General features: G+C 32.9%; 3 protein-coding genes, 1 long non-coding RNA gene and 2 pseudogenes across 8 annotated transcripts; 5 read left to right on the top strand and 1 right to left on the bottom strand.

Annotated features, from left to right (window-relative positions):
- Positions 1-22613: 22613 nt before the first annotated feature.
- On the top strand, positions 22614-23774 carry LOC146956144 (uncharacterized). Its single transcript, XR_015019380.1, has 3 exons — positions 22614-22832; positions 22919-23006; positions 23089-23774. It is a non-coding gene; the product is annotated as an uncharacterized LOC146956144 (long non-coding RNA).
- A 5688-nt stretch (positions 23775-29462) lies between these two features.
- On the top strand, positions 29463-32491 carry LOC146956145 (rho GDP-dissociation inhibitor 1-like). Of its 3 annotated transcripts, none has more exons than XM_085727126.1 (4): positions 29463-29668; positions 29774-29995; positions 31163-31244; positions 32390-32450. In XM_085727126.1, exons 1-3 carry the CDS (start codon positions 29563-29565, stop codon positions 31168-31170), a joined length of 336 nt encoding a protein of 111 aa, XP_085583252.1. In that variant the 5' UTR covers positions 29463-29562; the 3' UTR covers positions 31171-31244; positions 32390-32450. The 3 variants fall into 3 exon arrangements, with proteins under 3 accessions (XP_085583252.1, XP_085583248.1, XP_085583244.1); XM_085727122.1 differs by lacking the exon at positions 32390-32450 and adding an exon at positions 31634-31767 and having other exon boundaries at positions 29470-29668; XM_085727118.1 differs by lacking the exon at positions 31163-31244 and adding an exon at positions 31634-31964 and having other exon boundaries at positions 29474-29668; positions 32390-32491.
- LOC146956146 (uncharacterized) lies at positions 31833-33627 on the top strand. Its single transcript, XM_085749071.1, has 4 exons — positions 31833-31907; positions 32390-32665; positions 32741-32848; positions 32929-33627. The coding sequence occupies exons 1-4, from the start codon at positions 31833-31835 to the stop codon at positions 33337-33339; spliced, it is 870 nt and encodes a 289-aa protein (XP_085605197.1). The 3' UTR covers positions 33340-33627.
- Positions 33628-36981: 3354 nt separating this feature from the next.
- Positions 36982-41331, top strand: LOC146956147 (uncharacterized; annotated as a pseudogene).
- A 587-nt stretch (positions 41332-41918) lies between these two features.
- On the top strand, positions 41919-45678 carry LOC146956148 (putative pectate lyase 4). Of its 2 annotated transcripts, XM_085727155.1 has the most exons (5): positions 41919-42266; positions 43124-43475; positions 43877-44087; positions 44193-44261; positions 45106-45678. In XM_085727155.1, exons 1-5 carry the CDS (start codon positions 41990-41992, stop codon positions 45334-45336), a joined length of 1140 nt encoding a protein of 379 aa, XP_085583281.1. In that variant the 5' UTR covers positions 41919-41989; the 3' UTR covers positions 45337-45678. The 2 variants fall into 2 exon arrangements, with proteins under 2 accessions (XP_085583281.1, XP_085583275.1); XM_085727149.1 differs by having other exon boundaries at positions 43877-44261.
- Positions 45679-45811: 133 nt separating this feature from the next.
- LOC146956149 (exocyst complex component EXO70H1 pseudogene) lies at positions 45812-48308 on the bottom strand (annotated as a pseudogene). The gene is made up of 2 exons (XR_015019394.1): positions 48189-48308; positions 45812-48158 (listed from the first exon to the last, which is right to left on the bottom strand). The product of XR_015019394.1 is annotated as an exocyst complex component EXO70H1 pseudogene (transcript).
- Between the last annotated feature and the right edge of the window lie 12640 nt (positions 48309-60948).

Here is a 60948-nt window from a genome sequence, read left to right on the forward strand (position 1 = left end):
ACTCGGTCACACTTGTAATTGTTATCACTACTATGTTGGTAACCAAATTTTTTATACACAAAATATTCAATGTGAAATCTATGCTAATGTAGGTAAATATCTTGTAAAGTATGGTAAGATTTATATTTTGAGTTATAATTATTTGAATACCATGCAAAACATAAAAAGAAAAATTCAAAATTTTACTTCTCAATTTAATTCATAATGCACTCGCTAATAAACAAGGAATGTTAACGAATGTCTTTAAGACATGGATTAAAATACTAAAAATAGTAAGTTTGTATTAAAAATTATGTAATTATCGGTACATTAACAAAATAAACAACTTGTATTTCTAGGACAAAATTTCTTTTAATAAAATCCATAAACAATATCCTTAGAATACTCATTAACAAAACCCTCCTGACTCGATAAAAATTTAGAGTTAGATTAAGAAAGGTCCAACTTGCTCAACCAAAACTAGTAGTAACAATGATGATGATTCCCAATTTCACATTGCAAAGGCCGAATACCCCACCCAGAGCTAACTTCCTTGGTGCATGTATTTCTTTTCATAAAAACATCATGGTATTTAGGGGATAATACTTGGGTGCCATTAATGGCACCGTGCCATTAAATCCTGATCATTGATGACACCCAACACACACATCATACACACACACTTGGGACAATGTGTGGCCTGATCTAATGGCATGGTGCCATTAATGGCACCAAAGTGCCTCCCGTATTTAGGTATATACTAGGTTGGTTAATTGGGCCATAACAAAGCTATACTACCTATATGTTAGTCTATACATACACAAAAGTGAAGTGATATTGAAAACAAGACCTTAAGCAGCTATCGTGGCAGACAAATGAACCACTAGGCGTGCAGTTTTTCCTTTCGATTGATTTTGACTAAACATTAAACTACGCGTATGTACATTACATAGTCCTAGAGGCTGAATCACATGTAGAAAAATTGGTAGTTGCAACTTGCATGTATAAGTGAATGTTGCAGGGAACCTAGTAGACAAACACATGTATAAGATTAAAATATCGATCTGCTCATTTTTTTTCAATGTTTTAAAGCAGCATACTCAAACTGATGAAAATATCAATTGGGTTTGTTAGATGGTTTGGACAATATATAGAGACAACGATAAGCAATTATCATATCATGTGTCAGAAAAGTGCATAATAATAACCGTGATAACATTATTTTATCATGTTTATTTTTCAATGCAAACCTCATATTGACATAGTATAATATATAATATTTAAATAACAAAATTATATTAATGAAAATGATAAATATTTATACTTATAATTTTAATCAAAATTTCATATAAAATAAAATATTATTTATAATTAACACGCGTTAGCGTAATAAAAAGAGTGTAAAGACAAACACATGAGTGTCTGTCTTTTCGCTAGTAATAACAATAACAAATCAGTTTTAGATTACAGCTAGAGTTATTTGAAGTGTTAGCTCAATAGTAAGAGTTTAATCTAATAACCTCAATGTACTTGAAGTAAGTACAATATTAAAAACTAGGGTTTAGTCTGTTTTGGTCATGCCTCGAGAAGGCTCTCAAGGGAGGTATTTATAGCATGTTATGGGCCTAGTTCTCCGTGACTTAAGCCCCAAGCAATAGGGGCTTTTAAGTCTTTATGTCGAGCTCTAGAGGCTTCTAGAAGCTAATTGATGCGGCGTGCCTAGGCCATGTGGGCCATTCGGGAGGGCGTCATGGGCCTTTTGGAGGGCTCTCGGGCCCATTTGGAGGGCTTCCAAGCCATTGGAAATGTATTGACGGTTCACAGCCCCCCAAGCACGGGATTTGGGACAAGGCGAAATGATAAATCTGTGAGGCTTGATCATAGGCTATCTATGCCTTCAGATGTTTGCAAAAGGTGAAGTGATTAATCTGTGAGGCTTAAGCATAGGCTATCTATGCCTTCAGACGCCTTTGGAGGGCGATGTCCTTCTGAAGGTCCTTTTAGGTCCTTAAAAATATATTGATGTCCACTCCCGGAGAGTACTTGAGCCTTTCTAGAGGGCGTTCAAGTCCTTAGGAGTGTATTGACGGTTCACTCAAGATATATAATCATAAAAATAGATATTAATGTCACTTTAATCAATAATTTTTTACCCATTTCTCAAATAAAAATGAAGCCTAGTTAAAAAAAAATTACTTATGGCTTCACTTCTTAGCTCCCAAGATTAACCATTATTTTCCTTAAAAAAAAAAAACCATTATTTCAACATTATGTCAACTTGTCAGAAGAAAAAATAACTTTCTATTTTAATGTATGATGGTTTATTTTATTTTTAAATATTGGAGCAGTATTCGGAGCTTAAGGCTTTGTTTGAGAGTTTGGATGGGAGGGGCAGGAAAGACTTTGAGGGGGTGGAAAGTATGAGGGAAAATGGAGAAATCTTTCAAAAAAATTAAAAGAGTAGTTTTTTAAAAAATGATAAATTAATGCATATGGTTACTATATTTTTAATTTTAAAAATATTATAACAACATAGATTAAATTTGAAGAATTCATTATAAACCCTCAAAAACCCCTCAAAAACTCTCTTTAATACAATTTTTGAGTCCTCCAAATGAGGAGAGTTTTATATTATGAAGAAAAGTTAACCCATCAAAGTTCTCCCTTCTCATTTTCCATTATTTCTTATACTTGCTCATTCCTTTTATCTTAAGTCTTCCCCTCCCTTCCTCTCCAAACTCGCAAACAAAGCCTAAAAGTTCCACCAAAGAGTCAAGCTTTTTATGTGGAGGTGTTGCAAAAGAAGTGTGTTAATTCATGAGGCTCTCGTCATATTTTGAATTCTTCTCCAAACTTTAATTTAAGTTTGTTAAGAGATAAATAAATAATTTGGCTAATTTGATACAAGAGTAACATTATCCGAGACTATTCTTGAGATTTTGGTATCATGTTCTCCATTGTAATTTTGTGTTTATTATACAGTTATTTTATTTAAACATATTTTTCTAAACATAAATATGACATTGTTCATCATATTTATATAGTGAACATTGTGCCTTCTAAGGTGATGGCTTAATTAGACTCATCAATAAACCAGAAAAAAAATGCACCATTCAATTTAATCGGTGGTCCATGCATATTTTCAAAAGTAAAAATGAGAAGATCTAAACAATTTCACACAATCTTGCCTATATCTCTTCTCAATCTATGAGGCATGTCCTCTCCCGTGGTGTTTTATCAACTGCGGAAGTTACAGATTTTCCCCTATTGTTAATGCAAATGATAAAAAGTTTTATAAGGTTTAGTTAAAAAATTAAAATAAAAAAGGTTCATATGGAGGATTCCTTTGATTTTTCAAATACTCAAAGAAATTAAGATAAACATTCAAAAGATATGGTTCAATTCCTCACGGATTGATATTTTTTTTTTTCGAAAATAAAACAATCCAATACATCGACATAGTTTTTGTCCTTAACGTTTTTCTAAAACATTTGGGAAAAGCAACTTTTAACGGGAGAACAGAAAATTGCTTTCTGTAAAATTCACCATTAACAAAACACCATTTGAAGAGAATGGCGGAGATAGAGAATGACGAAGATAGAGTCGGAATTGTGTGTGTGAAAATATGTACATTTTAATGTTTTTATTTTAATAAAATCTAGATCATTGTTTAAATCTTTTCATCTGGAAAAAAAAAGTACTTCAAATTCAAAAGGGTAAAATAAGATTTTTGCCACTTCTAAAAAAGAGAGTAGATATTTGTTAAATCGTGGGGGTATGATTAGAAAAGGTGTAGAATCGAGGCTTCTTTACGGGCCATCCAATCCAACATAAGTAGCTCATCACATGTGTTTAACACACAGCTTATGTATTATGTTGTCTAAAAAAAGGGAAAAGTGCATTTGGCTCCTTCTTCACCCAACGTTAATGCAAGACACATCAAATTCTTTTCCTTTCTTTTCTTTTTGGATAATACAAGACACATCAACTCCGATACATTGTTCTTCTTGTCCTTGAAATGCTAGCTAGGGCACTTTTGCATGTAGTGGTTTGTGGCAAAGCATCTAACAACATAACAATGGAGCAAATCGATGAAAGTCTCTCATATTCACTTCGATGTAAAAAGCTTAACCTTCATGTTCCACTATGATTTTCTTTATGCTGTTTTCTTGTGCTATCAATGTCAACGAAGAACCTTGCAGAAGACCAAAAACTAATTCATCCTCGCCTATGAAGCACGAACACTCTTTCAATTAGGAGTGTTCCCGTGTCGGACATGTGTTGGCGTTTGACACCGACACGATATGATTACACTTTAAACTATATGCGATTTTCATTGGACATTAGTTTACCTATGTTTGATCGAAATAAAGTATGGAGTCCATCGCAACAAAAATAATATACCATGATGTGAAAGTCTTTAACATATTGGCTAATAGAAAAGCCATTTTATTATTTAAGACTTGTGTGAATTTTTAGTTTCAAGTAACTTTCTGCGAAATGTTTGCTTCATAAGCTCATGAAGGAAATATCTTTCTTTGACGTGCACAAGGAAAATATCAAGGAACTTTTGAAGTAACTATTCATTTACATCCAAAGAAGATATAACATATGCGTTTGGGATCTGGGAGTGTGTTCCTCCTCGAAGTCTCAGGTTCGATTCTCACCGGTGTCAATTTAGGTGGACTAATTTAGCTTCTTCAAAAACAAAAAGAAAAGATATAACATATGTGATAGACGTTTGGCAAGTGTACCAAATACTATCGAAGTAGTAAAAATATCGATCCCACGAGGACTGTTTTTAACTTCAATAATTCAATCGCGTTATAAAAATAGAATGTATAAAAGTTTATTTTGTTTTGCCACTAGGCAGTAGATTTGGTTTGATTTTATGAAATCAAATAAAAGAAAATAGATTTGATTAAGAAAATATGGAGAGAGATGAGATCAGATCCTTCGAATCCTCTAAGTTCCCCTAATTGGTATACCGCACCTATTTGTTATGAATCTTCTTCTAATTTACGATGATTAACAAAATAGCTCTAATCAATCCCTTGAATTAGAACCCTCTTCTCAAACAACAGCCCCCAATCCCTTGGGTGGTCTAATAATTCTTGAAGGTTTTACCGAACGTTAACCTATTATCACTAACAAACGATTATCTATTCCTAGACTAACCCTGTTTATTAGAACAATTCAATTAGGTCTAAGTCAAAAGCCATGGTCAGTGGTCATTCGTTCTCACAAAATCAAGTTATATGTGATCAAGATATAAAAAGCATTAAGAACAATTGAATTGAATAAACTAGAATTGAATGCATAAACAAAATAGAGTTTCACAGCAACATGTGTCAATTAGGGTTACAAAGATTCATCTCGGATCTAATCTCTAAGAGATTTAGCTACTCATAATCGAGTTTACAAATAGCATAATCAATGATTGAAATAAAACATACATGAATTGGTAAAAGGTTGAAGAAATCGCCCTTCTAGCCATCTCCGATGTCTCAAAATCGCACTTTGCTCTCCAAAATCGTAACCCTTGTTCTTCAGTTTGAGTGCAGCATTTATAGAAGTTTTGGGCCTGACCCATCAAAATCGCGCCACGCCTTGTTAATTGGCGTGCCGTGATTCCCTTCAAACAGAGATGTTGTAATTTTGCTTCTTAAATCGCGGCAAGGCTTGAAATTGGCGTGGCACGATTTGCTTCAGACAGACTTCAATATTTCAGGTTTTTGCACTCCAGAACAGTATAAGTTGCATGAGAACTCTATCAAAATGTCACAATAAGTCCTAAAAATTACGTAATGACGACATGTCATCACAACCCCAAACTTAAACCATTCCTTGTCCTCAAGGAATTTGCTTGCAACAGTGACAAACGACAGTAAAATAACAGTTACCTGACAAAACGATAGTACCCAAAAGTTCATTCTCCTTCTAGCTAAAGATGAGCTAGTTTGACTTGTTCGCATCCACCAATTCACAACTCCTCGCATCAAATTGAAATAGGGTTCTACCAGTCGACATGCAGGTCTACATATTACCATACGCTTGAAAAGTTTCTAAACATCAATCAAAGTCAATATCATTACACACTTTTGAGGTCTTTAGGGTTATAACGGGGCTTAGGTGAAAGGTGGGATATATTTGGTTAAGTAGGCTACACAAAATTTGAGTTAGGCATTCCTACAGGTGTAAAACAAGATTCAATCCCCCAATCCCTATTTGAAACAAAACTTAGGTACCTAGAGAACATTTTCAATAACTTTATCAAAAGTTTGGGACACATCGAGTTTGAAGTTACTCGGATATGACATTGTGTGCCCCTTTTTCAATTTCTGTCATCTTTTTTTTTATACACCTATTTTTGTGTGTATGTTTTTCATTCTTTTTCATTTTTCATCAATTGTTCTCTAGTACCCCCACCCCAAACTTAGTAGGTTGCAAATTCCAAAGGCAACCCCAAACTTATTATCAAGCAACATCCTACATAGCCTAACTCAAATTAAAATTTCAAGGTAATCATCCTAAAAAGGCTCTAGGCTTCATTTGTAGTTTGTCACCGAACAAAAAGTTCTAATCCTACCGGCTCACAATTGGTTAAGAAAGGATAAATTCAACAAATGAAAATAGGGTAGGCTTCAAAAAGGCTCACAAGACCAAGCACTTTTGCCTCAGTGTGTAATTAACAAAGACCAATCAATAATAGAGAAACAATGCAAGTTCTAGAAATGTAGTTGCATGGAAAACTAATCTAGATATAAGTAAATTGAAAAACAAAATTTGGCAATGAACCTTATGGCTGAGATTTCTGGGAGTATGTGACTACCTAGCAACGCCGTACACTTCGTCTATGAATCAAGTCACCCCTCCTTTAGAACTTTTGGAATACCGTTTCATCAAACAACTGTTACTAAACTGGAATAGGTCACATGAAACAAAACAAATTCATTAATAAAAAAACAAGTGCAGGAGCAATTACAATAGGGAAATAAGTTCAAGGGACTTCGACATAAAAAGAAAATAAAGAAAATACATCAAAAGAAAAATAACTGAAAATAAAATACAAAGCAGGAAATGCTAATCCATCAGTAGATCAGCCCATGTTCACATCATCATCCGGGTGTCCAGCCCCCGGTGTCCTCAATCCCTCAAAGATGCCATCCCCTTGATCTTGCTCGGTGGCATTGAAATCATCAGTGATTTCCCTCCTCATGCGCATACCATACTCCTCCTGATGTGTAAAATATTGCTCCATGCGCTCACGGGAGCCTCCAAACCTCTCATAGGACCCACTAATCGGACCCATATTCAATTGAGCCTCCGCAGCAAACGCAGCTGAGAACCTAGGACGGTTCACCCACAGCTGGTCCGAAGTCTCCGTCATCCAATTAGCTTGAACATGCATGAACTCCTCAAGCTTTGGGTGAAGAGGAGTATAACCCCCTTGGCTACTACTCCCTCCTTGCTCCATTTGTTGTTGCCTTGCTGCCTCCCTCTCTCTCTCTTTCATGTAGCTCTCATACTTCTTCACGAATCCATCCATAACAGAGTCGGTGATCGGCTTCATATTGCTGGTGTTGAGATCACTATCATATCCCGGCACGAACTCTCGCTCACACAACCAATTAATCAAGCTTCCATGCCCCAATTGTGTGGTGTTACCGGTGGCAATATCATGAAGACTATTGGCCAAGATGCGGCCAATATCTATAGGGTACTCCTTGATGATAGCATAGGCAGCAAGCACCCTCTTGAGAGGAATTTCAGAAGTGCAAGAGGCACTCTCAAGAGTCTGGACCAAATAAGACACCCACGCCTTGGGTATCGGTAACATCTCAGCATAAGTAAGCATCCGAGACTTTTTCCAAGTCGACCCAAGCCGACACATTGTGGTAATGATGTCATCAAATGTATCCTCCGTCATACCAAATCTCTCCCTCCTCAGTTTCTCAACCCAACACTCCTCCGGTGGTTGAACATTCAGCCATTCATTAAGAGCTTCAGGGCTGAAATCAATGGTCTTGCCTCGAACAAAAGATTGAAAGGGTGTATCGGAAACCCGTGCATTTGCCAAGAATTCGACGATCACGGTTTTGTTGTTCGCTTCATCGATCATCTCATTCAACTTCGTCCACCCTCTCCTTCGTAATTCAGCCTCAAAGAACGGATACTTAACAAGCCTTGTGAAGTCAAACTTTCTCTCCCCCACGACTTTAAAACTTTTCATGGATTGATGGAACTCTTGGGCTTGGTCATTGATGAAATGAATGGCGTCTTCTGGTGGTTCGGATGCGGCACGAGGGCGTTTGGCTTTGCTTGTGGATGGCTTGGGGTTGGTGGCTTTCTTTGAGCGGGTGTTTCGTGGATTGGAGGCCATTTGTGGTTAAGGAAGATGGTGAAAGGAAAGTTTTGTGAAGTTTGGGAAAATTGTGATGGAGTGTAAATGATAATGGTTTGGATTGATGAATTTGTGATTGGATTGTGGTTTAATGATGTTTAGGAAGTGATAAAGTGGATGAAGATGGGAAAAATTCGTGAATGGGAAGTTTAGGGAAGTTCTTTTTTTTTGGTAGAGAAATGTAGGAAAGATGGAATGAAAATGATGATGAACAGTGAGGTTTTTATAGGCTGTTTGGGCAAAATAGCGGCACGCCACATAACAAGGCGCGGCGCGATTTCAAGTTGTAACGGGCAATAATGGGCAAAAATCAACGACTAGTAACGGCTAAGTTCCAACGGCTATATTTTTTTTTCAAATACCAGCCAAAATCGCGCCGCGGTTAAAGCTAGGCGTGCCGCGATTTTGGCAAAACAGGGAGTCTGTTTGGCTACTTGTGAAAATCGCGTTGCGGCCATATATAGGCGCGGCGCGATTTTGGTCAAATAGGGCTTCCTCAGGCCAAAAATTTGGTTTTCTTGAAAAATGCCTGAGTTCATTGAATTTTTGAAAAACTTTTGAGGAGAGAATCATGCAAGACATCAGTACCTTACATGATTTTATTGGTAGGGGGTATACTTGAACAAATTTTTAAACTTTCCTGCCTCGTATTGAAAAGAAAAGAAAAATATTTTTGTGTTTTTGTTTTTGAAAGCAATAAAATCATACCTCAAAAATAAATAGTGGGTTGCCTCCCACCAAGCGTTTCTTTACCGTCACTAGCTTGACTGATGACGACCCCTAAGGATCATTTGATGTCTCTCCCACTTCATTGTTTGGGAGTCCACCTTCACGGTACAGTTTCAGCTGTTGTTCCTTACCCTTGAAAGTTCCTTGTGCACCAGCTTTCCTTAGATCCACAGCTTTATCAAAAGGCTTGTTCCTTACAACCCCTTTGTCATAGTACCTCCTAGCTCTTTCTATTGTATCAGAGAAGATTGAAAGCATACACCATTGAAAAGTAGTCGGCCCGTTACGCATACCGAAGGGAATCCTCTTCTAAGCAAATATACCACATGGACCAGCGAGAGTAGTTTTCGTTATATTGTTCCAAGTTTCCAATCCCCCATACTTGTTGTCAAGGATGTCTCCTGATGATTGTTGTTGCATTTGTTCTGTGCTTACTTCAAGTTGCTTAATACACTCTTTCACCCCAACATCTTCAACCACTTCCTTACTTTCTATAGACTTAGCAATTTCTCTTTCCATAGGTTGAATGTGTTGAGATTCAAGGGAGTTATCTTCGACGGTTTCTTCAACAACGTCAATCCGGTAACACTTGGGGTTCTCATCTTGGTGCTTGATTGCCTCAAATATATTGAACACTACCTGCTCCTTATGGAATCTCAACATTAACTCTCCACTTTCAACATCAATCAAAGCACGACCAGTTGCAATGAAAGGTCTTCCTAGAATGAGTGGCATTTCTTCATCTTCTGCCATATCTAAGATCACAAAATCTGCCGGAAACACCAAATCATTAACTTTGACGAGCACATCTTTAAGCACATCGAAAGGGTAAGAGATTGACCGATCAGCTAAAGTAATGGTCATTCTTGTTGTTTTTGGCTCCCCACACTTAAGCTTCTTCATCATTGAAAGAGGCATCAAGTTGATACTTGCTCCCAAGTCACATAAAGCTCTACCAATGTCTACCGGTCCAATGGAACAAGGGATAGTAAAAGCACCAGGATCCTTCAGCTTAGGTGGCAGCTTTTTTTTGGAGAATAGCACTACAATTCTCTGAAAGTGCTATGTTCTCATCATCCTTAGGCTTCCTTCTTTTAGTCAACAAATCTTTCATGAACTTAGCATATAATGGCATTTGATCAAGAGCTTCACCGAAAGGAATATTCACCTGAAGTTGTGAGAAAAGTTGCATGAACTTCTTGAATTGACCTTCATCCTTTTCTTTCTTCTTGGCTAAGTGAGGGTATGGAAGCTTCACATATGATGGAATAACTTGTGGTTTATCTCCATCTTTCAAGATTTGACTCTTCGACTTCCTCAAGATTGAATTCTCATCTATTAACTTCTCACTTTTTTCTCCCTCTATTTTTTTTCTTCCTTTCGTTTTCAACTACTCCATGATCATTTTCTTTTTCAACTACACCCTCATTATCTATCTCCTCTACTACATCATCAACCTTCTTTGGAGCTTTTGGAACTAAAGGTGTCAAAACATTTTTGCTCCTCAATTCAATAGCATTACAAGACTCATTCTTAGGGTTATCTTTAGTGTTACCTGAGAATCCGCCTTTGTTTTGTTCAGCCAATTGCTTAGTTAATTGCCCCAACTGAGTTTCAAGCATCTTCTTGGAAGCTTCATTGTTCTTTCTTTCAGCTTCTTGACTCTTCTTCATCTCTTCAAAGTTTCCTTGAGTCATCTTCATAAAGTTCATCATAGTTTCCTCAAGAGCTGATGGCTTTCTTTGTTGTTGTTGTTGTGGAGGAGCAAGCATCTGAGAATTCAAAGCGTTGTTATTTGAGTAGCTTAGATTGGGATACTTGTTGATTCCTGGAGTGTAGTATTGATTTTGCCTCTGATATCCTCCCATGTAGTTAGCTTCTTCACTAGACCCTTCCGGTACACATTCACCATTGGGATGTTCTTCACCACATAAGTCGCACTTGATTGCAGCTACTTGTTGTTGCTTGTGGGCCAAAGTGAAGCCTTGAAACTCCTTAGTTAGAGCCTCTATTTGCTTGTTCATGGTTGCTTGGTTGGCTAAGATAGTAGTTTGCTCACTTACCCCAAACATTCCTCTTTCCTTCTTCTTAGCTTCAGCACGATACTCATTTCCAGCCATGTTTTCTATCAAAACTTGGACTTCATGATCAGTTTTACTCTTGAGACTACCTCCCGCGGAAGCATCTAAGAACATCCTAGTGTTTGGTGTTACCCCCTCCGTGAAGATTTGGAGGTATTGTTTCTCAGTGAACTCATGATTAGGGCATCTCTTAAGAAGTAAATTGAATCGCTCCCAAGCATCATACAACGACTCATTCTCCCCTTGCTTGAAGTTAGAAATCTCCATCTTCTTTTCCCAATATTTAGACATAGGGAAATATTTCTCCAAGAACTTCAGCTCTAACTCTTCCCATGTTTGGACAGTCCCGTTTGGTATTGTTAGCAACCAATCTTTTGCTCTTCCCGTCAAGGTGAAAGGAAATAGCCTTAGTTTCTTTTGTGCTTCAGTCACGGTGGCTGGTTGCACACAAAACTCGCAAGTTTCAGCAAAGCGGCTCAAGTGTTCATGTGGACTCATAGCTTCAGTCCCATCGAATTATTTGTCCCTCAAACCGTTGAGGACGGTGGTCTTGATGTCAAAAGCAACGGGGTTAGCTGGTTGAAAAGTGTGGGTCAGTTGACCGCGATGAGTTGATAACCCGTAGTCTCCTAGCTTCGGTCTCGGTGGTACAACTCCTTCCATAGTTGCAGATTTAGGAGAAGAGATTGTTTCAGTTTCAGTAGAGATTGGCTCCGGTATTTGTTCTCGAACACCCGGTGGAACGGAATGAGCCAACCTTTGCAACCGGACAACTTTCTGGAGTGCTCTAGCAGTCCTTTCAATTTATGGATTGAATTCGAGATCGTCGGAGCTCACCTTACCTCGCATAAACAGCAAAATACCTTAGTAGCACTGCACAATACAAAGTAATCAAATGAATACTGAAACAGAAAATTAAAAAAAATAAAAACAGAAAATTAAATTGCAGAAATCCTAAATTATAACGTAATTGCCTTGTTGAAATAAATCAACAGTCCCCGGCAACGGCGCTAAAAACTTGATAGACGTTTGGCAAGTGTACCAAATACTATCGAAGTAGTAAAAATATCGATCCCACGAGGACTGTTTTTAACTTCAATAATTCAATCACGTTATAAAAATAGGATGTATAAAAGTTTATTTTGTTTTGCCACTAGGCAGTAGATTTGGTTTGATTTTATGAAATCAAATAAAAGAAAATAGATTTGATTAAGAATATATGGAGAGAGATGAGATCAGATCCTTCGAATCCTCTAAGTTCCCCTAATTGGTATACCGCTCCTATTTGTTATGAATCTTCTTCTAATTTACGATGATTAACAAAATAGCTCTAATCAATCCCTTGAATAAGAACCCTCTTCTCAAACTACAGCCCCCAATCCCTTGGGTGGTCTAATAATTCTTGAAGGTTTTACCGAACGTTAACCTATTATCACTAACAAACGATTATCTATTCCTAGACTAACCCTGTTTATTAGAACAATTCAATTAGGTCTAAGTCAAAAGCCATGGTCAGTGGTCATTCGTTCTCACAAAATCAAGTTATATGTGATCAAGATATAAAAAGCATTAAGAACAATTGAATTGAATAAACTAGAATTGAATGCATAAACAAAATAAAGTTTCACAACAACATGTGTTAATTAGGGTTACAAAGATTCATCTCGGATCTAATCTCTACGAGATTTAGCTACTCATAATCGAGTTTACAAATAGCATAATCAATGATTGAAATAAAACATACATGAATTGGTAAGAGGTTGAAGAAATCGCCCTTCTAGCCGTCTCCGATGTCTCAAAATCGCACTTTGCTCTCCAAAATCGTAACCCTTGTTCTTCAGTTTGAGTGCAGTATTTATAGAAGTTTTGGGCCTGACCCATCAAAATCGCGCCGCGCCTTGTTAATTGGCGTGCCGCGATTCCCTTCAAACAGAGATGTTGTAATTTTGCTTCTTAAATCGCGGCAAGGCTTGAAATTGGCGTGGCGCGATTTGCTTCAGACAGACTTCAATATTTCAGGTTTTTGCACTCCAGAACAGTATAAGTTGCATGAGAACTCTATCAAAATGTCACAATAAATCCTAAAAATTACGTAATGACGGCATGTCATCAATATGCAAGAAATAAATGAGGTGAATTTTATACATTATTACGTAAACACAAGGAAAAAACCCTACCTACTTGTTTAGTTGGAAAAAAAAATGATAGAGTAGTTCTACTAGCCCATGATGAAATAAAATAAACTAAAATAAATGAATTTCACGCTAAATGGGAAAAACAAAACCAATAGATAGATAAAATAATTTAGGCTAAAGTGCAACTTTGGCCCCCTATCTTTCAAAAAGTTGCGATTTTGGCCCCCTAACTTTGAAAACTACAATTTTGGCCCCCATGTTTAGGGAAATATGCTCTTTTAACCCCCTAACATAAGGGAAATATGTCTTTTGACCCCTTATCTTTTCAAAATTTTGCGATTATGACCCCTTATCTTTTCAAAATGGCCCCTTTTTTTGGACACGTGTCGCCTTCTCAGCAGTTTTCAAAGTTAGGGGGCCAAAATTGTAGTTTTCAAAGTTAGGGGGCCAAAATCGCAACTTTTTGAAAGATAAGGGGCCAAAGTTGCACTTTAGCCAATAATTTAAAAAGAATCGATTATCATTTAAAAGTTTGAGTTTTCTCCTTTAAAAATCACCTGAGTAGGGATGGCAATAGGTACCCTATGGGTAGGGTACTACAATGCCCTTCCCCATATTCGCATTTGCAAAAAATATCCGTACCCTCATGGGCAACAACTTTAGTGTCCTTCCCCATACCCTATGGGTACCTAAGTGCCCATACCCGCGACCATTACCCACACTTTAACCATGAAAAGACAATAAAAACATCACAATTGAAATAAAACTATGATCTTTTTTTTTAAATTAACTCATCAAATCGTACGAATTGTAATATTTAGTCAAATAAAAAACATCTAAAATATCCTTAAAAAATTGTACATCGACATAATGGAGTTGTTATTGTATTAAGTAGTTTTTTTTGTTCATGTTTCGGTTTATGCTTAAATAGCTAAATAAATTAATTAATTATACACCAAAAACAAATAAATTATTTATGATATTATATAAATATGTACATGCGGGGTTGCGGGGCTGGGCATGATAGTACCCTTACCCGTGCCCATACCCATTAAAATTTGTGGGTATTTACTCGGACTCGTGCCCAAACCCATGAAAGCGGGATTTTACCCTACCCATTGTGGGTATTTTTTGCGGGTACCCATCAGACCTGGGTCCAATTGCCATCCCTACACCTGAGGAACCTTAAATATGAGTCATATATCAAATTGTTTCTTTCTCTTTAATTTTTTCTCCCAAACAAAATAAAATATATTATAATCTTTTGTTTTTATATCAAATTTACTTTTTCTTGTGTCAAATATTATGTTCACCTCTCGGACGTTAATTTGCAATAGTAAAAGTGTTGTCGTTTTCCTCTTCTTTTGTCAATGACCTTTTTGTTGGGGCATTATCAAGAGCAAAATAATTAAGATCAGAAACAAACAATGGAGCAAGTGAGTGAGTATTAGTACCATATGCAACCTGAGCAGGTCCACATAATTAAGACGTGACCTAGAATTCTACAAACGTCTGTGCCAATAATGCAAAACCAAAAATGGAAAGTTATTGAAAACGTGGCACACACAATAACGAACAATTTTACATATTTGCGATGACACATCTCAATTTGGAATCACCTCAACAAAAAAAATATATCAATTAGGAAAGAAAAAGGTGTCGGCAGGAAGCAGCCATTTTTTTAAATTCGAAATTAATATTCTCTGACCCACAAGGTTTTTCACAATTTTGTCATATAGTTAGTAATTTTGTATAGAGTTTAGGCTTAAATGCACTTTTGTCCCCCTATGTTTTAAATAGTTGCGATTTTGGTCCCCTAAGAAAAAAAATGGATATTTTGGCCCCCTATGTTTTGTTTCTCTTTTGGTTTGCTGAAAAGTCAATAAAAAAATCGAAAAAATCAATTTTTAAATAAAATAAATGAAAAAAATAATAAAAAATTCTGGAAAAATGAAAAATAATAAAAAAATAAAAATTTTCCAGATTTTAAATTTAATAAATGAAAAAAATCCAGAAAATCAATTTTTAAATTAAATAAATGAAAAAAAGAATAATAAAAAAATACAAAATAATGAAAAAATTAGAAAAAAAATAATGTCAAATTTTTCAGATTTTTTAAAAAATTCGAAAAAAATACGGAATTTTTTTTAAAAAATCTGGAAAATTTGACATTATTTTTTTCGAATTTTTTCAGAATTTTTTTCGAAAATTTTTTTTCAAATTTTTTCCAGAATTTTCTAATGTTGAAAATTTGACATTCTAAAAGCGCAAGGAAACGAAAAAAGTATACACAAAAACACCAACGAGAATACAACTTGGCCACAAATTTGGTACATATTTCTTCTTTAGGGAAATGAATGTTGTCCATGAATTTTTGTCAAAATTTTTTCGTTTTTTTAATCATTTTTATTAATATTTTTATTTTTCAAGAATTTATTTCATTTTTTTGTAATATTTTTTCGTTTTTTAAATTTTTTTTATTTTTTCATTTTTCCAGAATTTATTTCATTTTTTTGTAATATTTTTTCATTATTTTTTTCGTTTTTTAAAAAATCTGGAAAATTTGACATTATTTTTTTCGAATTTTTTCATTATTTTTTAATTTTTTATTATTATTTTTTTCATTTATTTAATTTAAAAATTGATTTTCTGGATTTTTTTTCATTTATTAAATTTAAAATCTGGAAATTTTTTATTTTTTTTATTATTTTTCATTTTTCCAGAATTTTTTAATATTTTTTTATTATTTTTTTCATTTATTTTATTTAAAAATTGATTTTTTCGATTTTTTTATTGACTTTTCAGCAAACCAAAAGAGAAACAAAACATAGGGGGCCAAAATATCCATTTTTTTTCTTAGGGGGCCAAAATCGCAACTATTTGAAACATAGGGGGCCAAAAGTGCATTTAAGCCTAGAGTTTATTAGCTTAAAGATTGTCTAAGGACGACATAATGTTTTTATATTTTATCTAATGATATTTCAATTACCTTAAATTGATTTGAATTTAATTTTTTCTCTCAAAACCCTATCCATCCAAACATACCCTAAAGATTTAATTACTCATTCAATTGTATATTTTATTCATAGCATATTAGTAAACTATTCTTCATTTGTCATCGTGAGCTTAGCTCAGTTGATATGGACAATGCATATGTAAGTTACGGATTCAAACCTAGACCACAACAAAAAATAAATTATTCTCCATTTTAAAAATAAATTTTTACAAATATATACCCTCTAAAAATATCAAATAGACCCTCCAAAAATCCCTTCGCCAAATGTGTTTTTTTACTAGTACTACGGACCGCCACATCTCATGTCACTAGTCTGGCAATTGTCGTTGAAGGTTATCAGCAAATACTCTCTCTCACACAAAGTATTGCCCTCACCATTAATGGAGGTTACCAACAAATCCTTAACGTCTTATTCCTTTGTTGCTTAGCATATGTTTATATACCGGGACATTCTAAACAGGTCTCTAAAAAGTTTCATAGATAGACCCTTATCACTCTTAGTAGAATAGTGAATTATTAACCGTACTAGGTTAAAAATCTTGGGAGTGTTTGTTTGTTTCACCGACTGAAATATCATTTCTCTTACTTTTTTGATTCAAACAAACCAAATGACATTTGTTAAAATGGTTCCCCCGTAATTGTTGCCACATTGAAACGATGATAGCTTTTTGCCAAAATGGTTGTACTCCAGCTCAGTAGCTCTCTAACCCTAGGCCAAGATTCTAATACTAGCAAACAAACAGTTTGTAATTTTAAAAATAGCTATGAACAAGGGTCGCTTTTCATCAATTGTCTGATATTGTCGATTTTTGTTTTCAGAACAAATTTGAGTTGATGTTTTCTTTTAAAAATTAAAAATAAAACAATGCATTCAGATTAATCTATTTGAGCACAATATGTGTAATCAAATAAAAATATAGAAAACACTACCAAAAAAAAAGTAGAAAAGTCATGACGCAATCAAGAACATGATAAAAAAAAAAAACATCCAATAAGATTATTATTCTTATTGTATCTTTGTTGTGGCTAGTATTTTTTTTGAAAGAAAGAATTGTGGCTAGTATTATGATTCTTGAACTTGGAACACAATCTCTAATGTAATTACAGATGATAAATATTTTTCTTTTATCTTAATTCTCCATTTTTATAAATAATAATAATAATAATAATAATAATAATAATAATAATAATAATAATAATAATAATAATAATAATAATAATAATAATAATAATAATAATAATAATAATAATATGAATCTATGTATTCAAAGTTCGTTCCTGACTTAAGTAAATTAAATAAAAAATCATTTTCATTAGAAATGAATTATTTAATTTGGATACTTCCAAACATACCTCTTGAATCATTATTCATTTGAACTCCATGATTTCAATAAAAACGACAATTACATCAAAAATTTGGGTGATTTGCCTCATTACATCAAAAAATGCAACAATTACATCAAAAATGCATGATTGCACGAAATAAAAAATAAGCCAAAAAACAAACTCTCTAAAAGAAATATAAAAAAGAGTACATAGTTACACCCACACACAACAGAGGGTTAAGCCACCACGTATGATAGTTAAAAGTAAAATTTGGGTGATTTGCCTTTGACCACCATAAATATTGTAGCTTTATTTTCTCATGAAGATGCCGAAGAGATTTCCCCTTTTGTTTGAAAACTCTTGAATTTTTTTCATGTCAAATGGTCCAAACGCAAGTAAGCCAGATTGAATGAAGAACAGAAAACACTCTTTGAGAAGCCACCAATCGAACCAAATTGAAGTAAATGGTCGGAAACTTGAGCAGGATAAACCGTAGTTAAACATACAAATTATAGGTACCAGTCCAAACTTTTCCAAAGAAGTCGCAAAACAAAAATAGATGGTTGATATCATCTTCCTTGCCACAGCTGCCCGTACAGAACGTAGCACTTGGTTGAAGCAGCCTTCACTTGATTAAGTTGTTTGTAGTTGTTAAACGATTACGTAACAAACGCCAAACAAACATATTGACTTTTAATGGGACATCCTTATGCCAAAAGATATTTGAATGATCAACGGTATGTTGGTCCATTGTAAGCAAGTAGTTATAAGCACAGGAAACATTATATTTTGAAGATTCAAGAAGCTGTCAGATCTACATGTCACTAACGTACATTAGGCAGCAAAACAAAAGGATAAAGTAATGTGCAACATCTCCCTCAATTATTCTTCCTCCCAGGCCAAGAAACGTCGTCGCCATTTTAGAGTCTCACCACCATCCCCTCAACCTAAACTGAAAGTATCTGACAGTCGCCATTTTGTTATTTGCTAAGGTAAAAAGACGATTAAATATGTCCTTCAGAACCCCTGCATACAACCAAGGAACACACCAAAATAAAGTGTATGTGTCATCCCCCACTTCACCATATAAGTTATCGTCAAACCAATTACTTACTCACACACCCACTCTACTTCGAATACTAGTTCTATTCCACAAACTCCCTTTTTCCTCCTTCAACCTCCAACACTATTTACCAAGTAATAAAAAGTTAAACTCTTTAATCCTTCGAACCCACAAACCTCCATTCTCCTTTTTTAAAACAAATAGTATTGCAATTAATCCAATAAATTTTTCTAAACCTCCATAATATCACTTTTTAATACTCGTCCCATCTCGTTTTAATTATTACTTTATCATTTTTTTCTCTCAAAATAATTGTCACTTTATAATACAAATACAATATTTATTTATTTTTTCACTAATATACTCCTATTTAATTTATTAAATTTCATCCAACTTAATTACTACGTTAACTACAATTAATAAGAGTGTTTTAATAAATGATATTAATATTACCATTAAAATCAACACAACAAATCATTTCTTAAAAACCCGTAAACAACCTTAAAACTAGGCATGACAATGGGGCGAGGTGGGGACGTATTTTATCTTCCCCATCCCCATATCCTACTTCCATATACTTACATGTTACCCTACTCATACCCAGCGGGGATGAAAAATTGAATCTCATCCTTGTCCCCGACGAGTTCGGATATCCCTATCCCATCCCTGTCCCCGCAATGGATAATTCTTTTTAATAAAAATATAAGTATTTTTCATCCCCTAACGCAATGTTGTAATACATTATCTAGCAAAGAGATGATGACGATCAATGACTATCGTGAAGGAGAATAGAGAGGTCGGGAATATGAGCTATTGAAGGAGAAAAGAGAGAACTATGATATTTGAGTATCATCTGAAAGACTGAAACTCTGACTATGTGAGTGAAATGATTTAGGGTTTGGATTTATATTTATATAAAATGGGTAATAAATTGATTTTCTACATTCGGAACGGGTTTGGGCATGGGTACCTATATCCCTGTTACCCGTCTCGTACCCACGTTTTAAAATCGGGAAAAATCCAAACCCCATACTCAAACCCAGTCAAAGCAGGGAAAACCCATCAAATTGGGTTTGGTTCGGATGGATACCCGCGGGTATGGGTTTTGTTGTCATGCCTAGCAAAATATACTTATATTAGATTTTAGGGTTAAATATCTTTTTGGTACCTATAAATATACCAACTTTTCGTTTTAGTCCCTCTAAAATTTTCCTTCAACTTTTAGTCACTATAAAATTTTCAATCACTACTTTTGGTCCCTATTTTTAAGTTAATTTTTGTATTTTTTAATGAAATTGTGCAGAAATGTGTAGAATATTGTAAAAAAAAAAAATCCCAAAAAAATTAGAATTTTTTAACAAAGCATAAATTAATTATGAATTTTTAACCGTCAAACATATAAAAAATCATATTAAATTCATGTTTTGTTAAAAAAAATTAATTTTTTTTAGTAGAGATTCTTATAATATTATGAATTTTTTTGCAAAATTTTATTCAAAAATATATATTCTACATATGAGTTTACTTTAAAAGAGGGACCAAAAGTGAAGATGGAAAATTTTTGAGGGACTAAAAGTTGAAGGAAATTTTTTGAGGGACTAAAACGAAAAGTTGGTATATTTATAGGGACTAAAAACATATTTAACCCTAGATTTTATATAAAAAATAAAGATCACTTCCGAGCACTAGCAAAATAGTTAGTTACTCATTAATCCAATTTATTTTTTTAATAATTTTAAACATACACCCAAATAGACAAACACACAAACAAGTTTCTAACCACGAACACTCAAACGAGCTAAGCTAACAAACGGCAAAAGTTATGGTGCATAAGGAGATCCTTATGCACCATGCATAATTGCTTTCTACACCCAACATAATTGCTTTCTACACCCCAAGTGAAAAGAATTATTTGGGTCCACTATAAAATCTATTTGTTTGTGTGCCTAATAAAGCCCCATATTATAATTTTTTTCTTAACAATTTATTTATGCAAAATAGTTTATTCGAAATAGTTTATTTATGCAAAACAACTTATTAGAATGATTTTTTAAAAACCGCTTATTCAAAACAGCTTATTTATACAAAACAGCTTATTCCGATTAATTTTCAAAACCAACTTATTCAAAATAGCTTATTTATGCAAAACAGCTTATTCAAAACAACTTATTAGGATCACTTTTTTTAAAACCGCTTATTCAAAACAGCTTATTTATGCAAAACAGCTTATTTGTTCAAAACAGCTTATTCAAAACAGCTTATCTATACAAAACAGCTTATTCCGATTTCATTTTAAAAAACAACTTATTCAAAACAACTTATTTATGCAAAACAACTTATTCAAAACAGCTTATTTATGCAAAACAGCTTATTCGAAACAACTTATTTATACAAAATAGCTTATTTGTGCAAAACAACTTATTCAAAACAACTTATTTATACAAAACAGCTTATTTGTGCAAAACAGCTTATTCAAAACAGCTTATTTATACAAAACAACTTATTCCGATTTCATTTTAAAAAACAACTTATTCAAAACAACTTATTTAGGCAAAACAACATATTTATGCAAAACAACTTATTCAAAACAGCTTATCTATGCAAAACAGCTTATTCGAAACAACTTATTTATACAAAAGAGCTTATTTGTGCAAAACAGCTTATTCAAAACAACTTATTTATACAAAACAGCTTATTTGTGCAAAACAACTTCTTCAAAACAGCTTATTTATACAAAACAGCTTATTCCGATTAATTTTAAAAACCAACTTATTCAAAATAGCTTATTTATGCAAAACAGCTTATTCAAAACAACTTATTAGGATCACTTTTTTTAAAACCGCTTATTCAAAATCGCTTATTTATGCAAAACAGCTTATTTGTTCAAAACAGCTTATTCAAAACAGCTTATTTATACAAAACAGCTTATTCCGATTTCATTTTAAAAAACAACTTATTCAAAACATCTTATTTATGCTAAACAACTTATTTCTGCAAAACAACTTATTCAAAACAACTTATTTATGCAAAACAGCTTATTCGAAACAACTTATTTATACAAAATAGCTTATTTGTGCAAAACAACTTATTCAAAACAACTTATTTATACAAAATAGCTTATTTGTGCAAAACAGCTTATTCAAAACAGCTTATTTATAGAAAACAACTTATTCCGATTTCATTTTAAAAAGCAACTTATTCAAAACAACTTATTTATGCAAAACAACATATTTATGCAAAACAACTTATTCAAAACAGCTTATTTATGCAAAACAGCTTATTCGAAACAACTTATTTATACAAAAGAGCTTATTTGTGCAAAACAGCTTATTCAAAACAACTTATTTATACAAAACAGCTTATTTGTGCAAAACAGCTTATTCAAAACAGCTTATTTATACAAAACAACTTATTCCGATTTCATTTTAAAAACAACTTATTCAAAACAACTTATTTATGCAAAACAACATATTTATGCAAAACAACTTATTCAAAACAGTTTATTTATGCAAAACAGCTTATTCGAAACAACTTATTTATACAAAACAGCGTATTTGTGCAAAACAGCTTATTTATACAAAACTGCTTATACAAAACAACTTATTTATACAAAATAGCTTATTTGTGCAAAACAGCTTATTCAAAACAACTTATTTATACAAAACAGCTTATTTGTGCAAAACAGCTATTTTGCACAAAATAAGCTATTTTGCACAAACAGCTTATTCGATTCCTAGGTCGCCGATCCCAAACGGAATTGCAGATCATCTCTATTCTTCTGAGGTATGTGTGTATTGTAATTCGTGACAAGTTTGCGTGATTGTGAATTTGTAGAGATTTCAATTTTGAAATGCGGAACGCTATGCGTGAAATCGTGTAGATTTATAATTATAAAGATGTGGTTACTGATTGCAAATCTCACAAGGTTGTTGTTAAAGGAGAAAAAGCGGATCCATTGAAGGTTCTTGAAAGAGTTCAGAGGAAGAGTCATAGACAAGTTGAGCTTCTTTCTCGGATCCCAAAACCACCTTCAGAACAAGAGAAAAAAATTGAAGAGAAAGAGAAACCTAAGCCAGAGGAAGAAAAGAAAGCTGAAGAGGTTAATTAATTATTTTTTTTTTTTTTAAATTTATCTGAATCTGTGATGGATCATTTTTATCATTTTTATTTTATTATATGGTGCAGCCTAAGGTTATGATAGTGATTCTGAAAGTTCACATGTATTGTGAAGCTTGTTCACAAGAAATCAAGAGACGCATTGAGAAAATCAAAGGTATGTTACTGTGTTCTGTTTTGATTGAAATTCATATTTTCTTCACTTTTATTTCATTCACTTGTTTTGGTTCAATTCTCAGGTCCCATCCTTTCAGGAATTTGTCAACTGTTACTACCGATGATTTTGTGTTTGAATTCGAATCTTGCTATGATTTTCAATTTTGGTTACATATAGATGATGGGTTTGATTGGTTTGGTGATGAAGTTTGCTGGAGATTTTCAAGTTCCTTTGCATTCTTGATTTTTGGAAGAAAAAGGACGACGTTGATTGTGAAAGGACGACGTTGAAGAGGAGGAGAATTGGGAGTAATGAGTTGGAGGGATTAGGGATTGATTTGAATTTGGGAAAATTGATGATGGACTTGGTTTGAGAAATTGTCCAAATCAAATTGGGAATTTTTCTGAGAATTGTGATTCTGTTGCTAAGAATTCAAAGTTGGTGCCTGAATCTGATGGTTTTGAAAATGTTCTGTTATGGTTAGAAAATTCCATATGTTTTTTATTTTTGATTGTGATATGCACCATGTTGGATCAAAGAAAACCATTAAGTACATCTAATGGTTTTGGAGTACAACTCACATAAACCATTTCCACAGCAAAATGGTTTTAGAGTACAACTCACAGAAACCATACCCATAGCAAAACCATTAAACAATTAGTTTGGTTTCGTGTAGAACACTATCAAAACCATTAAACCACACTTATGGTTTCAGTAATAGTTTTTATTTAAAATCATTTGTCAATAATAATTTTCACTATTCTTTTATTTTATTTAGCATTTGACAATTATTTTTCTTTCACATATAAGTCTATTAAAACCATTAAAGTGCGATTATATTTAGACAAAGTCAGAAATTCGTTTTACAACGTAAGAAATAAAAAAGAGATGACGAGGCTTTACAAAAAAGTGGTTACTTATTGATTAATTCACATTAGGTTATAAGCGTGTACTATTAAGTGGTTACTTAATAATGATTTAAATGTTTATCACAATTTTTTGATTACAAAACCATTTTCACTGGAATTGGGAAATGATTCGATGTGAAATCTGTTAGTATAAGCTGGAATTCGGATTTGATGAATTATTGAGAATGTTGTGATGAATTGTGTTGTTTATGATCAATCCGGTTCGGATTTGGTGTTAGCATTACTCACGGAAACCATTTTCACTTCAAAATGGTTTTGGAGTACAACTCACGGAAACCATTTTCACTGCAAAATGGTTTTGGAGTACAACTCACGGAAACCATTTCCACAGCAAAATGGTTTTGAAACCAACTCACAGAAACCATAGCCATAGCAAAACCATTAGACAATTATTTTGGTTTCTCATAGAAGACTATCAAAACCATTAAACCATAATTATGGTTTCAGTAATAATTTCAGTGTATAACATCTTAATCATTATTCAAAACCATCTAACAATAATAATTTCATTAAAAATCATTACACATTTATCTTGGTTTCACATACATGATTATCAAAACCATTAAACCATAATTATGGTTTCAGTAATAATTGCAGTGTATAACATGTTAAACAACGTTCCAGTAAAGAAACTCATAATCCATACTCATTTCTCTCTCTAACTCATAAAAAGCTTATTCAAAACAGCTTATTTTGCTGTTTTGCACAAATAAACTGTTTTGTATAAATAAGTTGTTTTGAATAAGCTGTTTTGCACAAATAAGCTATTTTATATAAATAAGTTGTTTCGGATAAGCTGTTTTGTATAAATAAGCTGTTTTGAATAAGCTGTTTTGCACAAATAAGCTGTTTTGTATAAATAAGTTGTTTTGAATAAGCTGTTTTGTACAAATAAGCTATTTTGTATAAATAAGTTGTTTCGAATAAGCTGTTTTGCATAAATAAGCTGTTTTGAATAAGTTGTTTTGCATAAATATGTTGTTTTGCATAAATAAGTTGTTTTGAATAGGTTGTTTTTTAAAATGAAATCGGAATAAGCTGTTTTGTATAAATAAGCTGTTTTGCACAAATAAGCTGTTTTGTATAAATAAGTTGTTTCGAATAAGCTGTTTTGCATAAATAAGCTGTTTTGAATAAGTTGTTTTGCATAAATATGTTGTTTTGCATAAATAAGTTGTTTTGTATAAGTTGTTTTTTAAAATGAAATCGGAATAAGCTGTTTTGTATAAACAAGCTGTTTTGCACAAATAAGTTGTTTTGCATAAATAAGTTGTTTTGAATAAGCGGTTTTAAAAAAAGTGATCCTAATAAGTTGTTTCGAATAAGCTGTTTTTGCATAAATAAGCTGTTTTGAATAAGTTGCTTTTTAAAATGAGATTGGAATAAGATGTTTTGCATAAATAAGTTGTTTTAAATAAGCGGTTTTTAAAAAATCATTCTAATAAGTTTTGCATAAATAAACTATTTCGAATAAACTATTTTGCATAAATAAATTGTTAAGAAAAAAATTATAATATGGGGCTTTGATTTAGTGGGCTTGGAGCTTTTTTAAGTAGGCTTTGAAATTTGGGGCTCTATTGACACCTCTACTTATTAGAATTAAGCTTTCACTTAGGGTGTAGAAAGCAATTATGTTGGGTGTAGAAAGCAATTATGCACGGTGCATAAGGATCTCCTTATGCACCATAACCACACCCCTAACAAACGGGCTACCACACAGAAAACACACAAATTAAAAACTATGAACACTAAAATGAGCTAACAAACAATCTAACGCGTGGAAAACACTCAAAGATGATACAGGTTGGAGCTTAATGACTAGACGATGTTGTAGTGGACTTTGAGACATGGGTGGGATAGATAATTGCAGTGAATGATGAATGTAGTTGATATGGATAATTATTGTAGTGGATGTGGATGATGATAAATGTAGTAGTTTCTTAATCATATACATGAGGTTGATCTTAAAACTAATATTTGTTAGGGAGTGATTTTGTTGATGGATCCTTGGAGCTTGATTCAAATGAAGTGTTCTTGACTGTGTTTCATATGGTATTCTTTAGTGTTGATCCTGACAAAGTATCTTGGTTCAAAACAAACTATCTTGAACTTTGATCGAGACCCACCATCTTGAACTTTGACTCAGGTTGTACGCTTTGCTTACAAAAGGTGTCAAGATATCTCATGGAAGTTATAGAAGCTACAGGATTAATTACAATGAAGATTTGTAGACAAAACAACTGGGAAATTTTTATCACAAGTCCCAAATCGTATCAAGGATGAAAAGCACATGAAGAATGAAGAAAACAAAGAATTTTTCCCTATAGTCACCTTGCGCACAGACCCATTCGCCACGTGTATCCCAAAGTCTACACAACAAGAAAAAAAGCATTGGTCTATGTACCCCACGCATGAAACTACGCGCTTTGTGCTTGTTGTTTACCAAAAAAAAAAAAAAAGGTTTTTTTTATTGTTTTTCTGGCACACGCCCTGCTCAAAGGGTCATGCGCCCTGTGCATGTTTTGTAAAAATATTTACCTGTTTAAAGCTTGTTTTGATCCAGAATTATTCATTCAAAAACTTGATGGTTCATGAGGTAAGGAGTGGGACCAGAGCAACAAAAAGGGGTTTTCCAACCCGCCTTCCACTTTAATTGTGTGGTTTTACTTTTATTTTCTCTTTGATGATGTATTTAATTACCAAGAGTAACTAAACATTTTATATTATGATTCAAATAACAGGTCGGTTCATACACGGTCAATAGGTCGTTGGTGGATTTTTTCTATTTTGAGTGGGTATACAAAGTTCAGTTTGGGTGGTTAAAATGAATCTGCGGAAGACCAAACCCTCTTGAGTCTCGAGTTACCTAATCTATTGTATGTTGAACCAAAAAGAGTTTTGTAAAATGTCTTTGAAGTTTTGATGATAACAAAATAAAAAAGAACAATTGGATATGTTAATATGTGTTCAAGTGTGTAGGACCATATAATTAAATTTAAATTGTTAAATGAAGTTTTTGTTTTGAAAGAACAAAGTTATGAGCACATGTAATAGCATCTGATACATAGAGAAGCTGGAGACTCGGAAGTAACTCGGAAGTTGTCAAGACTTTGAAGGAGTGAAGCTTCTGAAGACTCAAACTCAGAAGACACGTTAGCATCAGAAGCCTCTGATAGGTTTTGTCGTCTTTTGAAGGAAGGTCACTATCAGACTTTGATAGTATAATTTGTGTTCTTCTGAACACGTGCAAAAACAAACAAAACAATTCAAGGACAAATGAAATGAAGCGGATAATTTCATTTGAAGCAGATGAATTTCAAATGACCTTACAACGTCATTAACCAAATCAAGAAACATTCCAACGTCTTTGATCAAGTTTCTCAAAGGCTCAAATTTATGTGATGACATTTTCCAACATCTCTCAGATTTTCTTTTATATAAGGAGTTAAAGACTTGAAGAACAAACACAACTCTCTAGATTTTTACAAGTGCCCTTACTCTGTCAAAGTAGCGCACAAACCCTTAGAGAATTTCTTATAAACTTTCATATCTTATTCATCTTCTCTATGTAGCGAGCAACATCAGTCAAACAAATGGAATCTCATAAAAGATTTAACTTTGCTTTTGGGAAAATGAATCATGACCAAATTTACTATCTATCTAACAAAAAAAGATAGTAGTGATTTTACATATTTGCCCTCCAATAAGGGCATTTTCGTAATCATCTAATTAACATTGCTTCTAAGGGCAAGCATTCCCAAAATGTGGAGGCAAATTATATCATTTTGAAATTCAAATTCTCCTTCTTTTAATCCTAATTCACTTTTTTCCAAATCCTTCTCTCTTTTCCTTCTTTCTATCCTAAGTCATTCTCTTCCTTCTCTGTCTCCTCTGCTTTGATACTATTCTTCTCATTCATTTTTTCCTCTAACATATTCTTCTTTCTATGTTTGTTCTTTCATTTAAATTTTACGAGTTACAACTTTTGCTTCTGTTCAACGAAATTGATCTACCAAAAGATTGAGGTAAGCTTCAAATTTTACTATTTCCATTTCTTTCTGAAAATTTATATCTCTACCACCTTTTGATTTATTGATTATGTCTATTTATTTCAGATATCATTCGAGTAAAATTTTCAAGTTTGAAAAAATTTAAGTTCTTTTATATTTTATTTTAATATTTGTACTGTAAAATATGTCTCTAGAGAGAAGTTGCCACAAAGGGTTTGATTACCACACGGTATTTCAGATATCTCCTCCCTGTATTGATTACCGCAAATTAAATCTATTGATTTTGATTGTTATATTTTGAATGTTACAGGGAACATGGATCAGGAAATTGCCACAAAGAATCGCGAGATTCACTACTAGAAAAAGCTGAAATACCGACGGAATTTAGAGACGGAATTAGATTTGTCTCTAACAGAGACGGAATTGGAGACGGAAAAAAGCATTAGGAGACGAAAATTATACTTTATTTATTTGTTACGGTTTTAGAGACGGAAATTTCCGTCATAAAAATATTCCGTCTTTGAATCCGTCTCTAAATGACTAGTTTTTAATTGGTGATATAAAAGGAGATTTAGAGACGGAAATTAGAGACAATTTTTTTCCGTATCTGATGTTTTCCGTCTCTGTGTCCGTCTCTAAATGGTCAAGTAGTTATTTAAATAGTCAAACTTTTATCAGAGACGGAAATTGCCTGTCTCCGAATATTTCCGTCTCTGAATTCCGTCTCTAACAAATTTTTCATTTTTCCAACCAAAATATTTCATTACCCGCCCACTTTTTTTAAGGAGTCCGCCCAGCTCATAACTTTGGTGTGCTCTTTTTATTTTTTATTTAATAATAATAATAATAATAATATAATAATAATAATTTCCTTCAAACATAATAATAACAACAAAGAATAGCTCTTATTCACACTTCACGTGTTCTTTGTTCTCCCCTTTGCTTCATTGTTCTCACCTCCATCGATTCTTCCTTCCAATAGCTCACCTCCATCAATTCTTCTTATTCTCAATTCCAAACCCTGTTACCAACAACCCCAATTCATCCTTCTTCTCAATTACCAACAGCTCACTTCCATCAATTTCTCTTATTCCCAATTCCAAACCCTAATTCCAATTTCGGGTTACAAAGGCAAACCAGATACCAATTGGAGATTCTTTGTAAAAAATCTTAGGTAATTTAATGTTTATCAATTTCAACTTTTTTTCCTTCATGTTTTTTGTTGCTTAATTTCTTATGTGAAGTTTGTAAGTAAGATTTTTTGTATTCTACCAAAAAATCGTGGGTTTGAGGAAATATTGTATTTTTCTTGGTTTTTTCTGAATTATTTTCAATTGAATGCCCAAATAAAATGAAATGGTTGCAAGCTTTATGCAAAATAGCTCAACTATTTTCAAAGGGTTTCAAATCATTACTTTTTATGTTTTTGCATTACAAGTAGCCTTGGCTGTATAGTTCACAATGTCTTATTGAGTTTTATTTTGCTTTGATTGAGACCAGCGCATTGAATTTTTCTTGAATTAATAATGCAGTATATAATGATATTCAACTGGTTTCTTATAGGTTGATTACATTATTGGTTGATAAAGTAACTTCTACTAATAATGTACCGAAATAATGATTATTTTGTATGAATCTGAGGTTAATTGTGTTTTGCATGAGGATGAAAGCCTAAGGAGGTGGAAGGAGAAGCTTTTGGGTTCCTTGGAAAGTGATTTAGATGGTTTGTTTAAGGACTTTGTCTGTCTATGATCCTTGATTGTTTGCGTTGTATAACAATAACGATTTTCGCTTGGGTTTATTTAAGTTGTTTTTTTTCCTTTGATAGGTCAATTGGATCCTGAAGTAAAATTCCACTCCATTGGAATTCTGTCCGAGGATTTCGGTGAAATAGTTACACCTTTGCCTGTGGAAGAAAATCAGAATGGCCGTACGCTATTCACTCTAAGGGAGGGATCTCGCTATCAGCTTAAGCTACAATTTAGTGTCATGCACAACCTTGTCTCTGGTTTGACTTACTTGAACACAATGTGGAAAGGGGGGCTTCAAGGTACACATTTACTTTTGTTTTTTCTTTCCCTGCTACTAGTTAAACTTGTATATATTGGTTTTTTGTGATTGACATGTTATAAAAACATTATTATCCTCAAAGTTGAGGGTCAGGTTCAAAAGACTATCACAATAAAACTTACATTGTATATAATGATTGACACTCATTTGGCTGATCAATGCCTATTCATATTGCTACAAGTAATGTATGCTAGCATGATTAATATATGTTTTTATAAGGAACTTTACTTAATATATGTTGGATTCTGTTTTATTTTCTTTTCTGCAATTAACTTGCTTTAGTCACACCTAGTGTACACCCATCTAATATATAATTCTAATTGATCATTGGTATCTTGGATTGCTGTAATTATCATTAAATCGATTCTCACTGTTGGACTATCGTAGTTAGCACAATTGTCTAATCTAACAAAAATGGTTTTTCTATTCTTTGGTAGTAATTAGTTATTGTACATCATAGATGAATTGAAACTATACTTCTTTTGTTTTATAAAAATTCTTTTACCTTTTGTGTAATTTAGTTTAATATAAACAAATAGTGATGAATGTAGTTGAGTTGGGCATAACATTATCCACTGATTGCCTTTGATTAGAGAGCCTAAATTGGTCTTCTTTTTTGGGTTTTATTATTTGCTAATTCTTTGCTTCTTTTTGTATTATAGGTTCTGCATATTCAAACCATTAGACTTTTCAAAGATTATTGTTCAACATTTTCTTTAAAGTTGTTTGAACGCAAGTATACTGTATGTACAAAATCTCAGAATGATTGCATTCAATTGTCATTTTTTCAAATTATTATCGGTGTCAACGTGTTTTCTCAAATTATTATCGGCGTCGACGTGTTAGTGTTGTATCGTGTCTGTGTTGTACAGGATAATGGTGTTATGGGATCAAGGCTTCTCCCTATTTCATGTGTATTATGTCATTTTAGTTTCTTAGATACTCTTTTCAAAAAAAAAAAATTGTAATGTTTTTCCTATGTGAATTTCAGTTTATTCATAATTCCTTTACTTTGTGGTAATTTTACAACTTCATATGTTTTCATAGATTCTGTAAAAATCAACGAAGGTCTGTAAAAATTGTATTAGATATTTCTGTTTGGTTATGTTCATAGATTCTAAATACATGCTGTTTTCTTCTATTTTAGAGATTTGATTTCCAATTACACAAAATCTATAGAGGATCTTGTCAGATCTGAGCCATAAGAGCCTGTTATTCTTTTCAGACAGGTAATGAACCTTAAATGAGATTTTATTTGTTATTAGATTGCAGCTTCCATGTTTTACTGGATGTGGATTACCTGATTTTCACCTTAAAATTAAGATGAAACCAAATGCCAATAATTTTAGACAGAACTATTGTGTTATGAAAGCTGGAAATTATCTACTAAGTATTATGTTCCTATTTACTACCTTTTTATTTTCTTTCAGTTTTATGTTTTTGATTTTTGTTATTAATTAGCACTAAATATTTTGTTCAATTCTTATTGAAGTTTTGAATGTGAATGCTTTTCTATTTTATTTTCTTGTATCCCCTTGCTATTATATATCAATATGAGAAATAAAAACACAAATCTATTAACTATTATAATTAACATGCTACCAATTTTTCAATATAGAATGGAGATTCCTGAACATCGCAAGTGGATGGATAATAGGATGCGTCCTGATAATAGTAGAGTTACAGATAAGTTTTTGGTCGGGGTTTGTGAGTTTGTTGAGTTTGCTTGTGCACAAGATGATTTCAAAAAAGTGGGAAAGTTGAGATGCCCATGTAAAATATGCAAGTGTAGAAAGCCTCAGTTAGTTGACGATGTCATGAAACATCTTTGTATGAAGGGATTTAAGGAGGATTACTATTACTGGAGTAGCCACGGTGAACAAAGGCGTTCGGTTATGCTAGTGGTTTCAAACAACTCGTATTAGTTGCTTTGGTTTAATGATTTTAAGGTATTTTTTTGATATATGTTGTTTAAAATTTCCTATCATGTAGAATAGGAAATATACTAACAAATGTAGTTACATAAATAGGTTTAAACAATTGTTTCTTTGCCAATGAATATTGTGAAATTATGATATCTTATAGTTGGAGTCATGCATTTTTGTGTTAGTACTTGGTATAATAATATGATAGTACATTGTTCAAAAAAAAAATCTGATAGTATTTGGTAGCATAGGGGATATACAAGCAGAGGAAAGTTATATAAATAGGAAAATATAGTTATTTATATGTGCAACATGATCCTAGTGGAATTGCTGCTCTTTTAACCTATTTGATTTATATGATATGAAATATGAAGCTTCATTGTTACTTAGGTTGAAAGTTGATTTACCTTTTCAAATACATAGCTTCATGACATTTTTTTTGTTTGTAGGCTAAATTCAAGTGGCTTGCAAATGATGAAGCTAACATTAAAAAGAGCTTTAATAGTAGGGGGTCTTTGGCATTAAAAAATGCCCTGTTCAAGGTTCGTAGTTGTTATGATAAAGGTGAATGGATTGGTGACAACTTGAAACAGTTGGAGGTTAAATGGGAAGAAGAGAAATGGCAAAAAAATTCTATGACTAATAAACAAAATAGGCAGTCTAAAGTTGGACACAATGTGCATAGTGGAGGATCCATATCTGCTAGAGTGCATAGAAAAAGAATGGTTGGTGATTCTTTTTGTTTAAATTACAATGTAAATATGTTCATACTAATTTGTTGTTTGTTGGTTATGTTTTAGAGAGTGGAATTGGATAGGGAACCAACATGGTTTGAGATTTACGACAAAGTTCATAGACCAAAAGGGAAACCAGATGGGTGGTTTAATGAAACACAAGCTAAGATAGCTGTATGTATACACTTGTTTTTTATTTTATTTTATCTTTCATAAATCTAAATTATATTACTAATAGTAACTCTTTTTTACAGGAAATGTACCAAACTCAAACGTTTGAGAAACACTCTCAAAGTGGTGAGATTAGTAGTCAACAACCTACTGAAGAAATTGACAATGATATTTATATGGAAATTGTTGGAGGCATTAACAAGAAGGGGCGCATATTTGGATTAGGATCTCAAGCTGTTGTTGTCAAAGAGTCTTTGAGACCATCACCTTCAATTTCTACCGATGTAGATTCTTCGAAAAAAGTTGCTGCTATGGAGGCTAAGATTGAAGCACTAACTGCTGAACTTGAAAAGAAAAATCTTGAACAAGAAACGCTAAAACTGAAGATGGAGCGCTTGGAGCAAATGATTGGGAATATTTTGCCTAATATGAACACTTCAATTCAGCCGGAAGGAGTAGGCGATAATGGTAACAACGAGTTAGATGAGCTTTAGCTTGGTCACTTTTATTTTGGTATCTTTTGTTAGATCAAACATATCATGGTCTTTTATATTTTAGACAACTTTATGTTGGTAACTACTAAGTGGATTGATGGTAAACTTATCTTGGTAACTACTAGGTAGATTGATGATAATCTTTAGTTTGGTTACCTTTAATATTTTGATATTATGTGGTGATGTTTTGTTTTTATGACTGTACTTTGTCCCTTCTCCTAACTTGATGGGTATCAAAATATTATTGACATTCTTGAGAGTTAGAGTTAAATGTAGTAATATTTTAAACATTGTTTTAGCACTAAACATGGAGAATATTGAGGCAAATATATTATAAAAAAAATACATTTTAGAGACGGAATTTCAATTTGTCTCTGTTGAGACGGAATATTAATTAATAGAGACGGAAATTTTAACCTTTGTGACAATTTTAGAGACGGTTTTTTTATATTGGAGACGGTATTTTCCGTCTCTGTAGAGACGGAATCTGCTTAACTTTCAAAAAAGTGTGGGTGACGGATTCTATTTGTTAGAGACGGATTTATTCCGTCTCTGATCAGCCACGGAAAATGAAAATCCGTCTCTACAGTGTTTAGAGACGACGAAAACAACGACAGACCTTGTTCCGTCTCTGATTCCGTCTCTAACACGTATAGAGACAGATTTTTTTCATTTTAGAGACGAATTTTGCCCGTCTCTATTCCCAATTTTTTTAGTAGTGATTGAACAGAGTGAGAATAGAATAGAATCATGCATCAAATCCATATCTTCAAATCGTCTCCATTTGCTGGTTTCAATTCGAATTCTCCTAAGAACAAGTTTTGCTCAGGACGACAATGGAAGAAGGTTGTAGAGGTAACAAACGAGTATCAGATTTTACTATCGTGTATTTTAACAGATTCATTAGTTGGTAGGAATGATGTTAATAAAATAAAATGATTGATACTTTATAATCATGGTTTACTAGAACCACACATGGTATTTCTTTTTTTTATAAACACCAATATGTTAATTGCTTGCTAACAATTAATGTAGTGAATAACATACTTGCTGAACCACTGCAACTTAATATGAAAGTAGTCTATTGATAGATGATGTTGTTTATGATGATGAATATGAATGAAAGCCAGAGGAATGAGATAAAGGAGAAAAAAAAGCTTAACTTGGATTTGATATGTATCAGTTTTGCAAAGTAAAGGAAAAAAGAGTATTGATTTGTTGCTATTTATACAGGTGTCGATACCCTTTAACTCAAAGCCATTGGGTAAGTATAATTGTTCTATCTATCAATTATTTCATGTGTTTATCGTGTGCCATTTGACTATAATAAAATTGAAATCATAGTGTCAACTACATTTTAATAAACTGTATTTATCTTTACAAGGAATGATAGAGATATCTTCTTATATATTGCTTCCAGGTTTCGTTGTTATGAGGCATGACCTTTGTTGTTTTTTATTTGCAATTTTAATTTAGAGTTGATGGATTTGTTAAATTTTGATTACTATATTGTGTTCTGGATCTTTTAATTTCAAATCGAATAATAAGGATTTCTTGATCCAACAGTGCGATGCAGATGACAAATTATCTTGCTATTGAAATCTTAGTAACATGTTTCATTCAATATTTAAGTTATTTTGGGCATTGTTCAATCATATGTCAAACTGGTTGGGGACAGTTCTCCCTTTGAGGTTGATGTAGTTTAGGTAATCCATTTTCTTTATTAATTGAAACATTTTTACATGATTTCATACATGAATATAAGGGCTAGGAGAATATTGTAATTCTGTAATTCCGGTCTTAATGAGTTAAAGGGTTGTAGCTGTTGTGGTTTTTGGCGTGTTTTATCGGCTGTTTCTGTTGTCCTGGTGGTTTTCCTAGCTGTGTTGGTGGTGGAGCTGTTTAGCTGGCTGTTATAGAAGCACAACTTAGCTGTCTCCCTGCTGTCAAGGAGAGGTTTTACGGCTGTCTGCTCACATATGGCCAACAATGGTCTTGTTATGGTGGTCTTTTGGTAGCTGTAATTGTGTTTTTAATTGGGAGTGTTTTTTGGGTTTTAAGGTTTGTCTGCATACATACGTAACCTTTGTATGTTTTCTTTGTCCCTTGGCAGCCGTGTGCATCTTGCATAGGCTTGCTTTCAATAAATTTGGCTATTTCAAAAATAAAATAAAATGATGCTTACGTGAATTGATTGATGCATATTTTTCATTCAATATTCAAGTTATTTTGGGCATTGATCTATCACATGCCAATCTGTTTTAAGAAAATTGGTTGGTTTATATAATTTGAGGTTGTTGACTTTTTTTGAATTTCCATATTATCAAATTCCATTTTTACTTTTTTGCAACTCTAATTAGCATATATACTAATCTGTTGCTTTCTTTGAGGGAATAAATTTGGATTTATGCTACTTTTTTTGTAGTCCTCGGATGATACTCTACATTTTGACTTTAGATTTATGACTATATTAACAAGCCTCATGGAAAAGTAGTCCTTCATCTTAAGATGAGCATTCATTATATCTCTAATAGATTTTGGTTCTTGCATAGCTTTTATTGTTGATGGATTTTTTCCATTCGAGGGGGCTCGCACATATTCCGCATTACCCCCTGTGAATACTCCACCAGTATGAACTTAAGGTAATTTCTTCTGCCTCCTATCAAGAAATTTAAAGATATTGTTCTATGCCTCTTGATGTGTATGTTGGAAAGTTTCTTGATTATTTTAGTTGTTTGGATATTTCAGTTTCAACTTTAGCCATTTTTAAGAAGGTTGTTAGTTAGTTTTTCATCATAATGCTTTATATTCTTTATAGTAATAATTTCTTCAATGTGGACTTTTGTAATTCAATCATAATAGTTTAACAATTACTTCAACTCATTGGATGTGTTTGCAATCCTAGATAAGAAACTAATATGTTTAGATTGTTACTTGGTTTGATTTGTAACTAAAATAGAGGCTTCAATTTCTCAAACAATATTCATGCTTCTATTGTGAATTTGTTGTTTTTGATCTCATTTATTTTATTTTGGTTTTTTGTTGTGGGGTTTTTTTGCCTTCCTATTAACTTTGTTTACTATTTTCAACTCAAGGATACAAGAGCTAAAGATCATATATTGCCATTGGGGATTCTTAAGCACTCATGGAGTCATGATATCCATGGACATCAAAGCATCTCACTAAAAGGGTGATGATTCCCTAGACTTTTTATGATGAATGGAGATGATTAACGGCAAAAGAATTAATACAAGAGGAGGAAATGACATGCTGTATTTTAGTTTACTTTCTTTTTATGTCTCAGAACACCATACTCAATTTGTGAATCTCTTATTAAGCCGCATGGAGACCATTTTTTTTATGCACACTAAACACCTTTACAATTAATATGGAACATATTAATATTTGAACTTATAATTCTCTTTCTATGTTTCAACTCCCTAAAAAAAGGATTCAAACTTATTATTTTTAGTTCAGCTTATAAGACCCATGCGGCGCACGGGTCATCAATCTAGTAAATCATAAAGGAACTTATAAATAAGGAAGACTTATTCAATGGCAGATGAAACTAGCTGAATATAATTACTCAATTTCTCATATCAAACTAGAAAAGAACGTGCTCACATATATTCTATCAAGAGAATGGAACGAAGCGCATAAGAATTGTTAATTCAACAACTTGAAATCAAAGAAGCACTGAAAGCTCACAAATTGAAAGAACAAGAATTGATTGGAAAGGAAATGGAATTAATTGAAAAAAGAGATAGAATTAATAAAGTCACAAATTAAAAGAAAGAGTCCAATGGATGAAATTATGGTGAAGGAACTGAAGAAATGGTATGTGGTCTTTAATGGACCATTTCCAGGAATCTACTATGACTGGTACAAGGCAGCCCCACACTGCCAAAAGATCTCTGGAGTTACTCACCGAGCCTATGCTACAAAGGAAGAGGCGGAGAAGGCTTTGAAGGATCATAAAGAATTAGAAAAATCAAGAAATAAAATTTATTTGGGGCCAAGAACTTTTTCCGAGACAACAAGAAGTAAGACACCAGAAAGAGCTCCGATGAAAATCTTAGGAAGAATTCCTTCTTCCTTTGACGATCTTCCAATTATTTCCAGAAAAGAACATGAACTTCAAATACAATTTTCAGAAGAAAAATTTCATGAAAATTTTAATATACTTAAAAATTGGACGAATGAAGAAAAAATTAATTGTTTTTATAGGGTGAGCAGAAATGGTTTTGGACTTAAAGCAATAATCACTCATGGAGCTTCACAGATATTAGCATTTAATATGGTCCAATTTGGACTTACTTAATGTATTTATCTAAGCACAAATTCTGAAGAAATTAGTTTGTTCCCGGTTGCACTCAAGGATGTAGTTCAATCGTTCAAAAGAAATATTGCAAGAGAAAGAGCTATTTATCTCAAGATTTACTCAGCATATCACAATTTCTCTACTACTCAACCAGCCATGCATTGTGTTTACAATGGGTTAAGCAATCATCAATATCCACTAATGGACGAAGAAAGAGAAGAAAACTTTAGTGAAGAACAAATCAATATGATTATTGCTAATCAATTAGCAATCATATATTCACAATGTCAATCAATTAATAAGAATTCTTAAATTAAGGTACTTAGCAAAACAAAAAATATGTTGATCTTAAGCAAGACAAGTGGCAAACTAATCAACGAAAAGGACATGCAACTTCTAACAAGTTTTGAAGTCCCATTTTACTCATTGAACAAGGAGTTATTAAATTACAAGCCAAACATTTTAAGTGAATTATGTTTAAAGTGTCAAAGAAAGTATAAATCATGCTTGTGAACGATGCATGCATGAAGGAAAGGCTGAAGCAAGTGCCAAGTATAAGGACATGTGTCATGAAGAAAGGGAGAAGAAGCCATGATGAAAATGTAGTGCCACCATGCATGGAGACATGTCATTACTAATGTCATAAAATTATGTAAGAATGAATAGTGTTAGGATGAATAGTACTATGATGAATAGTATTATGTATGAATTGTAGTAGGGCTTTTTGGCTTATAAATAAAGGATTGTACCAGAGTAGTAGCAAGTTGTAAGGAAAACTCTTTGTTGTATGAAGTTTCCCTAAGAAACATGTTTAAGTCCTTTAGAATTTAGTTGTTGGCACTTTGTGTTTTTTTTTTCTTCTTGTAATCAATTTTTCTATCAATAAAATTCATCCTTCCACTTACTCAAATTTATTTAATCCTCTTATTACTACATATTATCCACTTATTACTACATCTATATCTACCACTAATCCTACTTAGAGCTACGGAAGCAGCGGTGGACCAAACACTAATTCATGAAAAATCATGAACAGGTATATCTACTTAACTTTGTCTAACTTAATTTAAGCTTGTATTATACAATTTATAATGTTAGCACTTATGTTTCATTTATTATTCTTTACTATTATATTTAAGTATTTTCATTTTGAGAACTAGTTAATATAACTATCTACTAATTATGGGTGATATAGAACACTTAAATATTAGGGAAGGATATGGAAATTATGAGGGAAATAATTTAATTGTTCCCACTCTATTTCAAAAAATACAAAAGAAAGATCTAGACTTTACTAAGATATTAATATGAAAGGCAAGGAAAAAATTGGTGGAATAATGAAAATATTCAATCAAAAAGAGAACATTATATACTATGAAAAATTAATTAACGAGACACCTACGGATATTGCGGATGCTCAAGGACATACATATATTCAGCTATTAAATAAGAAGAAACTTGTGGAATTAAAAAGAAATATAAATAAATAAGAACATAGGAATAAGATAGGATATATTCATATAGGAGCAATACAAGTTTTAATTAAAGCAACTTTTCAAGAAGGAATTAATTCTCCGGTAGAACTAGTATTAAAGGATGATAGAATCATAGATCTGGTTGGTAAAATACTCGGAGTTGTTGAAGGTAATCTAGCCTATGTCAAATTAAAATTTGAAATACATCCTAATTAGGAATCCCTTTACTCAAAGATTAGATCAAACACTCACTCTTGAACATATAGATTTTTAATAGGAAATTTAATGAGACCAGGTGATAAAATATTTTCTATCACTTATTGTGTTAATTATGCATTAACAAATTCGCATCATAGTATTACTTTTAGAAATAATAATAGAATAGATGTCCCTAGTCTATTGGAAGATATAGGAAAAATTTACTACCTAAAGAGAAATGAAATAACAGAATGAGGAACTTTTATAAATAAATCAAAGATATTAGAGTTAAAAGGAACAAGGATACCTAAACCAATTAGATTTCCTGAACCATAAAAAGTTGAAGAAAATAATATTGATAAATTATCTAATCAAGTAAAGGAATTAGTAAATTCTCCTCTTTTATGAGTAATCTTTCTATCCTCCGTCTACTTTCTTCACTAATATCTCTTTTAATATACTTTTCTAATTGTTTTGTATAATATTTAATATTCTTTCTAACTACTTCTTTTCTTAATTCTAATTTGAATACCGATAGTCCGACTAATTCCAAATTATTCATTTCCTATTTTTTAAACATGTGGTTAATTCCTTTACTTAGACTAGATAATTTATCAACTTTTTCTGGTTCCTGAAATCTAATTGGTTTAGGTATCCTTATTCCTTTTAACTCTAATATCTTTGATTTATTTATAAAAGTTCATAATTATGTTATTTCATTTCTCTTTAGGTAGTAAATTTTTCCTATATCTTCAAATAGACTAGGGACATCTATTCTATTATTATTTCTAAAAGTAATGATATGATGAGAATTTGTTAATGCATAATTAACACAATAAGTGATAGAAAATATTTTATCACCTAGTCTCATTAAATTTCCTCTTAGAAATCTATGTTCAAGAGTGAGTGCTTGTTCTATCTATGAGTATAAAGGGATTCCTATCTTAGGATGTATTTTAATTTTTAATTTGACATAGGCTAGATTACCTTCAACAACTCCGAGTATTTTATCAACCGGATCTGTGATTCTATACTAGTTCTAATGGAGAATTAATTCCTTCTTGAAAAGTTGCTTTAATTAAAACTTGTATTACTCCTATATGAATATATCATATCTTATTCCTATGTTCTTCTTTCTTTATATTTCTTTTTAACTCCATAAGTTTCTTCTTATTTAATATCTAAATATATGTATATCCTTGAGCATCCGCAATGTCCCTAGGTGTCTCGTTAATTAATTTTCCATAGTATATAATGTTCTCTTTTTGATTGAATCTTTTCATTATTCCACCAATTTTTTCCTTGCCTTTCATATTAGCATTTTTAATTAAGTCTAGATCTTCCTTTTGTAATTTTTGAAATAGAGTGGGTTCAATTAAAATACTTCCCTCATAATTTCCATCTTCTTTGGTAATATTTAAGTGTTCTATATCACCCATAATTAGTAGATAATTATATTAACTATTTCTCAAAATGAAAATACTTAAACATAATAGTAAATAATACTAAATGAAACATAAGTGCTAACATTCTAACATATGTATTATAAAAGCTTAAATCAAGTTAGACAAAGTTAAGTAGATATACATGCTCATGATTTTTCATGAATTAGTGTTTGGTCCACCGCTGCTTCCGTAGCTCTAAGTAGAATTAGTGGTAGATATAGATGTAATAATAAGTGGATAATATGTAGTAATAAGAGGATTAAATAAATTTGAGTAAGTGGAAGGATGAATTTTATTGATAGAAAGTGATTACAAGAAGGGAAAAAAAAGCACCAAAGTGCCAACAACTAAATCCTAAAACACTTAGATAAGTTTTTTAGTGAAACTTCACACAACAAAGAATTTTCTTTATAGTTTGCTACTACTCCGGTGCAAGCTTTTATTTACAAGCCAAAAGACCCTACTACTATTCATACATAATACTGTTCGTCATAATACTAATCATCCTAACACTATTCATTCTTACATAATTTTATGACATTAGTAATGACATGGGAGATGGAAAACACTGCATAATGGGGAATAGGATTGCCTGTTGTAACTGCGTCCTGCAGTAACAAATGGCAACCATCCGATCAAATCAATGGCGGAGGTTATTTTAATGATTGAAACTGAGTTGAAATCTGAGCCGTACAATCTTAAATCAACGGATGTTATTTGTTACAGCGTGCAACTATGTGAAAACATTACAGCAGGGAAACCTAATCCGCATAATGGTATGTCAAAGGGGGAACAAAGTTTTATCAAATATTGAAGAGCTCTAAGGTGAACAAAGTATAATCAAATATTGTGATGTCTACTTTGTTCCCTCTTTTCATTCCTTACTACTATATTTTCTTTTCAATTTACTTATTAGATTCTAATTTAAAAGCATGAGAAACAAAAATTGATCAAAATGACATGAAAGAAAAATAAAAATAAAAATAAAAATAAAAAAAAAAATTGTTTCTAACCTGGTAACGTTGTGGCAAAACGACAAGAGTGTCGGTTAGTTACTGTAACAATTACAACTAACAACAGAGAATTAAAGTTAGATTCGTTACCACCAAACAAATACAAAGTACAGTGTCAGTTTCCTTTACAACAATCCAACAGAACTGAAAGTAACAACACCAACAACAAACAGTTCCAAACATTTATCATCCACAAAAATGGGTAACGCACACGGTGGACATCATCGCAAACACCGTTTTTCTGTCCCTAACAACACGGTTCCTCCACCACCTTATAAATACCAAAACTCTCAACATCATCATAATCCACCAAACCAAAACCAAGGTACTTCCAATTCCAACATCAACATGACCACTTTGCCTTACGTTAACGCCGACATCTCTCTCCGTTCCCTCGCTGCTCAAGCTGAAGGTTTTGGCCGTTGCGCTATCGGTGGACTTGATGGTTCTCTTTATCATGTTACATCCCTCTTAGGTTTGTTTACTCTTTCCATTCGTTATTGCATTTTTTATGTATTTTTTAAAATTTCTGATTAGTTTATCAATATTAATAGTTAATCTAGCTTAGTTCAAATAAAAGAAAACTTTAGTGTATCAATGATTTTAGAGTAAATGGAAATTTTAGTCATTGAAATTTTAAGTATCAATCAATTTAGGGATGTTTTGAGGGAGAGAGCTAGTGTCTCAAATTTGCAGAATAGCAATTTAGTCTCTGAAATAGAACAACATTAATCGATTTAGTCAATTTTCCAAATTTAGTACGGCAATTTTTGAAGTTCTATGCTTGTTTTGATGCAGCAAGAAACTATTCAAGTCAATCCGTAGATTTTATATTGGTTTTGATGAATGTTTACTGAAGAGATACTCTCTCCTTTCCAAATTATAAGTTTTTCTGACAATTTCATATAAACTAAGGAATGTAGTTTATTTTCTATGACAAAGAGAGATTATAGGTGATTTTACAAAATTATCTTTCATTAATGAAATTGGAAAGAGAAATTAAAAGAATTGAAAGAAGAGAGAACAATAAATAGTAAAGGGTATGTATGATAGGGAAAAAATCATAATGTTTCACTTGGTATCGTAAAGTAACCTATAATTTGGACCAATTTTTGTTTTTGTTTTGCAAAGTGGGATGGAGGGAGTATTTTAATGGAGGGTCTAAATTGATAGGCGACTGTAAATTGAAGGGACTAGTTTCTATTTTATAAATTTCAGGGACTAAATTGCTCGATCATTACAATTTTGACAACCGGGAATGTTGATTTACTTATTGATTTTATTAAACCAATTCGGCTGTAACATTGATCCATTGGGTTTTTATGAATGCAGATGATGGACCGGGATCATTGCGCGATGGATGTCGCAAAAAAGAACCTTTGTGGATTGTTTTTGAGGTTTCGGGTACAATTCATCTTTCGTCTTACTTGAGTGTGTCATCATACAAGACCATTGATGGAAGGGGCCAAAAGATTAAGCTGACTGGGAAGGGGCTTAGGCTGAAAGAATGTGAACATGTAATCATTTGTAATTTAGAGATAGAAGGAGGCAGAGGACCTGATGTTGATGCTATTCAGATCAAACCTAACTCAAAACATATATGGATAGATCGTTGCACTTTAAGTGATTTTGAAGATGGGCTCATTGATATCACTCGAGGCAGCACTGATATTACTATTTCAAGGTGAGATGAACTGGTTTGGATTTTCTGTAGTCGGGAAATTTTCTGTCAGGCAATTTAGTCCATCCAACGGACAACATGCATTCTGACTTAGTGTTTTGAATCCCATTTACGAAGTCGGAACATGATCCATATAATCTTTACCAAATGGTTCGGTTTGCATGACTGTGTCAATTTATTATGTAGCACCGAGAATTCAGATTGACGATGTGTGCACGCATGGGTGTTTGACACTGATGCATGTAGTGACATTCAGTCGTTTCCATTTCAAATTATCATTGGTCTCTATGTGTCAGAGTCTAGATTGTGTCAGTGTATTATAGGTGTAAAATTATTATTGCTTGTCTGCACTAATAAATTTAGCGTTTTATTGAAGAAGTTTTGAATTCCTTCATTGTTTGCAGGTGTCATTTTCATCAGCATGACAAAACAATACTCATTGGATCAGATCCCAAACATGTTGATGATAGATGCATGAAGGTTACCATACACCACTGTTTTTTCGACGGTACTCGACAGAGGCATCCTCGTGTTAGATTTGCAAAAGTACACCTGTACAATAATTACTCCAGAAATTGGGGCATATATGCTGTTTGTGCAAGTGTGGAATCCCAGGTGATTATCTGTTCATTGAATGAAATTGTTATTAGGATGAATTTCAAAACTGTATTTAATATATCTCCAAAATCATCATATCATATCATTATTTGTTTATACCAGATATTCTCACAACATAATATCTATGAAGCGGGCCAGAAGAAGGTTGCTTTTAAGTATCTTCACGAGAAGGTTTGTCTGCCTCTTATGTTTAGTGGCCAAGTTATGTTTTACCTTTTAGGTTGTATTGGAATCCTTTATGTTATGAACAATATTACAAAAGAACTTGAAAAATGGTTAGGAGAAAAACTCACTCATGAATTGTTTTTTTTTGACAGAAAAAACTCACTCATGATATTGATCACTTCTACTGTATTTGTTTATATCAGATAACTTGGGAGTTTGTTTTTACTTGCTTGATGTGCCGATATTTTTCTTAAGTCATGCAATCCAACCAATTGCATCGTGTAACAATTTACAATTATACATTGATATTAGTGATTTAATTATTTCCTTAGCCTTGACTCTGCATTTTAAGTTTTAACACTTTCACCTCTTGTTCCTCTCAAGGGCTTTGTTCCCTATTTTTTTTATAGCAGTTTTATTCTGGAATAACTTTAGCTAAGCTGAATAGGTTTCCAAATACTAACATTCATAGGCAGAGTTGTGAATCCAGTTTGTTCTGAACACATTTTTGCCACAGCTAAAACAGAAGAATCTGAGATTTTACTTTCCATACCACTTGTCGAGGCTCGAGGGTAAATTTGGTATTTGATTGCTGTTTGAATAAACTAAAGATTGCTAATAGTGACTTCTGAATAACTAAAGAAATTGTGATTTTACTTGTTAATCTTCTTGGGGATTGAAAATACTAGTAATGACTGCTGATTGACTAAACTAAAGATTCTCTTAAACATTTTATGCTTATTATTTGACATTGTTTTCTTTGCATGTCTAACAAAATATCACGAGAAAATAATTTATACCTTTTCATTTGGATAAACAACAAGATTAAATTGGTGACATCTCTTTGCAGGCAGCAGACAAGGATGCTGAAGCAACTGGCCACATAATTTCTGAAGGCGACTTATTCATAAACGGTGCTCAATCAGGGCTGATGACAGAGAATGTTGGGTGTAACAAGTTTCATCCCAGTGAACACTATCAGACATGGACAGTGGAACCTCCAACAGATGATCTAAAGCAAGTTCTTCATCACTGTACTGGATGGCAATCTGTTGCGAGGCCAGCGGATCAAGCCGTTTGAGCAGAATAGAAGCTATAGCAACTGCATACATTCACTTACCACTGTAAGCTGAAGTGGTTGATTTCCTGGCCCCCAAGTCTATTTTAGGCCCAGAAAGTTAGTTTATAGTTCATGTGTTATGTGTATATAGTTTATATACATAAGTAAAAGTGCTTTCAGCATGATCTACTAGGTCTTACCAACACTCTCAAGACCTGAAAGTTTACAATAATAATAGTATGATTTTGCTAACATCAATCAAATAATTAAGACTGGGATTAAGAAGTAGAAAGTTTATTGAGAGAAAACATTTCTTACATTGAATATGCAGAAATGTAATAAAAGTACTTTGTTTTTCAATAATTTTTTTTTTTTCACTTCTGTATTTTTGTCTAAAGGAACTGATTTCATTTTATTTTGCAAAGGCAAAAAAATATTTTTATTGAGTATTAAAGTAGTAAGATACACAAAAACACAAGTAATATAAATGGATATTAAACCAAAATTCTATCAAACTTCTGATGCCTCGTACGAGTTTCTCACCTTATTAATTAGATGCGTACTATTTCACATGTCTTGCACATTTTTGTGAAATATATTTATCGAATGCATGGCATATTTTTATGTTTATTTAATTCTCTATCTGTAATGAAATATAAACAAGAATGAGTAAAACAAAATTGATGTATATGAGAGCAGATACATCAACTTTCTTTAACTCATTTTTACTTATATATTGTTAAGCTCTCTCCCCACACAGAAGAGATCCACCAAGTAACTCTGAACATCTTCGTGGGTAAAAACGACATATTCATTCATTTCACTCTTTGATCCTTTCACAATGCGGTGTGTATCATACAACTCGCGATAAATTGGGATTATTTTTCTCCCCAGAGACGCTTTTATCTCTTCGCGAAGTTCTGATTCTGGCATAACAAACGAATTCTGTTTCTGATAAGCTTTCTCAAATTCCAGATTGAATTTCATAAATACCGCCCTCGCCTCTGCCATTGATATTGCTGTCGTTGGATTTTTCGGCAATGACGCAACCACTGCGCCCCATGCTATTCTCTCGTACTTCTCAATCAACCGTTTCACCTTCTCCATGTGCTTCAACAACCAATCGTCACCAAGAACGTATTGCAAGTTCGACACACGAACCTTCTCCACCACGTGTTGAAGATTGTTTGCAAGAAATAGATATGATAAGGATATGTTCTTGCATTGCTTCGATTTGACGTCGATTTTGCAGAGAAGAACTAGAATCAACGACGCTATTCGAATGGAAAATTCAGTTTCGATTTCCGTCGAGTTGTTGGATGATTCTGGACTGTACAAGTAAGATTCTGGCAATGGGGAATTCAACGACGGAGGAATGTCGAAGAATATTTCAGAAAGCACGTTGCTGTAATCTGTAAGCTTGGTAAGATATTGCATTGTTTGCGTTGCAAGGGAATGAACACCACCGAAATTCGCCAGCGATTTGGAAGAGTCCTTCAGGATTGCGGACTCGAATTCTGCGAAAATATTTCTTACAGATTCAACGAGTCTTTGTTGTGAATTATATGCTTGAGATTTAACACTGGAGGTTGAATTGAAGGAGAAAATCGATTCAATCTCCGGTAACAACACGGTGATTGTGGCATACATATCAAGCAAACGGAAAATCTTCTCCCGTGTCAATTTCTTTGTTTTCGCAACAAGTTCAGGAAATCGAAAGAGAAGAGTAGCTCCATCCCTTGAAATTTCACCAAAACAAGCTTCTCTGATGGAATTTGAAGCGAAAATCCGATCGCAGAGGTTTCTCTCTCCAGCAAAGAGTGTTCTCACTGAAATCTTAACTGCCTCTAACCAACAGTTGATTTTCATCTCAAGAACTTCCCAGTTCATCTTATTCACCTTCGAGAAACTTCTTTCCTCCACATTGAGTTTGTAAACGCCTTCATCAACGATCGATTTTCTAACCGTGGTGTAAACGTTTACACACTCTTTTCCGTAACCGTTAGAAACCATGCAGTCAGCAATAATTTTCAAATCATCCACCACATCGGAAGAAACGCGTTCAACTTCAGAGATACAATCCTCTGCATCGTGATCATCGTCTTCTTCCAGTGTTCCTCCATCAAAAGAACCGAAAGAAGTGCTAAAGGATCCGACGGAGAAGGATTCAGAGTCTAAGTATGCCTGGTTCATGGTTAATATCTGGCAGAATTCATTTTGGAGCCTCTTCATAGCGATTTGCATTAGGTTATGTGCGTGGATGAGTTTTGGAGACGATGGTTCGAGCTCGAGTAACAAGTGCATGGCTCTTTGAAGTTGGTTAACGTGGTGAATGTACTGAATGGCTTCACATTTGTTGTTGTAGAAGAGGGAAGTTACTTTGGCATAATCCGAAGTTTCGGAGTTCCATTTTTGTATAAGTGCTTCTGCTGCTTCTATTCGTGTTGTAGCTTTTCTGCTTGAAGGTGTTGTGGATGAATTTGAAGTTGAGGATGGTAATCTGTTGCGGTATATTGAAAACCACGGTGTTAAAGGTTTCAAGCAGAATATTCTCATTTTTACAAAAGAAAAATGTGATAGATTAAATAGTTTAGTTATGTATGTGTTGCTGTTGGGTTTGGACATGTTTGATTGTTTGGTTCTTTGGGAGACAAAGTTGGTTATAAAAGTTGTTTGGGGAATTATATGATTTCCATTGTAAAATGTTGCAGCTAAAGGATTATATGTAGAGGTGGATTACAATGCAACGGTATACAGACGCCATTGCGATTTGGAATTATTTGTGGAATGATGAGATTACTTTTCTTTTAAGAGTTGTTTGGCTTGGCACATTTTCCTTACGCCTGTGGATAATTGGATACACGAGGTTTCACACAATAGAGGAGGCTTCTGTGTTGACCTTGAAAGTTCCGGGAAATAAACGTATCTATTAATTCAAAAAGACTAAGATTGTATTTATGGGATGATTATTTGTTTTCAAGATTGTATATATGGCATGCTTTGTTTTCCAAAACAAAAGTCCGTCTTCGAAACCAATTCCACAAATTACTTGATTCAGTAGTCATTGCGTAGCTAATTATCTATCTATCTATCTATAATATTAAATAAGAAGAGTTAACCGTTAATTGGGGAAGAATGGATTTTATACCACGCACGAGCTGGAATTTAAGTCAGATATATAGAATATCGTAAACATTGCCAAAGGAAAATTTGTTTAGGGTTTATATATAGAGGCAACTCTTGCATGTCATGACCTCAAATAAAATTTATTTGATAACATAAGTATAAATAATAAAAATTCAAAAAGAGAAATGGTACTAAGAGATAAGGTAAAATTATATCTGTGTGTGCTTTCAAATATTTTTTATTTGAGATTATGCTCAAGTAAATATTTTCCTTATAGATATAAGCATCTTCGCATTGTGTATAAGTCGGTCTTCTTGTCTTCTTTTTTTTTTTTTTTGAATGGGAAATATATATATATATATATATATATATATATATATATATATATATATATATATATATATATATAAAGAAAGGAGAAACGAACAAAATAGTACAGAATATACAAAAACAATCGTCAAACGATACACCCACAAATCACCATAAAGGAGAACGCCCCTAACCCCACAGACGGGGCCGGAGACGCACCCACAAGGCCCCAAAAGGAGCATAGAACACCAAAAGAAAAACAAAAGAGAACACCAAAAAACAACACGAATAACCTGAAAGCCGCACCGGGAAGGACAGGGAGATACGACCCCACCGAACTTCGCAAGCAACCCCAGCAAAACCAAACCACCACAACACCCTACTGGTCCAAACACACGACGGGCTGCACCTCCCACTCATAGAGAGAGCAGGAACTAGCAGGGCACTTAGCCCGAAATCACTTCCAATCTAAGAGTTTAACTTTGTCCACCACTGGCTCCTTTCGGAGTATGCCACCAGCAAATATAAGGTCGTTCCAGGACATCCAAATGGTCCAAATAACAGCAGAGATAAGGTCTTCTTGTTTTCTGAAAAGTCACTTAGTTGAAAGTTTATCAATTCAATATCGAGATACTTAGTTTAAAAGTTAAATTGAGATAGTTAAGTTCCTGAAAAGTCACTTAGTTGAAAGTTTATCAATTCAATATCGAGATACTTAGTTTAAAAGTTAAATTGAGATAGTTAAGTTCGAAAGTTAAACATCTAGAAAAAAGATGATGTTCACATTGCGTAACCATGTTATGACAGCAAATTAGCACTTGTGCATAACTTTTCTTCAAACTGTCACTTCATCAAATTACACTATCAATTACGCATAACCCAAAGGGGGTCAAATGCGGACTTAAACAATCACTTGCAAATTAGGATGACGTTGGCTTTATAATGTCACGTAAACATGCATGTAACGCCACGAGTGATGAACGCGGTCCACACACACTCAATTCTAGCTTATGTTTTATGCAATTTTGAACAAACGAAAAAAAATGCGTTCTAATCAACAAAAAAAAAAAATGCATGAATGCTAGATGCAATTCCTTTTTTTTTTTTAAGGTGAAAATATAGGTAAGTTGAGTTTTGAGACTTATTAAGATGGAAGTTGAACCTACAATCTTGCGAATGAGTGAACTTTTTTCAACTGAGTTTATTTCTATATGATCATTGATAGCTAGATACAATACTTGATCATGATTTGAATAACAAAATAAATATAGGGCTATTTGTTACGGACTTTTTTTGGGCAGAAAAAAGTTATATTACTTCATTCATCAAGGTTGGAAAATATAAGATAGGATCAAATTAAAGATGTGATGACTAAAATACAAATTTGGCACCTTTATTTATGTGTGGACAACAAAATTTGTTTGTCTCCTTATAACATTATACTCCCTTCGTCCTTATATGTAAGCACCCTTTTATTAGAGGCAAAGGGTGCTTACATATAGGGACGGAGGGAGTATATCTTAATGTTTGGATTGTGTGTAACAAGCATTCTACTTTCATTCAAATTGTTACTAATCTCGTAATGGTTTATAGAGTTATCCATAATACCATCCACCACTATCTTACGATCTAGTTCAGCATAACCACACTATCTCATAATCAGGGGCGTATCCTTTCATTATGAAGGGGTAGCCTTGGCTACCCCAAAAAAATTATTATTCTTTAATTAGCTGGTATGTATTTATATCCGGCTACCCTAAATAATAAACATTGAGCTACCTCAAATAAGTTTAGTTGCCGAAAAATAACATAAATAAAAAAGTAAAAAAAATTATTATATGATTGACAGATTTATTTGTATTGGTTTGGTACTTTCGCTCTCAATAACAATTATAGAGAGAACCTTTTCAATAATAAAAAAAACTAGCACAACAATAATTAAACATATATAACCTATTTGTGTACATTGAAAAATATATTATTAATCTATTTTGTAAATAGTCATTTATAAATAAAATTGGCTTCTTGAAACACATTTTGTCCAACTTTTTAAATAGCTATTGTCAATTTTATCATTTGAGTTGATTTTCATGTATTGGTTAATTTTCCTTTCAAAAAAAATGTATTGGGTAATTTTCAGATTATTTTGAGTTTAGTCTACAAAACTTGCGATTTTTTTTAGTTAAGTTCCTAAGATTTTGTTTAATTTTAGTCCTTAATTTTTTGTTATAAAGATGAAATCCATGACCAAAAACACCTTTTTTTTTGTAAAATTTAAAAAATCAAGACAAAAATTGAATAAATTAGTTTGCAAGGACCAAACCTAAAAAATTATAATTTATAAGACTAAAAATATATTTTATCTTTAAATTTAATGGTTTTAATTATTTTTTTTATAGTTGGCCCCTGCGTAAAAATTTTCCTAGCTTCGCCGCTGCTCATAATGGATTCTGTTAATCCCCGTGATTCCACTTTCATTGGTGAACATAGTCCATCAAACCGTGTTGTCGTTGCTTTTATAAAATGATTTGAGCTTCTAACCTTGCTTCCATAACATAGATAAATTGAATCCATATAAATTACGGAAACTTATACCTCTAAATTTTTTCTGCATTGTTATCTTGTCCTAGATAAGACTCTAAATTCTTTCTGCATCGTTAGCTTGTCCTAGCTAAGGCAATTTACTTCTTTCCCTTGTCTCTTAATCTCTCCCACCAAAACGAGTTGATCTTCTATGAATTTCCTCCCCCAAATTTAGAGAAGAAGGAAGGTACTCATAAAAAATGTAGGGATGGATTGCCCTACTAACTTAATCAGAACTCATGTGCATGCCTTTGACAAGTTTCATGACCATTAATTGTTGTATTATCCTCCAAACTCTATCCCTCGAAAAACCAAAATTGGACTTTTTCTTCTTGTCGATCATAGATGGAAAACCCAACTTTTTCCTAGTTCCCATGCTTTCTAATAGTTGAAAGATATTCTTCATAGGCTCCCTCAAATTAGCTTGTGTGCTTTTTGAAAAGGATAACTGACTTTTATAAATTGATGGTGAAGGTTAGGATACACAAGTTAATGTTTTTGGGTACCATACAAAAAGCTTTTTTAACCCTTAGTAGCAGGTGGACAGGTCTTAGATGTAATTCTAAATTGGCCCTTTTGTTGTTTAAAACAAAATACCTCCCCAAAACAACTCAATACACTACTTTGGCCAAATTAATTTCTCCATTATTAATTGATCAGAAATAATTTATAGTACTCTTCATCGATCTTTCACCAAACATAAATGTTTGTCAACCAAAAAACTTAATTGTCCAGAAATTTCTTTCTCAGGTTCTCACTCTAACACCATCACTTTCATCATCATTATCATTTTCATATAGGTCTCCCTCTCTCTCGATCTGCAATTTTCGATCTGTTATTTCCCTTTTGCAATCTGTAGTTTCTTACGATGAGATTTGTTTCAATTACTACCTTTCATTCTTAAATCAACATGCTAGATAGGTTGCAACCATGTCAAAAACATAAACTCATTTCAGTGTTCAATCCATCAAGCTTTTTTTACTTTTTATTTATTTTATGAATAAAATTGGAAAATGCAGGCTTCAACCAAAGTAGTCGATCTGGATTCTTAAAAAAAAAAATTATTGAAATTAACTATATGATTGAGTTAGTTGATCCGGATATCTTCAAGCAATGAAAGGATACTGTGTTGTTAATTTCTTATTTTCATTAACACGGAGTTTATTTCCTCAACTCATCTTCATTGCTGATAATAATAATTTTTTTTACTGAAATTAATAATATAAAATGCAGTACTGTGAATTTTTTTCGATTGAAGGTAAATTTATGTCCAAAATAATGCTCATAATTTTTTTTTAGAGGAGAATAATGCCCAAAATTAATGGCTAAATTTCAATGGGTAAAGTAAAAAATTGAAATGAAAGAAGGTAAAAAGTCCAAAATAATAGCTAAATAAACGAATGCCCCGAATTAATGTCCCCAATTAAAGTCAATAATAATATTTTAATTAAATGTTATTTACTTGATTAGGTTGTGAATATATGACATTTATTAATTTATAAACGTCAAGATATCAAAATTTGTATGGACTACTAAATTTTGTCATAAAACGAAACAATTCATCAATTTTTTATTTGTCAAAAATTTCCAAATTTTTAATTAATATTCAAAAATCCATAAATATAAATTACATACAATTTAGGGTGACACTGCAATAAACCCATTGTATTACATAAACCCATTAAAGAGGTAACTCATCTCTAATCCAACCCATTGAATAAAATACTAATATATCTATGGTGAAAAAATAATTTTTGTATGATACACAAAAAGAGTTGTTTGTGTATACTAAATGTCACCTAAATTGATTGCTTGTCCTAACGCCTCTTTATACAGCTGGAGGATCTGTTCCAATTAGTACACCCACCTTCATCTATCCATCAAAACAAAAAACAATCGTCAAAAAATAAAAGGTGTGCAAAGAGTGGAGCTCCTCTCCACACTTTGATTTCATGGATTTCTTCTCTCTCCTCAAGTTTCTCGAGAAGGCAGAAAGTCCCTCGGCACACATAAACAATAGGTGTGACAATGGATCACCCTGTCTCAAGCATCTATTTGGATTTATTGGTCTCATACTCTCACTCCTTACCAATACTTGATAGTGAACATTCTCCACATGTGAAGCACCTTGATAAGTGCTAAAAAGTGTTAATTTCATGTTATATTTTAAGCACTTTTTGTTACTTGTTCTGCAAGTTATTGAAGGAAAAGCCGAGAAATAAGCGTTAAATGCCTTATTACGCTTTACTTATCATTACTCTATCCTTTTGTGCAGTAATTAGCCTCAAGACACTGATCAAAGTCCAATTCATCATGAAAAAGTGCAAAATGGTAAAAGCTGTCCAGCAAACTTGAAGAAATGACGCTAATAGCGTGTTCTACGCTATTAGCGTGTTCAAAGAAGTGTCAAAGTCCAGAGAGATACGCTATTGGTGTATCTGGAGCTTAAAGAAATTTCGCTATTAGCGATTTTGGCGCTATTAGCGTAAGTTAGGCGGTTTGCTCAATTCAAGTGGCCCACTTGCTATTCTTGGAAGATATTATGTTAGATATTATTTAGATATTATGTTAGATATTATTTTAGATATTATGTTAGATATTATGTTAGATATTATTTAGATATTTTGGGCTTGATATATTATATATTATTAGAATTTCATTAGAGAGATATATAGTTCATATTAGTCTTAGGAATATCTCATAGTTTTCTCTTAGTTTTCTCTAAACTTTCATAGATAATATCATAGAGAGAAATAGGGCAAGAGCATATAGAGTGAGAGTGATTTTGGAAGTTGGATTTTATTCCTTTGTTGAGACATCACTAGGAGAATGAATCCTTCCTTTTCAAGCCATCCTTGCAAGGCTTCCATGATGATGTGTAGCTAAATACTCTTTGTTGGGATGAGAGGTACTTGATCTTGCTAAACATGTAATCCTTTTGAATTTGCAAAATATGGTTCTAGCAATTTATATTCAATATTGTTGTTATTCTTGTGTTAATGCTTTCAATGAGATTCAAGATGCTTTGGACACAAACTCTTGAATCTAGAGCTAGAGTAGCAATATATCTTAGGTTAACTTACTTGACATCTTTGTTAATCTTGTGATAATCACCATAATCAAGAGTTAAATGCTTTCTGATATTTAATCAGGCTGGACACGGTCGATTAGGTTATTCGATCGACTTTGTTATCGTTTAAGGGATTTGGACACGAATGTTTAAACGATACCTTAGAGTTAATTATATCACTTTGGACACGAAGGATAGTTTAGAATTGATTGTGATAATGTTGTTTATAAAGCTAGAATTCGTATGGATCATTAGGTTACATGTGACGCTTGGTTAAGGAACGCTACTCCTAACAAGTTTCAATCCTTATTAATCTCATCTTTTTACTTTTGCAATTTAGTTACCATAGTTGTAAATTAAACAAACAATCACCCCCTTTTAACTTAGAATGATATTTGATGTTAATCTATCCGTGATGTCGCACTAATCCCTATGGAGACGATACAAATACTTATCTTGTTTTTGATGCAAAACTACTTCATCACACCTATACTTCAAAAATGGTGAAGAATCGTGTCTGACACGTATATGATACTGATACGTCCTGATACACGTATCGGAGAAGTATCGACCAATTAATATTAATTTTTTTGAAAAAAAACCGATACATGTCGGATACAGCTAACTTATACTTCGATATAGCTAACTTATACTCCGACACTGATACTTCTTTCTTATATATTTCCTTTTAAAAAAAAGAATAATGAAAGAATAAAAATGAAATTACATAAAGACCGGAGGCACTATGAAAAACATATTGTCTCTTCTAACCATTACCACTGATTGACTCAATCTCAACATCAGCATCCCATCAACACCTTCAGAGAGTTCTACTCTGTTTCTCTTCTCTCTAATGCTATATTTCTTTTGTTCTTCTCCCTTTAATACCTTCTTCTCTTCTTCTATTCTTCTCTATAATTGGGAAAAAATTGTTTGTTTTCAATCTCAATTAGTGTCAAGTATTAAGTGGTCAACATTAGACAATGATATTCTTTTTTGATAGTACTAATGATGTTATCTTTAGGTGGTACCAATGATGTTTAGCTATATTCTAATTTGCTGAAAAATATGTAATTGTCACTTGTTTTGATCATTTTCATTAATGTGAATGTTTGTTTATTATCATTTATATTTATATTTATACATTGTACACTTATACTATTAATTTTAAATTTAATTTTTTAATAACGTCTCAAGGCCATATCGTATCAAGAATTTCAAAAAAAAAATCTCGTATCATCGTATCGGTATCGTATTTGTATCGTATCAGGTATCGGGGCTTCGCAGTTCTCCACTCACATACTCTTCTAATTCATTCATCGATCATGAAAGCCTATCCTTCCCATAACAATGAATTATAAAACTAAAAATAAATAGATAATATTCTATTGCAAGAAGTCTTTCTATTTTTTTTTTTTTGGTACAATGAGAAAAGATGGAAGAAAACAAAAAGAAAAAGTAACAACTATACTCTTTTTTCTTTTCTTTTTTTAGCAACAACAACTATACTCTTAAATAACCGATCTTAAAGTTTCAGCTTCTAAGATGTTTGTGTAAGCTCTAGAGATCAATAGTTTATGTTAAACTTATGATATGTATCATGACTTTTATTATTAAATAAAATGTTTAATAGCAGTTTTGGCCCTCTATGTTTCAAGAAGTTGGATTTTGACCCCCTAACAAAATAAAATACAAAACTGCCCCTTAAGTATTGCCCCTTTTGCAGTTTTGGCCCCCAGGCCAACTTTGACCAAGTCAAAGCTGATGTGGATGTCATGTGTGTAATTATTTATTTGTTTCCTATAACTTGTTATCTCATTTTATTGTCAAAAAAAACTTGTTACCTCATTTTTTGAACTAGTTATTTCTGCAAATACAACAATATAAAAAACAATAATATATATATATATATATATATATATATATATATATATATATATATATATATTCGACTTTCTCGATAATATGGCACCATCTTCAAGTACAAAATTCTAATAAACTTTCATTCTTCCACAAAGAAAATGCTTTTTTTTTGGGAAAGAAAATTCATTTTTAGTTGAAGCTTTCAACACACTTCATACCAAATTTCAACTATTTGATAAAAAATACACGAACAATTTCTATAACCTAACCAATTTTTTATAGGAACTGTAAACAAGGAAAAACAACACGATGCAAATAGAGGAAAAGACCAGTTCAACACACAGAGAGAGAGAGACAGAGAGTTATTTATTAAATCTTACTCACTTATGATATTGATCACTTCCGTTCAACACACACACAGAGAGAGAGTTATTTATTAAATCTTACTCACTCATGATATTTATCAAATGATTTGGGAGTTTGTTTCGGCTTGCTTGATTTGCCAACATTTTTCTCAAGTCATGAAATTCAACCAATTGCAATATTGCATGGTGTAACAATTTACAATTATATATTCCCTCAAACGGAATTAATGCTTGATTTGCCAACATTTTTCTCAAGTCATGAAATTCAACCAATTGCAATATTGCATGGTGTAACAATTTACAATTATATATTCCCTCAAACGGAATTAAAATTGAATATTTCCTTGGCAGAGGTTCCTTGGCAGAGGTGGAGGCACGTGTAGTTGTGTACCATAGACACTATACGTTTATCTGTTGACATTTTGATCGAGAGGCCCACACCCATCATCATTTATAGAAATGTTAGATAGCACATAGCAACACACGTTTTAAATTTTCAATCACACAATTGCTTGTCTCACTTGCCGTTGGTTCACATCCATGATATGTTTATTTTTTGCCGAGGTTTGAACCCAGACCTTACATATATTATGCATTGTTTATAGTAATTGAACTAAGCTGCTTACGATGACGTTCACATCCATAATACATTAATGCAATAAAATTTTATGGGATAAGTATGTTTTTTATTTCTATAAATATTTTAAATTTTTGTTTTAATTTTTTAAAAAAAATTCTTTGACTTTTAGTCCTATAAAATTTGCAATCACCATTTTTGTCCTTATTTTTTAAGACAAATTATGTGTATTCTTTGCTTTTTTCAATGAAATTGTGCATAAATATGTAGAATACTGTAAAAATCTCTCTCAAAAAATTTAAATTTTTTTACAAAACATGAATTAAATGAATTTTAATCGCAAAATATATATAAAAAAATCATATTTAATTCATGTTTTGTTTAAAAAAAAATTGTTTTTTTAGAGATTCTTTTTTTGTGGTGGTCGGGATTCAAACCCCAGACCTTGAATATATCATGTATTGTCCTTACCAACTGAGCTAAACTCACGAGGACTGTTTTTTTTAGAGATTCTTATAATATTATAAACTTTTCTAAAAAAAAATTATTCAAAATTATGCATTCTACATGAGTTTACTTAAAAGGAAGAACCAAAAAACGAAGATGAAAAACTTTTGAAAGACTAAAAGTTGAAGAAATTTTTTAAAAAGACTATAACAAAATGTTAGGATATTTATAAGTGTTTTTCCGCAAATTTCGTTAAAAAGAAAGACAAACACTGAATACAAACAACAACCTCACTCAATAGTTTCCTCCATTTCTGATCTTGTAAGACGCAAACCCCCTATTGTAAATTTTAATTGTATATTTTTTATCTTATGCATTCATAATTTTTTATTTATTTTTTAAAGTAAGGAGAGTGAACATATATTACTACTTTATTAGTTTGTTGAGCTTAAATTAGTGTTAATGGTGAAAACTCCATTGTTAGGGTTTGGTAGTGCTTATTTAGAATTATTGCATATGAATTGTATGAATATAGTTTATTTGTTGTGGAGTTAAGGTCAAATATTATAAATACTGATAAAAATATATATAAATTCATAAACGATAAAATGATGACTTTCCTCTAAAAATTGATGATGACTTTGTATTTTTTTTTTTTTGTGGTGGCTGAGTTCGAACCCCAGACCTTGTATATATTATGCATTGTCCCTACTAACTGAGCTAAACTCACGAGGATGGTGATGACTTTGTATATTAAAAAAGTTAGAGCTTACAAAAATTATATTGTTGTATATCTAAAAATTCAAGGCATATTAATATCTAAGTATTATAATTGTTCTCAACATGTCTTCATATTTTGAAAGTGTTGTATGATTTTTTTTTTTCAACTGGGTCAAACATATCACTCTCTAAGTATGAGAAAAATTAAGAGAATTTCAATTGGGAGAATTCATACTTTTATGTATGTGACCAATAAATCAATTCAAATTTCATCTCTCATATAGTTGCGCATTTGATTATTCACAAAATTCATAGTTGAGAAACTCCTTCAACAAATGCAATTTCCGGCAAAAAAAATGCTAACTTTAGAAGTAAATACACCATTCCATAAGCAAAATGTTGTTTAGTTTCCATCATCATTCTTAAAATATCACTTATTCCATAAATTGTTCACTAAAACGAACATCCATGATATTATATATTAATCTATATTATTATATATAAAGAAAACAACTCATTTCAACTCTTTTGGGCTGGATTTTTCTTTCAAAAAATGTCATCAATTTTCAATACAAATAACAAATGTAACAAATATATAAGAATAAATTTAAGAGATTTACTTTTCCCACCCCATGCCTTCCCTCGCGCGCCCTATTTTTTTCCCAAAATACCCCTAGTCCGGATTATATAATCCGAACCCATTCCGGAATATTAAATCCGGATTTATTCGTGTATTTTGGCACTTCATCCACCCTGATGGATGATGATGTCAGTTATGAAAATATTGTTCTGGATTATATAATCCGAAAAAGTTAGATAACTTCCAGATTATATAATCCGAAATGTGTAAATCACCCCGTTGAAAGTCAACAAAAGTGGGTGGTGAACGATGGTTCCGGATTAAATAATCCGGAATGTGCTAAACCTGTCCGGATTATATAACCCGGACTGCATCAGTACAGAGGCAGAAGCCATCTGTTTTGGTGCATTTTGCTTGCTTCCAAACAGACATATCATGCCGGTGACATGTCTAACATTAAATCGAACTTATAACATTAAAATCATCAACACAACATAATTTTCGAACAAAACATTAATCAAATAACATTAAAAATTATCCAAGATTACATAACATTAAAAATTATCCAAGTGTTACATAATTCAAAAGCATTCAAAATGTTCAAACATAAACATAAAATACAATACTATCAGCCTCTAATAACTACACCCGTACCACCGCCACCTCTGCCACCACCCCTGCCACCACCTCTGCCACCTCTGGCACCCCTGCCACCCTCAGTAGCTCCCCGACGACGGTAAACTTTCCCATCATGCACCTCTCTCAACGCATCCTCCAAATGCTGCCATTCCTCAGTCCCTTTCGGCACCAGACCGCTTCTCATCATGGCATAGATGTGGTCTCTGATGCGGGTCATCCTTCCGCTAAGCTGTAAGTACGCAAGGTCTCCATCATCTTAAGAAGCTCGCGCATCTAGGACCTCATGCACTAGTGGCCTCGGCACCGGTACCGGCATGTCTGGAAGAATCATGCGTGGATGAGACACTTGGTAAATCCACTCGATGTATCCATCTGTTGCCTCCACACCATGAACTGCAATCTCTCCCAACTCTTGAGGTGTCAGCGTATAATCAAGTGCACGTTGAAAGCTGTTTGTGATCTCCGCCACGTTAACATCAACAAGTGCACTCTGAACGGGATGTCTCTGTATGGTTTGAACTCACCCAAACTCGCAAAGCACCCTCTCCGGTAGATATCTCACCATGCGCTCTCCGCATCTCAGCCATCCAGAGTAAAGGCTGACCCGCTCAAACTGACGTGCCTGATGGTGCACAGCATATGGGGCCATGACAACCCTCGTCAAATCCAGCGCATCTAAATAGTTTCTGTAGTTGTCCACTGTGCCTAAACCATGCAGTGGTAAAAAAATCATCGTGCGTGGATACTGATTCTCTACATATCCTTCCCAGACATCCTTGCTTCCCATACATGGGAAGTGATGAAACACCCAAGCTTGCACCAAAGACAACCACATATAAATATACAAACCATATACACTTACATTTAAAAAAGTAAAACATAGTTCTTAATTTATACCTGCAACAAACTCAGGTATCCTGCCACCTGACTGGTGTTCCAACGTGCAGCATTGTTGAGCTCCTTATACAAGTGAGCTAGTGCAGCAGCTCCCCATGAATAACCAGCACAAAGATCAAGGTCTCTGAAGTACTTCAGGTAGACAACATCCATAGCCCACTGGCTTTTGTCACTGAAGATTGTGATCCCCACCAAGTATAGCAAATATACACGGACAGCCTGGTCCCGCAACCTCTGCACCTCCTTAGTCACACCATACTCGGCCGCCAAATCCCTCTGCTCCTTCAAACTCTCCTTGAATATCGTCTCCAAGTAGCTAAATCTGTAATGTGCACCTTTGGTCTTGTCGACCTCTTTAAGAGCATCACTCGTACTAGACCCCAAGTACTCCTTCATACATTCCACCGCCTCGTCCCGTGATATGGACCCGTGGGACATGAGCATGCCGTCAATGGGG

This window comes from Medicago sativa, chromosome 1, assembly GCF_051527215.1.
Source record: "Medicago sativa cultivar Bolivia chromosome 1, Bolivia_mono, whole genome shotgun sequence".
NCBI classification, from domain to species: domain Eukaryota; kingdom Viridiplantae; phylum Streptophyta; class Magnoliopsida; order Fabales; family Fabaceae; genus Medicago; species Medicago sativa.

Coding starts and splice junctions, on each gene's coding strand:
- LOC146956145 (XM_085727118.1), top strand. CDS start 29,563: ATGATTATTTTGTATGAATCTGAGGTTAATTGTGTTTTGCATGAGGAT. Junction 29,669..29,773: donor CTTGGAAAGTGATTTAGATG/GTTTGTTTAAGG, acceptor TTCCTTTGATAG/GTCAATTGGATCCTGAAGTA. Junction 29,996..31,633: donor GTGGAAAGGGGGGCTTCAAG/GTACACATTTAC, acceptor TTTTCAATATAG/AATGGAGATTCCTGAACATC.
- LOC146956146 (XM_085749071.1), top strand. CDS start 31,833: ATGAAACATCTTTGTATGAAGGGATTTAAGGAGGATTACTATTACTGG. Junction 32,666..32,740: donor GAGTGCATAGAAAAAGAATG/GTTGGTGATTCT, acceptor GTTATGTTTTAG/AGAGTGGAATTGGATAGGGA. Junction 32,849..32,928: donor AAACACAAGCTAAGATAGCT/GTATGTATACAC, acceptor TCTTTTTTACAG/GAAATGTACCAAACTCAAAC.
- LOC146956148 (XM_085727149.1), top strand. CDS start 41,990: ATGGGTAACGCACACGGTGGACATCATCGCAAACACCGTTTTTCTGTC. Junction 42,267..43,123: donor TCATGTTACATCCCTCTTAG/GTTTGTTTACTC, acceptor TTATGAATGCAG/ATGATGGACCGGGATCATTG. Junction 44,262..45,105: donor TTAAGTATCTTCACGAGAAG/GTTTGTCTGCCT, acceptor ATCTCTTTGCAG/GCAGCAGACAAGGATGCTGA.